Source organism: Mesocricetus auratus, unplaced genomic scaffold (assembly GCF_017639785.1).
Source record: "Mesocricetus auratus isolate SY011 unplaced genomic scaffold, BCM_Maur_2.0 Super-Scaffold_100011, whole genome shotgun sequence".
NCBI classification, from domain to species: Eukaryota; Metazoa; Chordata; class Mammalia; order Rodentia; family Cricetidae; genus Mesocricetus; species Mesocricetus auratus.
Genome location: NW_024429195.1, coordinates 33,981,224 through 34,047,955, shown reverse-complemented (window position 1 = coordinate 34,047,955; position 66,732 = coordinate 33,981,224). Strand labels below are relative to the sequence as shown.

Sequence of the window (66,732 nt, the reverse complement as noted above, 5' to 3'; positions counted from 1 at the left end):
GAGAGACTAATCGGCAAAATGGCTTGAGAAATTAGCAAAAGGTTAGGACAGGTATGAGAAAAGAAAAAAGAAAGATTATAATGGCTACTCAGGTGGGGACTAGCTGAAGGTTTGACTCAAAAGTCTGTCATGGATGGACATGGTACACATTTTTCTCTCATTTACAAATTTTGCACATATTTATTGAGTGCTTACTATCAGCCAAACATGATACATATTCTCTCTCCACACAGATCTCATGTAAAAGTATAACAGGGTTCTCCATGGGATGGAGAAAGGAATGAGCCACGGGTGGAGATAAATTCAACTTCAAAATTAAGAAATGAGGACAAATTCTTCTGACTTGATATCACTGAGTTTGAGTTTTTAAATAAATATTTTTTCTTAGTAGGAAGTTTTACACACAAAAGGGCTGGAGAGATGGCTCAGTTGTTAAGAGTACACTCTGCTCTTGCAAACCTGGCTTTGGTTCTCAGAACCTACACCGAGTGACTTACCGTGACTCCAGCTCCCAGGGATCTGATGCCTTCAACATCTGGGTACAAACCCACAGGTGTGCCTATGCCCACACATAGGCACATGTGCACAATTAAAAATATCAGTTTTTACAACTCAAAAGAAATGATGGATAAAATCACTGATTTATGCCAGAGACTCTAACTTCCTAGAGGACAGAGCCACTTACCAACAGCAGGCCCTGGTTTCCTTGATGTAAGGTATGTGTGCTGCCTTGGAATTTGCTTTGGAACAATGGAACCACTTCAGGGAGATTTCACACACTGTCCAAGACTGGCCACTCCCTGATGACACGTACAAGACTATTTCAGACTAGCTGGTTCCCAGACAGGGTACAGAACCCCAAATTTTGATAATTTCTAGTACTTCCTTTTCTGATTCCTGAAGTCAGAACGTTAACACTGAGGGTTCTAATGTGTAGGCGAAAGCGGACCTGGGGTGGAGCTGATGGCTAACTCCAGAAACGTATTAATACCGCATAGTCCAACCCATGGGAAGAGACTCATATAAGAACAAGACCGGATACTTTGAATCCCAGATAACAACAAAAAAGAATACAAAAGGGCATCCAAGTGTGTGTGTGGACCGCATGCACATGCCAATTTTATTAGTATTTTGTGTAACTCCGGGTTCGGTAAAGAGCAATCACAAATTTCTGCCACTAGGTGGGGCTATAGCTTTGATGCAGCACAATTTTGTGTCAACCAAACAGGAAAGAATTGCTTATAAAAATGCCTGTCATAAATTGTTTTTAGACTATCATGTTATTTCGAGCATTTGAAATATCTGAGTCATTGATCTGGTTGGTTTTGCTGTGGATATAAGCATAATTTATCACTTTTTGCTTTTAGACTCCTTTCAAAAGAGCTTCAGTCATTCTAGGAAGAGCAGTCTTAAGGGGATTCTAAACCGAGTATGGTGGCGGTGCACACCTCTGATCCCGGCACTTGAGAGGCAGAGGCAGGTGGATCTCTATGAGTTCGAGGCCACCCTTGTCTACAAGGTGATTTCCAGGACAGCCAGTGCTACACAAAAACAAATAGTATTTTAATTCACACTTATTTACAGTTCAAATATCCAACTAGACATATTTGGGAAGCAGTAAAATTTATACTCTTTTTTTTTTTTTTTGGTTTTTCGAGACAGGGTTTCTCTGTAGCTTTGGAGGCTGTCCTGGAACTCACTTTGTAGACCAGGCTGGCCTCGAACTTACAGAGATCCGCCTGCCTCTGCCTCCCGAGTGCTGGGATTAAAGGCACGCGCCACCAACGCCCGGCAAAATTTATACTCTTTACACTTGAATTCCTTATATAAACTGATCCCTTTCAGTGTGTGTTCCTTGGTTAATACTTGGGATGTATGTTAACAATTATTTGGCTCCCAATCCTCTTATTACACACAACACAAATGAATCAAACAAAACCAACAATTTATTGTTTACATGAAATTCAGATGTTACTAGCATTCGGATGATTTTTGAAACTATCTAAAAACTAGAGGTTATTATAACTATTTGATTGCAAACTGTAACTTAAATTGACATGGAGTTCTTTGTAGCCTTAAATCAGATTGCATTAATACAGGCATCATGGTAAAGACACTGTTTTTGTTTACTGAAGGCACTGCCCCAGGTTGTGCACATGTATTTTAGTGTGTATATATATGGGTATACACAGATGCCTTTTTTAAAAAACAGGTTTTTGGTTTTGTTTTTTCAAGACAGGATTTTTCTGTGTAACAGTTCTGGCTGTCCTGGAACTCACTTTGTAGACCAGGCTGACCTGGAAATTACTGAGATCTGCCTGGGATTAAAGGCCTGCACCACCACCACCACCTCCCAGCTAAACAGAGCTTCTTTTAAAACAATCTTTTAAATTTAAAATATTATTTCAGAATGTCATTCCTATGCATACTGTTTTTTGATCAAAATGTCCCATTACCCTCTCCCCCACCCCCACTTCCTCAAACCCCTCTTACTTTCTTTTTTTAATTATTTATTTGTATTTTTATCTACACTGGTGTTTTGCTTGCATATATGTCTGTGCAAGGGTGTTGGATCCCCTGGAATAGGAGTTACAGACAGTTGTGAGCAGCCACGTGAGTGCTGGGAATTGAACCCAGATCCTTTGGAAGAGCAGCCAATGTTCTTAACCGCTGAGCCATCTCTCCAGAGCCCCCTCCTACTTTCATGTGTCCTATTACCCTCTCCCTCACACACCCCACTTCCCCAAGGCCCTCCTACTTTTATGTTGTATTTGTTTGTGACCATGCAATTAGCATTCAATTAGGATTGTCTGCAGGAGTGTGGGTGGGAAGTTATTTACTTGAGTGAGTCACTGTACCAATGGCTACACCACTGAGGCAAATTACTCTCCTCCTATAGCTTCTGGGGAAGCTTGGGTCTTTTTGAACCCTCTCCTCTCGCCCCATTCATGATGGGATGTTGATGGTCCAGTCTTGGCAGGCAAAGGCGTCTCTAGCTCAAACTGAGTACACTAGAGTTATATAGGTATATGTCGCCGAGTCCAGCTCCATATTAATTTCTATTAAATGTTTAAGAGTACTGGATTCCAAAACTTCATTGTCTCCAAGATGTTTGGATGTAGGGTACTGTCTTTATTGTTAACTGAGGTGGGAAAGCCTACTCTGAATGTGAGGAGACCATTTCACAGGCTGAGCTCGGAACCCTATAAGAGCAAAGGAAGATAGCAAGCCAGCAAGCAGGGACCGTGGCACATTCATTTCCCCTTCCTTTTGACTGTGAGAGTGCTGTGACTGTCTCAAGTTCCCGGCACTGATTTTCCTGCAATTTTATGCTATAACCTGGAATATAAGCCAAATAAATCATGTCTTTCCCTGTATTGTCTCCTGTCCAGATATTTTATCAGAGCCACAGAAATGAAACTAAGACATATGCTAACCTTAAACAATTAATTCACCACACACGTTGGTCACAGGATATTATTGAGAAACCAACTGTATACTGACCAGGGAGTCTTTTCCCCTCTGACCTGCTTTGTGTCAGGTCTGAAGGGAACCCCCAATCCTCCCTCGATGACCACCATCAAAAGAGGCAAGCCCACCGGCTTGGTCCAGTCAGGATTCAGCTGAAGCCAGACTGTAGAAGGATTGCTGGTGGAGAGGTGAGAGCCTGTAATGCAGCCAGCATTCCTCAGGAACCTGTGAAACGGGTTTCTGCTGGCAGAAGGAGCCACTGCCCTGGGTGTCCACCTGTGGTTACACAACAGAGCCAAGCTCTAGAGCTCTCATTTACAGGGTTCCCGGATAGGCCTTTTCCTGACATGTCTTTTTAGAGCAAACTGATTCCTTCTAGTGAATTTTTAAAACTGGGGCTGAAGATCTGGCTCAGTGTCTAAGAACACTTGCTACTCTTGCCGAGCGTCTGGGTGTGGTCCCCAGAAGCCATGTGGCTGGTTACAACTGTCTGTAACTCTAGTTCCAGGGGATCTGATGTTCTCTTCCAGTGTCTGGAAGAGGCACACCTGTGCTGCACATACATACATATAGACAAACATTCATACACACAAAATTAAAAAATTTAAGAATTGTGGGGACACCAGACCTTGAGCAGAAACCCACTTCCCCTTTGGCCTGGGAGCAGGCATCTATGTAATGTTTACTGAAAACAATTCAGTGCTTTAAAGCTTGATAGGGCTCAGATAAGGGCTGGCTCACTGAAATACCATGCCTTTCACACCTCCTATGGCTAGATGCCTCTTCCTGTCCCTGCCCCCTGTGGTGTCTCCCCGATTCTGGGGCCAGAGATTAAACCACCAGCCAGGAGGGTGAGAAGTGGAAAGAATGGTATGTAAATGGATGGCAAAAGTCCTTAAAAAGGGAAGCTCTTTTTTCTTGGAGAGACTTCTCCAGAGATTTCGCCAGAGACTTCTCCTGAGAGCTCTCCTAAGCGGACTGGGGTCTCCTCCTAAACTGACTTGGGAAGCATAAAGTTTTCTTAAAGCAACCGACCGGTCTCTGTGTCATCTATCCCGACCACCTCGCTACATTCTCGGATGCAGGCCGCACAGCAGGTGCAACAAGAATTTCATAAAATATATTACCTAATGTCCTGATTTTCTTTTATAAACATCCATACACATTGTTTCTATCTTCCAATTTCATAAAATAAACTAAAAATCTTATTAAGTGCATTTGTGTTGTCACCACATACATTAAGCTTTTGTTGCTATGACAAAGTACCTGAATTGAACTTGAAAGAGGGAGGATTTATTCTGGCCCCTGTTTTCAGTCACCTTGACAGGGGGAAACTGTGGCAGGACACAGCAGCTAACAGCATGGCAGCCTAGAAGCGGAGAGATGCAGGGTTTTTCTCCTTCTTCCTCTTTAGTTCCCACATGTCCCAGCCTATGTAATAGTACCATGCACATTTGGCACAGATCATCCCCCTTCGGCTAATCTCTAGACATTCCTTCACAGATGCCCTCAGGAATGTGCTTTACCAATACCCTAGGCAGGCTCAACCCAACCAGTTGACACCTTTAACAACCTCAAGTATATCGATTGACAGCTTACTACCCAAACACATTTTCTTTTAAAAAAAGTTTATTGGTTGGGTGATGTTGCAAGCCTTTAAGCCCAGCACTTGGGAGGCCGAGGCAGGCAGATCAAGACCAGCCTGGTCTACAGAGTGAGTTCAAGGACAGCCAGGGCTACACAGAGAAACCCTGTCTCAACAAATCAAATAAATAAATAAATAACTTATTTGTTTATATGAATGTTGTGTCTGCATGTACATCAGAAGAGAGCATCAGATCTCATGGGACTAAAGTTATATATGGTTGTGAGTTGCCATGTGAGTACTGGGAATTGAACTCAGGACCTCCAAGAAAGCAGCTAGTACTCTTAACCACCGAGCCTTCTCTCCAGTCTCCAAACACATTTTTTTAAACCGTAACTTTCTATCTCTGGATTACAAAGGGATCATGTCCAGCACTCCACAGCCAAGAATTGCCATAGCTTCAGCAGTTTGAACCTTGTTCAAAAACCCATGTCCCGGATCTCTTCTGAGACTGAAGACAAACTTAGCTGTGAGCCTCTAAAAACTAAAAGAGCAGGCTGGAGAGATGGCTCAAACGTTAAGAGCACTGTCTGATCTTCCAGAGGTCTTCAGTTCAATTCCCAGCAACCACATGATGGCTCACAACTGTCTACAATGAGATCTGGTGCCCTCTTCTGCCTTGCTGGCATGTATATAGGCAGAACATAGTATGCATAATAAATAAGTCTTTTTTAAAATAAATATGTGCATTCTTTTTTTAAAAAATGTTTTATTTATTTATTGTGTATACAGCCTTCTGCCTACAGGCCAGCAGAGGGTACCAGATCTCATTCAATAAATAAATCTTAAAACAAAAAAACTAAAAAAGCAAGTCACAAGCTTCTGATAAACAGGGAGAAATAGAAAAATGTGGGGACACCAGACCTTGAGCAGAAACCCACTTCCCCTTCGGCCTGGGAGCAGGCATCTGTGTAATGTTTACTGGAAACAATTCAGTGCTTTAAAGCTTCATAGGGCTCAGATAAGGGCTGGCTCACTGAAATACCATGACTGTCACACCCCCTACGGCTAGATGCCTCTTCCTGTCCCTGCCCCCTGTGGTGTCTCCCCGATTCTGGGGCCGGAGATTAAACCACCAGCCAGGAGGGTGAGAAGTGGAAAGAATGGTATGTAGATGAATGGCAGAAGTCCTTAAAAAGGGAAGCTCCTTTTTCTTAGAGAGACTTCTCCTGAGAGCTCTCCTAAGCGGACTGGGGTCTCCTCCTAAGCTGACTTGGGAAGCATAAAGTTTTCTTAAAGCAACCGACCGGTCTCTGTGTCATCTATCCCGACCACCTCGCTACATTCTTGGATGCAGGCCGCACAGCAGGTGCGACAGAAAAATTGGAACCATGGGGCTGGAGAGATGGCTCAGAGGTTAAGAGCACTGCATGTTCTTCCAGAGGTCCTGAGTTCAATTCCCAGCAATCACATGGTGGCTCACAACCATCTATAATGAGGTCTGATGCCTTCTCCTGGGGTATATGCATGTACACAGATAAAAAAAAAACCTGTATGCATAATAAATAAATATTTTAAAAAATTGGAACCAAAGCAGGACTCAAACTCAGCAAGGCTAATATGAAACCTTGTAATCGTGTAAACAGGGCACATGATATTCACTCCAGGAGATTTGGCTTTTTTTGCTCCATGGCCTTACCATTTGAGGTCTGTCTACCTGTTCTCTCCTCTGAGCTGGTTAGAAGTATTATCTGTGGCTTTCCTAAGCAGACATTATATATGTTGTTAAAATGCCTACGTTTACCCGGTAACAAGACACAAACTATGAGTCAACGGTCCCATGTGGAGTTTATTGGTAGACAGGAAACGAAGGAGGGGGAGAGGGAACCAACCCATGTGCAGCTGAGAGAGAGAAATAAGATGAGGGGGGCAGGGGTGGCTGCTTAGCTTAAAAAGGGGGAGTTGCACATGCGCACTGAGCCCCGTGTCAAGCGGTGATGATGTAGCTATGTCACTGTGCGTGCCCCCACTGGGGGCGGAGTTAGTATAATGCCGGAGTTCCTACAATATACACCTAGCACTGCTAGCTTCCTGGGATCTTCATCCATTTCTAGCTTCACTCTCCGTTTCGCACATCAGGCTCTTAGGTACTGCCTGCAGGAATTCTGACCCTGTTACTCCCAGGACTTCCCTTGAAACCGGAGTTTCCACATCTATCTCCTCGCATCTTTTGTACTTTGTCAAATGGACACTGCAAAGGTTTGCTGCCATTTCAAGTTGTATCAGGACTTCCTCTGACTGCAGTTAAGCAACTTCTGGGTTCCTGGGGGGCTGAGCAGAGGGAGATAACTTCCTAAGTTGTCCTATGCCATCAGGGTCCCCTGAAGGCTGTCCTCAGTGGAAAGTCTTTTAGATGCATTTCCTTTTATTTTCATACCCGTGAGCTTGCAATGGAGGGTTTCCTCATTTGTTGATATGCACCATTGTCCTGATGCAAAACTCTTGGCAGCTTGTTTAATGGTCTTCAACTTTTTGGAAACGGATCTGGGGGCTGGAAAGATGATGTGGTGGTTAAGAGCTCATACTGATCTTGGAGAGGACCCTAGTTTGCTTCTCAGAGACAAAGGGTTTTAAGTCTACTTTGCAGTGAAGTCTCTCCTCCTGATACTCCTGAGTTGGGTTTCGTTTTCCACATTCTTAGTGGTGTTCTGTGATGCATTTATCTAATTATTCTTCATTAATAAAATCTCAAGAGTCATAACTGGGCAGTGGCAGTGCACGCCTTTAATCCCGGCACTTGGGAGGCAGAGATAGGTGGATCTCTGTGAGTTCGAGGCCAGCCTGGTCTACACAGCAAGTTCCAGGACAGCTAGGGCTGCTACACAGAGAAACCCTGTCTCAAAAAATCAAAACCAAAACAAGCGAAAAAACCTCAGGAGTCAGATATTGGGTGAGGTAAGAACCTGAATGATCAGAGAAGTGGCAGAGAAGCAACCAGTGACCTATCTCTTTCATTCCTCATTCAAAACAGGGCCGGGACTCTCTCTCAGCCCCACCCTACTACTTCCTGTGTCTATCTGTCCTCAGTCCTCCAAAACCTCCATGGTTAATTTTGGTCAGCTAGCATCTAGCTCCATCTTCTGATTCAAAACAAACTTTATTGTCAGTCTGGGAAGCATCGGAAGGCAATCAAAATATCACACAGCATTTCTGCTCTTCTGTTTCCCCTAGATTTTCCCCTTGCATTTTTCTCATAGGTCTCATGGCTTTTTCTTACACTTTTCTCTCAGCTTCTCTAGTTCCTCCTGCAAATCAGTTCCAAAGCCCTGAGAACCAACCACGTGGCTGGCTTAATCACAGTTCCAGTGCCATTCCTCGGCCACCAGTTTCCTAGGATAGTCAGACTTCTTGTCACAGGGACAAAGTCCCTTCAAAAACCTGAATGGAGAGGCGATGCATCCTGGCTCACATTTGCAGAGTGCACTGTGGAAAAGCAGAGCATAGCAGTTCACGTTACGGTGCTCAGGGAGCATAGAGAAAAATGTCTTCATTCCTGGCTTTCTCTTTGTCCCCTTTTATCCCATCCAGACCCACGGACGGTAGGGCAGTGCCATCTACATTCAGAAGAGCTCTCCCTTGCCCTTAGTTAATCCTCCCAGGAGACACCTTCACAGAAGGTGGTGTACTTTCCTCATAGTCTAAATATGTCTTAATCTATCAAATTGGGAATTAAGATTAACCATTACAACATATTTGCAGTGGTCTCTCTGTCTTGGGAATTAAGAAAATAGTCCATTGCTTGGGTCAGTATAAAGTTGTCATGCCAAAAGGGAAACAAAACTTGCTTAGCACCACTGTATTAAGTATGTTGTTCATACAATATGCACACATACAGATACACATATCCGGTCTAGATTTTATCATGCTATATACAGTTTATGGCTTTTGAAGTTCATAGTTTTAGGTGTCTCATATAAATTTACCACAATTTGCATAAACAATCCCTCTATTATTGAGCATTTAGCCTGTCTAAAATAATTTTACCACCATATACAGTTTGACAAGGAGCACAGCGTCTCAGTTAAAAACATTTCGGATTCTTTTGGCTAGAGTTCCAGTAGTTACATAGATATTTAAATGAAAGGACAATTTTCAGTTTCTTGATACACATCCCACCTTCCAAAAGAATGGTGTCAAACTATAGTTCCATAAAAATATAGGAAGGTGGGTCTTGTTGGACTTGTCTATTACTTGAATAGAGAGATCTTTTTCCTAATAATTTTTGAAGAATCTTTACACTACCCAAGACTCCAGCCTAAGACCACATCCAACGAAAAGGACATAAAATATAAATACTGTCATAGTCTTGACAGTGTTTGGGAATAGAGCTATTCTTTGCCCCCCTTCCCCCATAGCAGTGTTAACATATAGAAGGGATAAAAAGGGGGCTGGGGCTATGCATGGATAGGAACAACTGTGCACCCGGGTGAGTGGGGTGGGGGAATAGGCCCACCTGCTGGTCCCAGGACCCAGTGAGTGTGGCTAGAGATAGGCCCTCCTCCTAGTTCCAGGGGCCAGAGCCTCAAGAGATGATCACTCTGCTTTCAATATGATATTTCCCCTCCCTTGACTCCTCTACTCCTCCCAGGTCCTCCCCAACATCTTTGTTATCCAGATTCACCCAAGTTCTGTCTCTCATCAGCAAAAGCTTTATGAATAATAATAATAAAATGAAATTGGATAAAATAAAAACTAACACACTGGAATTGGACAAAACAAACAGAAGGGAAAAAAAGCCCATGAGAAGGCACTAGAGGCAGAGATTCACTATTCACACAATCAGGGATCCCATAAACACACTAAACTAAAAGCCATAATATTTGTGCAGAGGAACTGGGGTGCAGGCTGGGACAGGCCTGTGCATACTGCTTTAGTCTCTGAGTTCATATGAGCTTTGCTCATGTTGATTTAGAGGGCCTTGTTTCCTTGGGGTCCTCCATCCCCTCTGTTCTTTGTACTTTCTGCTTCCTCTTCCACGGGGTTCCCTGAGTCCTGAGGGGAAGGATTTGGTGGAGACATCCCATTGAAGGCCGAGTGTTCCAAGCACTCTCATTCTCTGCATAATGTCTATCTGTGGGTCTCTGTATCTGTTCCCATCTGCTGTAGGAAGAGCTTCTCTGATGATGGCTGAGCAAGGCACTGATCTATGAGTATAGCAGAATGTCATTAGGCGTCATTGCTACATTTGGTGGTGGTGGTGGTGGGTTTATCCTTTTTAGAATAGTAATAGTTCATTTTCCTCTAGGTGTCTGGGTTATCTAGTTTCAGGTTATTGGTCACTCAAGCAGTGTTGGGTATGAGTTTCATCTCATGGAGTGGGCCTTAAGCAAAATCAGATATTGGTTGGTTACTCCCACAAGCTTTGTGTCTGTCTTGCCATAGCATATATTGCAGGCAGAACACCATTGCAGATCAAAGGGTTTTTAGCTGGTTTGATATTTATGTTTCTTCTTTGGTAGTGAACAGAATTCCTTCCTGTGCCAAAGATGCTAGCATGAAGGGGTGAAAGCTTTAAGTAGGCACAAGCTCAACTTCTCTATGTTCAGTGAGTTATGTAGGTGTTGTCTTCAGCAGTGGGGCTTGCCATCAGTTTGTGGAGAGCAACCTATGGTCACCTTGGCAATAGTCTGGGTTGTTTGGAGATTCCCATGGGATGCCTTTGGTCAACAGTTAGTTAAACCCTTAATGTTGATCTCATGATTTATTCATGTAGAGTCAGAAGTGGAGAGTTTCTGATGTTTATAAATGGAAATGGCTGACAAAGTGTATCCAGGCACATGGAGAACCTTGATAACCTCCAAAAGCACAGAAATTAAGGGAGGACAGTGTGCATGCTCCCCTATTAAGTTAGCATTCCTTGTGGTGAGCATTTAGCTTGTTCCTTGATATAGTTTTTCTCTTTCTGAATGTATAATAAAATTGTTTGTTCTTCTTACTCCCCTTTGAGGTTAGCAGTGTCCCAGTGATTCACTTTGATTGATGAAGGAAGGAGCAGAATGACAGCTGTCTGAGTGGAAATTCTAAAAGCTGGTGTGTGTACTGTCACTTTCTTCCTTATACACCTGTGTGATGGTGGAGCCTGTGTTGGTGTGGAGACTCAACCAGCCGTGCCCCTGGTTGACTGTAGGAAACTGAATATCCTTCTCAAACTCTGATAGATGCATAAATGCTGGCAGGAAACAGACATTCATTATGCTAAGCTCCTGGGACTTTTAATTGTTCTTTGTGTCTGCAGCAAGTTCTAGCTCACACTAATGGGTGGACTCCTCACAACCCAGCTGCTCCTGGGAAAATGGACACTCCTCACGTAAGGTGAGCATGTGGGTAGTCTCACTCCTGTGGATAGCTCTCCAGGAGTTCCCACTGTGTTCCTTTGGAGGTAGCCTTGTTCTTCTACAAAGAGCATAGGGTGTCTTTTCTTGTAATTTCACTGTACCTAGATTTCCTTTGTCACCTGTGTTTCCTTTGTTTAAATGAAAGAAAAAGAAAGGGACTACATTTGTGTAAGGGTGTAGATAAAAACTGGGGTGTGTCAAAAGGGAAAGCACTGGCAGTTTCCATTTCTAGTAAGCCCATCCCTGGTCTTTGCCCTCACTTTCCCTTCACTTCGTGCCATTTGTTATGCTTTATAGCTGTGCTCATCCATAACTCAGAGAAGTAAAACCAACTCATGAAAATGCAGATTTTTGTCTGTGCAGATTTTGGAGTGTAGTTTCATTTCTGTGACAAAGAACCCTGACCAGAAGCAACTTCGGGGAGACAGGGTTGGTTTCAGCTCACAGTTCCTGTGTACCGTCCATCACAGTCAGGAAATCAACGCAAGAACCTGGAACAGCTGGCCATGTTGGACCCATGGTCGTGAGCAGCAAGAAATGGCTGCATGCATTCTGACTTACTTCCTTGTTTGTGCTCAGCTTTCTTTCTCCATGCTTGACTAGTTCAGGATCTCTTGCCTAGGGAACAGTACCACCCACAGTGGACTGGGTCTTCCCAAGTATGTTGACTTAATTTAGACAGTTCCCCAAAGACATGTCCACTGGTCAATCAAATGTAGAAAATCCATGACTGAGACTCTCTTCCCAGGTCTGTCTAAGTTTTGATAGGCTGACAAGCTCGGCACAGGAATTCTTACCTCCTGCACTGCTGCTCCTAAGGTTCACCTCACACAAAGCATGTGCTAATGCATACATCTTTATAGAGATGCCATTTAAAATACTTGGTACAGAGCATCAGTGTCAGATGCTGAAGTTGCTCTCCTGATTCACAGCTTATCTGTGTGTGTAAAAAGAACTTCTAGAGTTGAATTTGACTTGAAGACCGTCATTATTAAAAACAAGCAAAAACACGATAGCGTGCGTGTTTTTTGTCTTGCATTAAAAAAACAATCCAACCCTGGAGGGACGGCTTATGTATTAAGAGCACTGGCTGCTCTTTCAGAGAACCCATGTGTGAATTCTACCACCCACATAATGGCTCTGCAATTCCAGTTCTAGAAGATCTGGTGCCCACTTTCTGGACTCACGTGGTGTGTATACATACATGCAAGTAAAACACTCATACACATAAAGTAAACCTAAAAACTTTTAAAAATCAAATCTTGTATGTAAAGCTATCCAAATTTTGATTGTTGAGAATTTCCCATTCATTGTGTGAGGCTTATATAAATAGCTGTTTATTGCACAAGGACACAGATATTGTTTGGTGTTGAAGTTATGGAGAGCCTGGGTATGCGCACGCGCACATGTGCATGTGTGTTCTTTCTCAATGTAAACTGAGAATGGTGAAACCTATCTAAAATTTTGCTATGTTCAATAGTATGGATGGAGCCAGAGAAGATACAGGATATGCTCTTTTACCTTTTAAAAAAGGGGTTTAAATTGCTGATAACTGGACCAGAATGATACACATGGCTACTGTATAGATGATGGAGTTTGAACATCTTTCTTAAAAATTACTTCGATTTATTTGTTTTATTATTTTATGTGTATGAGTGTTTTGTCTGTGTGTGTCTATGGACCACATACATGCATGGTGCCCATGGAGATCAGAAGAAGGTATAGGAGTCTCTGGAACTGGAGATACAGACAGTTGTGAGCCACCATGTGGGTGCTGGGAATTAAACCCCAGTCATTTACAAGAATAGCAAGTGCTCTTAAGCACTAAGTCAGTTCTCCATCCTTGAGATACACATGTCTGGAGAAGCCCATGCTCATGCTCCCTTGTGTGTCTCACTGCCTTCTCAATCACCTCAATCCCAGTGCTTAAAATCAGTTTTTAAATTGTCTTCTACTAACCCCAATTCAGCAACATGTCACTTCATCCCGGAATTCTGTTCTGTATTCAAGTTCAGGATCCAGATTGGTTTTGTTTTGTTTGTTTTGGTTTTGAGACTGGGTCTCACTATGTAGCTCTGGCTGTCTTGGAATTCACTACACCCATCAGATCAGGGTGGGCTCAAACTCACAGAGCTCTGTCTGCCTCTGCCTCCCAAGTGCTGAGCTTAAAAATGTGTGCCACTATGCCTGGCTTAGGGATCTAGTTCACCTGAGAAGAATTCTTGAACATTAAGGGGACTTTCGCAGTAGGCTGTTAAGGAGTGCCTCTTTCTCTGTTACTATGGCAGTGTGAGAGCCAAATTTCATTATAAGTTTTAATTACTATGCCTAAGAGATCCATGAAAATAAAATGCCTATGATCTGCAGGCCCCTGACCAAGGACAGAAAGCTCCTGAATGCTGGAGACTATTGTTTATGGAAGATAGCAAGCCACATGTTTTCATAATCTAAACAAGCTTGTTTGACCCATCTGCACCAGATGTGCTTGATGACATTTCGGGGGAGTTCACAAGATGGAGTTATGTCAGGATGAATGCTTGCTCCTAATTGGACCTGATGGGAAGCGCAGTGAATTATGGGTTTTCCTTCTTAAGCCACTGCAAACTATGATTCTAGGCCATTTCTCAGGAAACTGGGCAGGGACCCAACCAGAGCCCATCCACCTGTCAGTATTTAATTAAAGCCTGCATCAAATTTGGCTTTGAAATGTGGTAGTGTTTTCAATCTCAGTCAGTGGGATTAACAACAGTTTAATTACTTATTAATTTTATAGTAAGCCATACCTTAGTGTTACTGAATTTTGGGGTCTCCTTCACGGTTGCCAAATGATACAGAGAAAATCAGGGTCCCCTCTTGGAGTTTGTCCTGGGTTAAACCTTTCTTTCTTTCTTTCTTTCTTTCTTTCTTTCTTTCTTTCTTTCTTTCTTTCTTTCTTCCTTCCTTCCTTTCTTTCTTCCTTCTTCCCTTTTTTTTCCCCTTTTTTTGGTCACTTTGACACAAGCCAAGGGTTATCTGAGAAGAGTGGACCTCGCCTGAGAAAATGCCTCCATCACGTTGGTCCGCAGGCAAGTCTGTGGGACATTTTCTTGATTAATGATGATGGGGGAGGGCCCACGGCCCACTGTGCACAGAGCCACCTTGGCCAGGTGGTCCTGGGTTGTTTAAGAAAGCAAGCCGAGCTAGCCAAAAGAAGCAAGCCAGTAAGCAGCATTTCTCCATAGTCTGCCTCAGGTCCAGCCAGTAAGCAGCATTTCTCCATAGTCTGCCTCAGGTCCAGCCAGTAAGCAGCATTTCTCCATAGTCTGCCTCAGGTCCAGCCAGTAAGCAGCATTTCTCCATAGTCTGCCTCAGGTCCAGCCAGTAAGCAGCATTTCTCCATAGTCTGCCTCAGGTCCAGCCAGTAAGCAGCATTTCTCCATAGTCTGCCTCAGGTCCAGCCAGTAAGCAGCACCTCTCCATAGTCTGCCTCAGGTCCAGCCAGTAAGCAGCACCTCTCCATAGTCTGCCTCAGGTCCAGCCAGTAAGCAGCACTTCTCCATAGTCTGCCTCAGGTCCAGCCAGTAAGCAGCATTTCTCCATAGTCTGCCTCAGGTCCAGCCAGTAAGCAGCATTTCTCCATAGTCTGCCTCAGGTCCAGCCAGTAAGCAGCATTTCTCCATAGTCTGCCTCAGGTCCAGCCAGTAAGCAGCATTTCTCCATAGTCTGCCTCGGGTCCAGCCAGTAAGCAGCATTTCTCCATAGTCTGCCTCGGGTCCAGCCAGTAAGCAGCATTTCTCCATAGTCTGCCTCGGGTCCAGCCAGTAAGCAGCATTTCTCCATAGTCTGCCTCGGGTCCAGCCAGTAAGCAGCATTTCTCCATAGTCTGCCTCAGGTCCAGCCTCCAGGTTCCTGCCTTGAGTTCCTGCATTGGCTTCCACTGATAATGAACAAATAAACCCTTTCCTACCCAAGTTGCTTTTGGTCATGCGTGGTGTTTGTGACAGCAACAGGAAGCAAACTAAAACAGGGACCCTAGTCTCAATAATAATAATAGACTCATAAAGAAACTCAAGAACAACTGTATCAGCATTTAAAAGAAACTCCTTGAGGTAGGCGATGTGTAAATCTCAACAGCTGCCTGGAGAATGAAGGAGAGAAGGAAAATCAGTGCTGTGTGAGCTGACACGGAACTTAGACCGTGGTTAAACTCAGGTCCCCTGCAGGAGCAAGTGCTCTTGATGGCTGAGCCATCCCGCTGGCCCCCATTACATCATTTTAATATTCTTGAACTTCATAGAGTTTTCCGTTCTTTGTGATTATTCCGTAAGTACCACAGAACTTAAGAATTTGGAACTGTAGAAGTAGCATCGACTTCTTTTGAAAATAAATATTTTTTTATTTTATGTGTATGAGTGTTTTGCCTGCATGAATTTATATGTACCACATGCATGCCTGTACTGGCAGAAAACCAAACCCCGGTCCTCTGGAAGAGCAGCCCGTGTATTTAACTGCTGAGTCGCCTCTTCAGCTTCCAACATCGACTGCTTAAAATGATCTCTACTTACTTTCTTTACCTAATCTGTTTAATTATGTAGGAAAAAATTAATTGCTTCCAATAATCAGGGCTGACATATGTGTGTGACAAAGTAGAGGAAAATACCAATTCTGTTTCTTATTACCATGAACCAATAGGATGTTAGTACTTCCACTGTTAAGTACTTGTTTTTCAAGTGTATTGTTATAGGTCCCTTGATCTCTTCACAGACTATCTTCATCCTAGGTTGCTCTTTTGCTCTAGTTAGGAGGGATAAAATGGAAATGAATAAAAATATAAATTAAAATAATCAGGACTTGATATATTGACATATGTTACTAAATTCTGGGTGTGGGTATAGCTCAGTGGCACTTGCCTAGTAGATTCAAGGCCCTGGATTCCATCCCAGCAAGAATAGAACAAAAATTTCTTACATCATATATGCATCACAGAAAAGTGCTAAGTTACTATTGAATCTGTACATGTCTGCCTTAGGATATTTGATACGGGCTGAAGAGATGGCTCAGGTGTTAAAGGCTAGACTCACAACCAAAAACGTAAGGATATTTGAGATATTCCAGTTTGTTTAATCACGGAAAGTAACACAAACTTTACTCAGTGGGAGTAACATTTGCTTTGTTTGGAGGCAGTGTCTCGTGAAGCAGCATTAGCTGGTTTGGAATTCACTATGTAGATCAGGGTGGACTTGAACTCACAGAGATCTGCCTGCTTCTGCCTCTGCTGGGATTAAAGTTGTGAGCCACCATGCCTATCCATTTTTTGTTTCTGTTTAAAACAATATTTTTATTAATCGGGAGCAATGTCTTATAGGGCAGTGTTTAGCCCCCTCTAGTGGAGACGTCCAGGGAAACTCCCCAGATTGATTAGCCTGTGAAATGCATCTAATTAGAAGGATTTTCTCAAGCACCCTTAACTTAGTTTTCACTCAGTTAAACAAGAGAACACTGGCCACCACTACCCCTTTCAAACAAGCCTTCTTCCCCTACACTGTTACAAAAGAAATCATCCTCATAGTGATTAAAAATTAACTGAGCAGGGCATGGTAACTTCTGCCTGTAGTCTCAGCCTCCAGGGAGGCTAAGTGAGAATGTTCTCCTGAGCTTGGGACCAGGCATGTCAATACCATGAGATCCCAACTCAAAAACAACAAAATAAAATAAAACAATGAAATAAAATAAGTGAAACATCAGTAGCATATTTTTTCTTAGTCAATTAAATAACACAAATGTCGAAAATGTACCACATCATCCTGAGTTAATGGGGGAAAATCAGTCATTGGGCACATTCTCGTGCAGGGCTTTTAACTCCAAGTCTGACAGTCTCTCACAACCCAGCGCCAGCCACGAGGGGGAATGCACACGATTTCTGAATGCAGCTATGGTGTCGCTGCATTTAGGAAGAAAACACCATCTTCATACAGAACCCGCAGCTGGCCGTGCACGATGGACATCTGTTCACCCTGGTGCTTTGTGGCTCCAAACACATTTGTGCTCTCCAAATCCTAAGGGCTGTGTGCACTCTCTGTGCCAAAGATAACATCTCCACCAGCTATTTCTCATAAATCACTGAAACATGGAACATGAAACAAGAAGACAAAACCAGGAATTCAATAATAAATACGGCGAAGAGCACAAACAAGAGAGCTGAAACCAGATGGAAGGGGCCTTTCGTTCGGGAGGCCAGGGACACCTCCCACTCCCTCAAGCCGCAGAATAATCCCCACCTGTGCCTCTCTCAGCCTTCAGCTTATGAGCCAAGTCGGTTTGGAAAAGCTTTTGTGCTGGATTTAAGGCTTTAACATAACGACTAAAAAAATCACTATAGTTTATTTTAGTTTGTACAAGGCCTTAGGCCATTTGCAACCAGTGGAAAATTGTGTTTATTGTCTTTTTAGAAGTACAGTGCTTATATGCCTTGAAATATGTTTTAGATGTGTTTATATACATATAGCCAATTTTATGCTGTATTTGTATACTTACATATGAAGTCACATGCTTGATAAAACAATATGACAGTTTGCCTAAAAACAGATGTTATAGAAAACAAAGTAATAAAATAAGGTTGATATCCTCTCTACACAATGTATCCGATATGTAAAGCTGAATGTTGTGATTTTTTTGAGAGGGGAGGGAGAGGGAACTTTGTTCTATCTTATAAGAAAGCCTCTTTTTGTTCTGTGTTTGAATATTTCAATGTAATTTGAAATGCATAAGGAGAGACGCCTTTAAAGGCATCCCATAGGATGCAGCTACAGCTTACTTGATGCAGGCTCACAGCCACAGGGTCCAGTGTCCTCAGCATGGAGTAAACAAGGCATGATGGCACATGCCTGTAACGTTAGCCCTTGGGAGGAGGCCCTTGGGAGGAGGCCAGTCTGGGCTACGTGATACCTTGCCTCAGAAACAAAACAGAAACTACTTAGTTTAAAAAGGCATCTCAATCATTCATTATAGACTGAAACCTATTTATCAGCAGTGCACTGAGGGCTCAGCTATACAAAGGCTTGTATACTTGTCTTCAAAGATCCGAGTGAGCCATTTAGGGAGGTGCATGCCTTTGACAGGACCACTCAGGAAGTGGAGGCACAAGGGTGTCTGCAAGGACAGCCAGGGTCGACACAGCAAGTTCCAGGCCTGCCAGATGGACACAGTAAAACCACATCTTTAAAAAAAAAAAACAAACGGAATGCTCTTTTGAGGCATATTTTATGATTAAATTTGTTGAGGATCAGGTCACTGTAAATCTCTATTTCTTGCCCCAAGGCACTTCCCAAAACTCAGGCGCCTTCCCACAGATGGCCTGGCGTCATAGAGACAACCCACCACTTAACAAGGCTTCCTTAACACCTGCACTCCCTGGTGAGATCTCCTGCCCATCGCATATCAAACGCTCCCCGCTCCTAACAGCCCCCAGCCTCGCTTCTCTCTCAGCGTCTCCGGTCTAACAACCTCGGCCCCATGGCCAATGCCACATTCCTCTATATAAGCTTGTACAAGACCCCCAATAAACGCGGCTTGATCGGAAAGTCTGTCTTACTGCCGGTTCTTTGGATCTCTTGTTCTACCATTCCAGGTTCTTGTGGGCTCGACCCCCGTTGTGCCCTGCTGGCCAGGGCATAAACTGGATCATTTTTAAGACTCGGGCAGCTCATTTTGGCCCCTTGCAGACCACCACACGTTTCTCCTTACCCTAGGCATCAGCACTCTGTATCAGGCTGTTCAGTCATCGAATCACTGGCTGAGCCCAGTTGTAGCCACTTTTCTTGAATCTCTCTTGAATTTCTCCCCATGCTGGGATATATTCAGAAACTGAGTTTCATTTTGTGTCTTGGTATCATGCACATGGCTTGGGGTTAGCTGTATTATGTGGCTATGTGTTCAGTTATGATCTGGAGCAAGACCCGGCTCTTCTCTTTTCCGACTATGTGTGAGATCCAACCTGCTTAGTTGCTTGGCTGTCCTGGCCTGTTTTGTGGACAAACTGGAAATCAGTGCACTCCTACTTTATGGGCTGTACATTTGATTAAATTCCGTTTGCAGCAAGCATCTTCGCTCATGGCAAGCCTCAATAGGCATTTGTGGTTTCTAGTCCACTAAAACAAATACAGGGCGAGCCTTTCTGCTGTGCAGTTGGTCCTCTATGTCCCCAAAGGTAGGAAATAGCTTTTAAAACTGTGTCTCACAGGCTGGGTAATTTGTGTAGACTTTATTCGTGACACCAGTCCCTAAACAACACAGGAAGCAACTATTTATATTCCACTTAGATTGTATTAGGTATTGCTAGTGATTTGGAGGCAATTTAAGGTACTAGGAAGGTGTGTGGGAAAAAAAGGAAGTTGCCATGAGAGCAACACAGAAAGAGACTCCCAGGAGGAGACTCCCCATCCCCCGTCCTGGAGATTGACTTAGGCACAGAGCCTGCTGCTGACTGCTGGTGTGAAGTTTGGTTACTTTTGGTTACCAGAGAATCAAGACCTACACCAAGAAGCTGCCAGACTCTGGGCTCATGAACATCTTTACTACATATATATGTCTTTTTCTTTATCTTCTTGTGGTCACATAAACCCTGACACACAACACTGTTATTTTTCAGTTTCAAAAGGTGTCCGGGGATTTTTCCTGCTTTGTGTGATAGGCCATGAAGTTCATGTCATTTCTTTGGAAAGCTTACTGAGAGCTCATTGAGCTACCTACTGCAATTCCAAACCCCCCCAAAGAAGTCCTTCTGTTGTAGACCCCCCAAAAGAAGTTCTTCTGCTTTTACAGTTTCAGACTTTGAACTGACCAGCATATGCGAGGCACTTGAGTGTCTGTGTATTTTGGTAACTGTGAAGTCCTAGAACCAGTACCCCATGGATGTTGAGAGATGTGCTATATGTGTTTTTCTTTTTCAAGTAAGTTTATTTTTAACTGATATATAAAATACAAAAATTATACATGTTTATGTGGCAGCATGTGCTATTTCAATATTTATCTATAATTACATAATGTTTAAATATGGATAAATGTATCAGTCACTTGAAACTTTATTTCTTTACTCAGAAAATATTCACAATTCTTTTTTCTAGCTTTTTAAAATATATGGACACTTTTTTTTAGATTTATGAATGTATGGAAAACACTTTTCTGTTTGTTTTTTGTTTTTCAAGACAGGGTTTCTCTGTATTGTCTTGGAGGCTGTCCTGGAACTCGCTTTCTAGACCAGGCTGGCCTCGAACTCACAGAGATCCACCTGCCTATGCCTCCCAAGTGCTGGGACTAAAGGTGTGCGCCACCAACGCCCGACTGGAGAACACTTTTCTATGACTGTGAATATATTTGATAGCCAATAATATCCACTTGTAAATGTGCCATAGTTTACTACATTACTTCCTTACATGAAATATTAATAGTTTCTGAATTTTTGCTGTTATAAATAATATGACAACTTCTTTATCTGTGTTCCTTTAAAGTAATTGGAGTTTCAGGGCTGGAGTGATGGCTCAGCAATTAAGAGCACTGACTGCTCTTCCAGAGGATCCACGTTGGATTCCCAGTCCCCACATCTGAACATCTTGTAACTGCAGTCCCGGAGATATGACACCCTCTTCTGGCCCCTGAAGGCACTGCATGCATGTGGTATACAGACATATGTAAACACTCACATATAACAAATAAATATAAAGGACAATTTAAGAAGTGGGGTTCCTGACTGGGCTGTGGTGGCACACGCCTTTAATCCCAGAATTCAGGAGGCAGAGGCAGGCAAATCTCTATGAGTTTCAGGCCAGCCTGATCTTCAGAGTGAGTTCCAGGGCAGCCAGAGCTACACAGAGAAACCCTGTCTTGAAGAAACAAACAAGCAACAACCACAACAAAAAAGGATTTTCTGGAAAGTTTCACAAGCTAAGCGCATTTTTAGTTCTTCTTTTCCCCAAATTGCTTAGAAGAAGTGTGTCAATTCACATTTGCATATATAGGTTACTAGGGCCTACGATTTGGCAATGTCATCAAATTAGGGTTGGCCACCAATAGCCAAAAGGTTTTAAAGAGATAAGTAATAGTATAAAAAACAAGAAGAATACAGGAAAAAAGAGAAAAAAATAGAGAGGGAAAGGTTGTTGGAGCATGGCCCAAGAATGGAGTCATGGGCTGGAGCGATAGTTCAGCAGTTAAGAGCACTGACTACTTTCCAGAGGATCTGGGTTCAATTCCCAGCATCCACATGGCAGCTCACAACTGTCTGCAACTCCAAGATCTGACATCCTCACACAGACAGCATTCAGGCAAAACACCAATTCACATAACGTAAAAATAAACAATTAAAAAACAAGAAGAATGGAGTCCTGTGAGGAAAAGTCTGAGAGCTTGTGAGAAAACTCCAGGCAAACAAGTCTTGTGATTTCAGTTTCTTCAAAACAGAATTGTTCTGGGATTGTGTTTTTATGTTCCTCCCACATGTAGCAGATAAGAGTGAGTTTACTTCAGATTACTCATTATTGCTTGCTGTCGTTATTCAATTAAATGTTTGAATGATCCTTTATATGCCATTCTGGAAAAGCATGTTTTTGCCATCTGTGGCTTGTTCTTGTGATTGTATGCAGTTTGAACTCATGAGAACTTCACTGTTGTGATTTCTCTTAACCCCAGAGTATAAATTGTCGTAGACTCTGAATGAAGTTGGCAATTGCCTGAGTCTTTAGTCCACCTCATTTACCTCCCAGGTCCCACTGGCTCTACAACAGTGACAAAAGGAGACCTATTGAATGTGGCTGCAGTGGGGAGAACGATAAAGAGGTCCAGTGGCATCCCATGTCCATTTTCGGGTTCCTGACATGAAGCTTAGGTTCAGATAGAGGGCAAGAGTGAGTGATGTTTCCCATTGGGTAAAGGCACGTGTAGCCAAGCCTGGGAATTCCATCCTTGGGGTGACCTCTGACTTCCATACATGTGCTACATGTGCCATAGTATGTGCACACATCACACACGTACACACACACACACACACACATACAAAATAAATAAAAATGTGATAGTATTTTGTCTATATTTTATTGAAAACAAATTTTTCATACAATATAGTCAAAGTATCACTATTTGCAGATGATCTTGTAGTATATGTAAGTGATTCCAACAATTTTAGCAGAGAACTGATTCACACCTTCAGTGAAATGTCTGGATACAAGTTCTCTCATGCTCATGGATTGGTAGGATTAACAATGTAAAAATGGCTGTTCTACGAAAAGCAATCTACAGATTCAATGCAATTCCCATTAAAATCCCACAAAATTATTTCCAGACCTTGAAAGAGCAATACCCATCTTCATATGGAAAAACAAACAAAAACCAGAATAGCTAAAACAATCCTGTACAATAAAAGAACTTCCAGAGGCACCACCATCCCAGATCTCAAGCTCTGCTACAGAGCTGTAGTCATGAAAACAGCTTGGTATTGGCATAAAAACAGACAAGTTGATCAATAGAATCAAATCAAAGCTCTTAAATATAAATCCACACACCTATGAATACCTGATTTTTAGAAATACACGATAGATAAAAGACAGCATCTTCAACAAATGGTGCTGGTCTAACTGGATATCAGCATGTAGAAAAATGCAAATAGACCTATATCTGTCACTCTGCACAAAACTCAAGTCCAAGTGGATCAGAGACTTCAACATAAAACAGATACACTGAAAATTATAGAAGAGAAAGTAGGAAACATTCTTGAATGCATTGTCATATGAGACAACTTCCTGAACAGAACACTGATAGCACAGACACTAAGTTTGACAATCAATAAATGGGAACTCAAGAAACTGAAAAGCTTCTGTAAGGCAAGAGACACTGCCTACAAAACAGGAAACAAATCTTTACCAACTCCACATCCATCTGTGGGATAATAAAAAAAATGTATAAAGAACTCAAGAAAGTAGACATCAGCAAACCAAATAACCCAATTAAAAAATAGGGCACAGATCTAAACAGAGAATTCTCAACAGAGGAAACTCAAATGGTTGAGAAACACTTAAAGAAATGGTCAATGTCCTTAGTCATCTGGGAAATACAATCAAAATGACTTTGAGATTCTATCTTAAACCTGTTAGAATGGCTAAGATCAAAAACACAAGTGACAGCTCATGCAGGCAAGAATGTGGAGCAAGGGGAGCACACCTCCATTGCTGGTGGGAGTGTAAACTTGTACAGCTGATGTGGAAATCAATATGGTGTTGTTGTCTGCTATAGTTTTGGGCATTGAAATGGGAACCACAAGACTCAACAAAACACATGTGTAATTTATTGGCAAAGGGAACAAAGGGAGGGGTTGTTGTTGGCTGACCAGGGGTGGAAATGGAAAGAGAACAGACAGGAGGTGCTTGCTTAAAAGGGAAAGCTTGCACATGCATACAGTCCTTACAGTCATGTAACACATGATGTATCCGTGCAACACAGGACCCTTGGAGCTGTCTAAGTATCTGGCTGAATGCAGATGTACCCAGATGTACCTTCCAGTTGCCAGGGGTAGGGTTAGCATAATGCCAGGATAACAGTAGTGGTTCCTCAGAAAATTGGGAATTGATCTGCTTCAAGACCCAACTGTACCATTCTCAGGCATATACCCAAAGGACACTCTATCCCACCACAAGGACATTTGCTCAGCTACATTCACAGCAGCTTTATTTATAATAGCCAGAAACTGAAAAGAACCTAGGTGTCCCTAAACTGAAGAATGGTTAAAGAAAACATGGAAGTCACACAATGGAATATTACTGAGCTATTAAAAATATTGATATCATGAAATGTGCAGGCAAATGGATGGAACTAGAAAAAAAATCATCCTGAGTGAGGTAACCCAGATCCAGAAAGACAAACATAGTATGTATTTATTTATAAATGGGAATTAGCTGTTAAGTAAAGGATAATTACGTTACAATGCACAGACCTAGAGAAGCGAAACAACAAGGAAGGCTCAAGAGGGAGATGAATGAATCTCTTTTGGAAAACCCTGCATTTAAGGTTGCAGTCCACCATGTCTGGATAGCTCTCTGAGCAAAATGAAGAACTCCCTTTCTCAACAGGACTCCCTTTCTCTGCCTGACCTTATTTGGACAGCACCGCTAAGGTGACTTTATTTGGAGGGTGACTCTCTTCCAAATGCACAGAGCTCCCTGCAAGCACTGTGTGACTCAGCACAAAAGACTGGCTCTTTCCTCCTGCCCTATGATAATTAGATGCTGTGTCATGACTAAGCATCCCTCCTGCCTGTAACCCTAAGACCCCTCATATATCTTAACCTGTGGAATAAAAAGGAGCTGTCTCTCTGAAGCTGACTCCCAGAAGTTCTTTCAGTCATGCTCATTGCTGTCCCAACCCTGATCACTGCTTCTGCTCCTTTTGTCCTCGTAGGCCAGTGGCCTGTGACCCATGAGGGAAAGGCAGACCCACAGATCTCCCTGGGAAGGAGATAGAGTAGATTTTGCGAGTGAACTGGGGGCGTGTGGAGATGGGAACAGAAGGGATCAAGCTTGGAACAGGGGTGGAGGGAGAGTACTGGGAGAGAAGATTGGATTTGGGGTGCAGATTGGGGCCAACATGGGAACCCAGTGCTATGGAAACTTCCTGGAATCTTTGAGAGTGACTCTATCGAAGAGTAGGGGGATATGGCGTCTTCAGCGGCCATCTTTATTAAACAGGCAAGGCTTCCAGCAGTGGGACCTAGACCAAGAGCTCTGCAGAAACTCTTTTATTGATACACAAAAGGCCTTTTAGCAAGTCAATTTCCACATACCAAAATCTCTGATGTGAGCTAGAAGTTGTCTTACAGAACAAACACAGTCATTATAAGAATTCCAGGTTTGCCAGGAATGTCTTATGACCGAGGTTATGCTAAGGTTATAAAATTCCCAAGAAAAAGCAACCCCATAAATGTCAGATAACAATCAGTGACATTTACAAGAGATTATTTCAAGGCCTAATTGGTCATCACTCTAGAGAAAATGCCAGGTACAATGGCCCTGTTAATATTCCACTACACAAAACCTTTGACTTACAATCTGTCCTGCCTTCAAAATGGGCAGGGAGAGTAATGCTGGCATAGAACTTGTGGTAGTGGGGAACTGGCCCAACTTGAGGCCCACACAACAAGAGGAAGCCCATTCCTGACACTGCCTGGATGACCAGGAACCAGAGGCTGGATAGCCCAGAGACCCAGGATAGAAACAAACACAACTGGCAAAAAACAAAACAAATGAACAAACAAACAAAAGAGTCAATGAAGTGATTCCTAATGATATTCTGCTACACTCATAGATCAGTGCCTAATCCAATTGTCATCAGAGAGGTGTCACCCAACAACTTATGGGAACAGATGCAGAGACGCACAGCTAAACAGTAGATGGAGCCATGGGAACCCCACAGAAGGGAGGGAGGGGGAGGTTACAGGAATCAGAGGGGTCAAGGACATCACAAGAACACAGAATCAACTAAGCAAGGCTCATGGGGGCTCACAGAGCTCATAGGGGGCTCACAGAGACTGAAACAACCAGGGAGCCTGCATGGGTGTGAGCTACGTTCATTAAATATATTATGTTTGTGTAGCTAGATGTCCTTGTGGAACTCCTGACGGTAGAAGTGTGGGGTGTCTCTGACTCGTTTGCCTGCTCTTGGGACCCTTTCCCCCCATGGGGTTGCCTCATTCAGCCTTGATATGAGGGCATGTGCCCAGTCTTACTGTAACTTGTTATGCCATGTTTGGCTGTTATCCCTGGGAGGCCTGCTCTTTTCTGAAGGGAAATGGAGGAGGAGTGGATGTGGGGAAGGGGGAGGGGGAGGACTGGGAAGAGTGGGGGAGAGGAAATTGAAGTCCGGATATAATGCATGAGAAGAATAAAAGGAAAAAAGAAAAGATCCTGCCTATTTACCCACCCGACTCCATGCCTTCTTTCTCTTTCTTTTTTAGGAAACAAACAGGCAAACAAAAATTAAGAATTAGAAAAAAAGCAAAGAAAAATAACAAAGAGGAATCACAACACGCACACCACATTAAAAACAAGACCCATAAAAATATTGGAAACTATAATATGCAAACACAAGACAAATAAAACAGAAAACACCCAAACAAAGCAACATGACACAAAACATCTACAAAGATATTGTTGAGTTCACTTTGTTTTGGCATGCAAACCACACTAGTTTTTACAGTTGTCAAGCGGCCTGCCCTTGCATGTGGTTAATACACCCAGTGAGACCCCACTGGTGAAAACGAAATTTCCCTTTTCAAGAAGCTGTTAGTTAGGGATCGCTTCTTGGTTAGGGATGGGAACCTGGGACCACCTCCCCCTTTCATTGCTGGGACCTGAGCGGACTCAGTGCATGCTGCCACAGTCTCTGCATATTCAGATGGGCACCAGTCCTGTTGTCCCTGGAAGACACTGTTTCCTTGGTGTCACCTCTTCCCTCTGGCTCTCACAATCTTTCTGAGGGATTTGATGAATACATCCCATTTAGGACAGAGCATTGCAAAGCCTCTCACTCTGCACATTGTCCAGTCATGGGTCTCTGTGTTTGTTCCCAAAATGCAACAAAAATTTAAATCCAGCGCCAGAGGCCTCAGGGATAAGCAATTCTGATCGAAGTGTGGTCCTACTCCCCACTGGCTTTCATTCTTGGGTCTGGTCTCTCAAATTCAGCACTGAAGTGGGGATGTTGAGATAGACTGTTAGGGTAAGATGTCCACTAGAAGTGTTAACAGGAGGCAGCATGGCAGGGGTCTGAGAGGAATCAGCCCCATGTGGCAGAGTTCCTCTGCACAGGTTTCCCAGGAAGGGTTCAGGGGAACCTGCAGCGAGGCTCTCCCATTGCCCAATAGGCAGCAAGGAAGGGGTCAGACAGCAAGATGCATGGCCAGCAGCAGCCCCTTGACATGTCTGAGTCTGTAAACCGCCTTTCCCAAGTCAGAAATCACCGTACCTGGAAGATTTGGATTCACCAGCGCTGTTCTCAGTCGGAGGCCTGTCTGTAGCTGTGAAAGGGTATTAGGGGTGTATGAGGGGGGTAGTGGAAGGGCCACAGTGCTGTGTGTATTGCTGCCTGAGCATAGTCTGGCTTAACAAAGCACCTGTCATGCGGACCTAATGATGTGACTTTGGTCCCTGGAACCCATGTAAAAAGCCAATCCATAGCAAATGCCTGTGATTCTAGCTCTCCGGCTCAGAGATGGGAGGCAGGGACAGGGCCAGCTATCCTGGACTAAACAACCCAGGAACAGAAACAGCAAGACAGACTGCCTCACAATGAAAGTAGGGGCCTCACTCCTGAAATGCTCTGGTTTCCACACACCCCCGCCCCCCCCCTCTCTCTCTCCCTCCCTCTCTTTCTCTCTCTCACACACACACCCTCAAGCAGAGGCATGCACACACATTTAAAATGTGTACATTGCTTATTACAGATAGTATACATCTGATAAAAGAGGAAAACCTCTGAGTACCCCTAGGAGAAGTAGCAGGTGGAGGGCAGATATGAGGACAGATTCTTTCTCTACCCTTTTGTACTCATGGAATTCTGGCATGTGAAATCAAAAGTAGAAAAGGAAAATACATGAAGACTTCTCGGCCAAGAGAATATCTTATGCTATTCCTTAATTCACACAATAGTGCTGATATTTGGAAGACCGTCTTGCCCTGCCATGCACTGTCCTATTACATGACGAAGGACCCCTGGCATTAAAAGAAATTCTTCTGACAAAGCAGTTTATTGTAAATGTCGATTATCTACAAAATGAACACAGCTGGTTTCTGTCATATAAAACCTCCCAGATTATCCGCATTTTCATTTCATGTTGAATAAAAAGAAGGGCTTGGGAGAGAAGGGCAGCACTTGCTTCTAGATTTCATGGGGTCAGGTAGGGCTGGGAAAGAAACCCTGAACTTAACTTCCCTTCCTACCACAAAGAGAAGTTCATGATGTTTGGCCACCCACAGCTGTAGATTGTGAAAACATTTTGTCTCTGTGTTTTGAAAGTACTTTAATAAAATGCAACCCAAATGGTTCACTTGGACAAGTGGTCTTGGCAGTAAGGAAAACAAACACTTCATGAAAACAACATCTCTAAACTTAAGCCTCCTACCTTTTATCTTCACTATTTTCTCAGTGTCCAGCATGAAACGGATACACACTAGCCTCCACAGGGGGTAAAGAGAGAGCTCTCCAAACATCACAGCGCAGGGTCCTGAATACCGATGACTTCCACTCTCTGCTGCGCAAGGCCTGGCTCATGGTGTGGACAGCGATGTCTGGCCCAGTGCAGATGCTTGCAATGTGTTCCAGAACAGCGGCTTCTTCTCTCAGGCCCAGTACAATATCCTCTCATATCCGAAAGAGCTTCCATGCGTTTCCCAGAGAACTGAGCATGAACAGCCCCTTCTGTCTAAGGAACCTGCTCTGTCTTGGAGTTGAGTCTTAACCCCTTCTTCATCTTAGTCAACTTTTAGGATTCACTTCCACTCATGCATCTAATTCACCAAGCCCTTACTGCCTGTGTGTTACCAACACAGGTACGGGGGAGGGGTTTGGGGGTGAACCAGAGGATACAAGATGTGTAGGGCCTTGAAAGCGTTCTTTGGGTCTATATCATGCTTCATCTGTCAGAGCCCATCTGTCCTAGTTTGCTTCTCTGCTGCTGAGGTAAAACCCCGAGAAAAGTCAAGTCGGGGCAGGAAAAGGTTTGTTTAGTCTCGCAGTACCTCACTGATGGAAAAGTAGTCAGGAACGGTCCCTAGGGAAGAACCTGGATGCAGGAACTGAAGCCCAGGCCTTGTTAAGGATGCAGCTTTGCACCTTCCTTGAAGGCACTTTGTGCCTCATGTTCAGCTCTCAATTTTCAGATAGCCCAGGACCACCTGCTTGGAGATGGTACCACCCACAGCAGGCTGGGACCTCCTTTATCAACTAACAGTATAAAAGAATGCCCACAGGTCAATCTGATAGAGACAATTTTTGAACTGAGGTTTCATCTTCCCAGATGCGTCTGTAGTTTTTAATCTAAGTTGTTGTATTTACCAGTAAAGACAAGTAAAGTCAGGTATTGGATTGACAACCGGCTAGAGCAGAGAAGCTGAGATGCAACTAGCTGACCTTCCCTTTTGGCCCAAGACCCAGCAAGAGAACAGTTTTCCACCCATTCCAAACCAAAACGGACCAAGAATCTCTAAGTCCTTCCCTACACCTTCCTTTGAATCTCTACCCATATTCCTGGCTCCTCTGTCCTCTCTAAGGCTAATTTTTATCAGTTAGCCACAGGCTCCACCCCCTGATCCAAGGTTAATTTTATTAACAGTCTCAGAGTTTCACAGGGCAATCAAAAATCCTGACACATACTACAAGCTGACAACCAAGATTAGCCATAATACTACAGAATGCAGAACACGAGTTAGTCCTGATATGAACTGTGTAGGTGTTTTACCTGCAAGCATGTCTTGTCACCATGTGCATGCAGAAGAGATTAACAGAGGTCCGGGAAATGGAGTTGTGTCCAGTTGTTAGCTGCCATGTGGATGACAGGAATACACATCTGGGTCCTCTGGAAGAACAGCCAGTACTCTCAACTGTGGGGCTGTCTCTCCAGCCCAACTTAGTGGTGTTTTGAAACAAGATCTCACTACAGAGCCCCTGCTATCCTGGAAATTACCACGTAGAAGGCTGGCCTCATATTGTAGTGATGCTGCCTCCAGGGTTCTAGGATTACAGACATTTGGTACCACACTGGCCAGACTGTTCAGTCTCACCCCTGGTTTAGTCAGCCTTGAGGTAGACTGAGGGTTTTTGTTTGTTTGTTTGTTTTCTTTTCTTTTGAGATGTTAGTGTTCAAACTCAGGCCTTCTGTGTGTGAGACAAGGGAACATGCTCTACCAGTATGCTATATCCTCTGCTGTTTTCCTTCCTCCCTCCCTCCCTTTTTTCCTTCCTTCCCTCCTTCCCTCCCTCCCTTGCTTCCTTCCTTCTTTCTTTCCTTCCTTCTTTTTGACAAGGTCTTTCTGTAGAATCCAGACTGACCTAGAAATCTGTCTTCTCCCACATGAGCTGTGCTGGTGACCAGTGAATGAGGATGCTGACCAGTGAGTGAGGGTGGTGACAGTGAGTGAGGATGAACAGTGAGTGAGGGTGGTGACAGTGAGTGAGGATGAACAGTGAGTGAGGGTGGTGACAGTGAGTGAGGGTGGTGACAGTGAGTGAGGATGAACAGTGAGTGAGGGTGGTGACAGTGAGTGAGGGTGACAGTGAGTGAGGGTGGTGACAGTGAGTGAGGGTGGTGACAGTGAGTGAGGGTGACAGTGAGTGAGGGTGGTGACAGTGAGTGAGGGTGGTGACAGTGAGTGAGGGTGGTGACAGTGAGTGAGGGTGGTGACAGTGAGTGAGGGTGGTGACAGTGAGTGAGGGTGGTGACAGTGAGTGAGGGTGACAGTGAGTGAGGGTGGTGACAGTGAGTGAGGATGCTCTCTCAGCCTGGACACATGGGGGAGGACCTAGGCCCTACCCAGGGTTATATGACAGACTCTGAAAATCCCTCATGGAAGGCCTTCCCTTCCCTGGGGAGCAGAAGGGAGATGGAGTTGGGAGGAATGGGGGCCCAGGGGAGGAGGAGGGGAAGGGAACTGAGAGTAATATGTGTAAAAAGTTAAATAAAATAAAAAAATAACTGACTTCAAATTATTCTAAATGGCAACATCTGAAATTATCTACCCTTTCTGTCTTCCCTCTTTCCTAATTTCCACTTTTTCTTGGTTATAAAAACTACTTCTTAGCCAGGTGTTGGTGGTGCATGCCTTTAAACCCAGCACTTGAGAGGCAGAGGCAGGAGGATCTCTGTGAGTTCAAGGCCAGCCTGGTCTACAGAGCTAGTTCCAGGACAGCCTCCAAAACAATACAGAGAAACCTTGCCTTGAAAAACGGAAAACAAACAAACAAACCAAAAAACCCTCTATTTTTTACCTTCAAGAAACCATGAGGAAGCGATATTGTATGTTTTTGCCTTGCATATCTAATTTGGTTAGTCACCTACTTTAATTCTCTGGGTTATTAATATGAACTTAAACTCATTATTTATTTATTTATTTGTGTGTGCATGTGCTTTTGCACTTGTGTACATATACTATAAATACATGTACATCCCATGGTGCATGTATGCAGGTTAGAAGACAACTTTTGGGGGTCAGTCAGCTCTCTCCTCCCACAATGTGGGTCCCAGGATTGAACTCAGGTTGTCAGACTTGGCAGTAAGCACCTTTACCCTCTGAGCCGTCTCACTGGCCCCAATTATCTATTAATAATAGAAGGATGGTCTCTTTGATGATAAATGCTAAAAAAGATTGGAAATGCTATAGGCTCCCTGGTGCCAGGGAATATTTTTTATATTTAAGGTTTATTTAATCTTTTTATCAACATAAACATTTGAAAAATGAAGTGTTCAGGAACACAGCTAAAGGAAACATCTCAGGTCAGTGCAGGGAAGAGAAGGTCAACTTTAGCCTGAAGCCAATAAAAGCCTTCCTTGTTGTCCTCAACACTGGAGCACTGCGGTCCTCGTCCTAGGGTTCCACGAGCCCCTGGACGTTGCGTGTTAAATGCTGTGCTTGCATGTGTGCGTTTTTCTGGCCAAAGGGTCTGTGGCTATCACTGGGTCTTCAGAAGGGCCATGACTCAGCAAAGGTTTTAAAACTTGTTAGGTTAATGCATAACATGTTATTTGTCTTTTTTATATAAATATATAAACATGTACCTGTGTATAATTTGGAGTTTTGGAAACTTTAGCTATGCTGACAACTTTGGCAAAAAGTACTCAGTTTGCCATGTTCAGTGGCATTGTTCAGAAATAAACAGTCATAATATAATGGTCTATGTCAGCAGTTCTCAACCTATGGGTCATGACCCTTTGGGGGTCAAAAGACCCTTTAGCAGGGATTACCTAAGACCATCACCAAAACCCATCAGAAAACACATTTTAATTCATTACAGTAGCAAAAACAGTTATGAAGTAGCAATGAAATAATTTTATGGTTGGGGTCACCACAACATGAAGAACTGCATTAAAGGGTCACAGCATCAGGAAGGCTGAGACTCACTGGTCTATGTGATGGCTAATCCGGGTCTCAGCTTGACACACCTGGGGAAGGGGAGCCTCAATTACAAATAGTCTCTGTCAGATTGCTAATTGATGTAGGAGGCTCAGTCCACCTTGTGTGGTTCTATCCCTAGGCAGCTGAAGTGAGCCTGAAGCAAGCCAGTAAGGAGAATTCCTCCATAGCTCTACTTCAAGCTCTCGCCTTGAGTTCCTGCCTTGCCTTCCCTTGAAATAAATAAATCCTGTGCTCCTCAAGTTGCTTTTACTCATGGTGTTTATCACAGCAACAGAAAGCAAGCTAGGACAGCCCAGAAACAAAAAACTGATTTCTTCCCACTTGAACAGGGGTGACACACTGTTATAAATATGCAAGAGCTTATGCAGGTGGATTTCGTACAGACACTAATGCGGTGTTCTCTAATTGTAAGAAGAAACTGCTGGCAGGGCTTGGTTGATCGAAAGCCACATTCCCATTTCCTGGCAAAGAAAGCCAGTTTGTATCAAGGAAGAGTGGACTGCTGAGTGATCCCCTGAAAGAGGAGTGCAGAGTGGTCTCTTCCAGTGAGCTCCTCCGACAGGAACCAGTGTTTAGCCCTTCCTCATTTTTAGCACAGAGCTAATAACACCCACCCAGCTGAGTTGTCGTGTTCAATGGGATGCAAACAAAGTCCTTAGAATGGTACCCATTGTAAAACAGGTGCTAAGTAAGTGGGGTCAGTAACAGCAGACGTCATGGCTACCATCCTGGGAACTTCAGAGGAGGAGTGGATTGGTGGGGGGAGGGAGGGTTGGCAGAGAGAAGGTGGGGGTGGGGAGTGTGAGAGAGGAGGGAGGGAAAACTCCACTCAGGATGTAAAATAAATAAATAAATATTTAAAAAATGTAAAACCATAATATCTACTCATGAACAAAATAATAACATGGAAATATTTTCAAATATTTTGTTTTCTGAGAGAAAAGTTGAAAATAGACAGAGACTTGAGATAATATTTTGGTGTAACTCCCACTGTTGGGGCTGATGCTAACACTCAGAGGCAATGTTTACTGTGGGTCCCAGCTAATGAGCCTCTTGTGTTTTCACAGCTCTCCTCTTAGTCCAGGGCCTCAGCAGGGTAGCTGGCTCCTGCTGCTCAGAAGTTGAGTGGTGCTGTTACAGATGCAGAGTCCCAGACCCACCCCATACTTGCTGGATAAAAAATGTACATTTTGTGTCACTTGAGCACTTGTTTGTGTATGTGTGTGTGCTTATGTGTGTGTGAGCTTGTGTGTGTGCCTAGTGTGAGTGCTTATGTGTGTATGAGTGCTTATGTGTGTGTATGCTTTTGTATGTGTGTGCTTATATGTGTGTGAGCTTGTGTGTGTGTGTGTGTGTGTGTGTCTGGAGTGTGTGCTTATGTGTGTATGTGTGCTTATGTGTGTGTGCTTGTGTGTGCTTGCTTGTGTGTGTATGTTCTTGTGTGTATGTGTGCTTATGTGTGTGTGCTTATGTGTGTGCTTGTGTGTGTGCTTATGTGTGCTTGCTTGTGTGTGTATGTGTGCTTATGTGTGTGTGCTTATGTGTGTGTGTGTGTGTGTATGTGTGTGCCTGTGTGAGTTCATGTGGAGACAAGAGGAGACAATAAATGCTTTGCTTTCTCATACCCTACCTTATTCCCTTCAGACAGGTCTCTACTGAACCTGGAGCTCTACTAGTGACCAGTAAGACCAACTGGTCCACCATAGTGCTACAGTCACGATTGTGTGGTCACATCTGCCTCTGTGTGTGTGTGTGTGTGTGTGTGTGTGTTTGTGACACCTGTGGGAGTCAGTTCTTTCCATCCCCGTGTAGGTTCAGGAGCCAAACTCAGATTGTCCAGCTCTTCCGCAAACATATTTATCTGTTGAGCCATCTTGCAGGCCTGAGGAAGATGTGCTTAAAAAGCAAACACCATGGAGCTCAAATTGAAAGAGTGCTTCCTAGCAAGCAGGAGACCCTGGGTCCAATGCCCAGAACCACATACACTGGCCAGGTGGCATACAGTTGTCATCCTAAGCATGTGGAAGGAGGAGGCAGGAGGAACAGAAGCTCAAAGGTCATCTTTGTCTGCATAGAGAGTTGGAGTTCTGCCTGTGATATCTATGAAATCACACACACACACACACACACACACACAATTCAGCAGCATTAACAGTATTATACCTCTCGCTACAGTCCTATTTTATCTACAAGCCATATTTAACAGAACGTCTGGGCTGGGGATGTGCTTTACCTCAGTTTCAAGGTGATTTCCAGGCAGCACACTTGCATGAAACAGTTAATGTGGGCCACCTCGTCTAGGGCAAAAACCAAGCTGGCTGTATGGATCCTTGCGTAGTTATTTCACGGTGTAGCCAGCTTTAGGGGAGCCAGGATTTACTCTAATAGGAATGGTAAGGCATGGAAATAACCAATATGAAGGAAAGTTTTTGTTGTGGTTTTTCTAGTCACTGATCCTAAAAACAGGAGGCCATAATAGGCCACAAATGGTCACATGATTCTTTATTACATAGAAGGAAACAACAGGCAAGAGCCACTGCTGTGGTTTTCCCAGGAGGGCTGAGTGATGGGGCTAGCGGGTTCAAAGTAACTTTGAATAATTTTAGAGGGCAATAGGGTGGGAGAGTAGTGCCTGGGTGCCTGGGAGTGACCCTAGGAATTAGCGTGGGTAGATAATGCCCCAGGGTATGAGAAGCCCAGGGTATGAAAAACCTGTCAGCACTCACAGAAGGAGGTGTCTGTAGCTAGATGCCCTGGACTAGCCCTTAGACATATAAAAGGAACATGCACTCACTGAGAGGGGCAGGGCTCTGACCTTGGCCCAGGGTTAGCAAAGAGCCCTCCCACTCCATGTTAAGGCATCAGAATTATTTTTTAACTTTCTTTTTATTTAGTCTTTGTGTCTTTCACATTATGTCTACCAAACCCACCCATCCACCCCAATAAAGCAAAATAAAATATAAGAGAAAAAAATAATAAGATCTCACTCATTTAGCTCTTCCCTGTCTTCGCCACCAGGGTGAGCTCTCCTGCTTTGCCATGGCTAGTTCACCAGGTGCAGCCATGAGCAAGTGGGGCTGGGGGGGCATGGGGGGAACGGACGACAGTTCTCTGGCTTCCACATCCTTAGAGTCTGTTCTCCCACACCTACACCTTGAGGGTCAGCTCTACTGTGTTGCCCGGGTGAGGTTTAGGGTTCACTTTCCTGAGTGCTACAGCTGACGAGGGGTAGAGACAGCTCTCCCACTCTTATGTGTAGGCAGAGTTTTCCTGTACTGGCAGCTGCTCTCAAATAACCACTCAGAGTCTTAATATTAATTATAAACGATCAGCTGATAGCTCAGGCTTATTACTAACTAGCTCTTACAACTTAAATCAATCCATTTCTATTAATCTATGTATTGCCACATGACTTGTGGATTCACCTGTCCACCAGCATGCCTTGCTACCTCTATGTCTCCTGGTGACTTTTCTGACTCTACCCTTCTTCTTGCCAGAATTCTCCAAGGGACAGATCAAAAGATAGCAACTTCTCTAAGGGAGGGATGGAGAGACAGGGGTGAGTCTCTGAGGACAGAAACTGAGAATCTTCCTCACTGGGGGGCCCTTGGCTTGAGGATTCCTGGGACTCTGGCAGACAATTCAGTGTGGTCCCTCACACGCCAGAGGCCATGCAGGCAGGCCAGTCAGAGACAAAGCCCAAACCTGTCCGATCAGTTCCTTGGCCTGGAAACACCAGGTAGTCATCGTCAGTCCTTCATGGGTTCGGAATCAGTCACTCCGAGTTTGTGGAAACCAAGACTCAAAAGTGTTCAGCAGAAGTGGGGCATGGTCGTGCAGGTCTGTCATTCCAGTTACTTAGGAAGGTGACACAGGAAGATCCCAAGTCTAAGACCACGGTGTGAGTTCACAGTCAGCCCGGGGGACTTCGTGAAACCCTGACTCAAAACAGAAAGTAAGAAGATGTTGGGAACCTGTTTGGTGTTAGAACATCTGCTGGGCTAAATGAGTGAGATCTGGAGTTCAACAAAACACAGAAAAGTTTGGAAGAGAAAAATGTACCAAGTGTACAGACTTATTTTTCTAGCCATTAGTTCTGAAACAAAAGCACCTAATTATTATTTTCATGGTATTTATATTTTAAGTGTCACATAAGATGCACATAAACACCACAGCATTTTATGTAAGAACTTGATCATTTGCAGAGTGTGGTGGCTTCAGGCTTCCTGGAACCATGCCCCCACAAGACTCCCAGGGACAATAACATTAATGTTCACTTATATTTTTAAGTGTCTCCTCTCTCTCGCCAAACTTTCACCACCTTCTGTTCCCAAGTCCTCACAGGGGAGGCTCCTTGCTTGAGGGCCAGCTTCTGATTTCTTCTCCAGTGTAGGTGAAATGGGAGGAAAGAGAAGGCGGAGAGGCTGAACTCACGCAAGCTGATATTAAGGTGATGGCAGGGGCTGGAAAGATGGTCAGTAAAGTGCCTGTCCCGCAATCGTGAGGACCTGAGTTTGATCCCCACCTCCGGAGTAAACACATGGACACAGAGGTATGTGCCTGCAGTTCCAGAACTAGGGGCTTGTGAGGTGGGGTGGAGACAGTGGATGGATGACACAGGCCCACTGAGAAGCCATCTCCGAAAAGTAAAGTGGAGAGTCATTGCAGAAGACATGGTGTCAAGCTGTCAAGCTTCCATAAGCTTGCACACATAAATGCACGTGTACCCGTACAACCCCAAACACTTGCACACACAGACAAGTAAAAAGTAGAGATGAATACACTTTTAATAAAAGGGAGCAAAAGGAGATAGAAGGGTGAAAATTTCACATTAGCTAGACATTGGAGAGAGTCGTGAAGGAGGCACGGGTGTAGGCAGAGTGAGGCTCCAGTAAACAAACCTTGGGTCACGGGGCAGGAGGTGAGGAAGGGTCAGCCACTGATGGTGGACTCAGCACCTTTTATGCCCTTTAGCAGACGCAGATTTAAGGAACATTTTGCATTGGTGACTTCGCTTTCCGGCCATGGTATCACAGAATTGTGGAGCACGTGGGATTGATTGGGACACAGAATTGGCTCTGGAACACTGATGCCTCTTCTGACATCCCCACCCATCCACTCCACGTTCTCATCATAAAGGATGAAAACAAGGCGTGAGGAAGCACGAGGAGATGCATGAGCCCTGAGGCGGTGCACTTCATTTGAGTTGTTTCTTCATGGTCTCTGTTGCCCACAACCTGCAGTAGAAGTGTCTTAGAAAAGCAACAGAACGCAAGTGAGACTACAGAGAAGGCTTGGGGACAGGGCCCAGTGGATCAGGAAATGACAGACAGAGGAGGCTTGGGGACAGGGCCCAGTGGATCAGGAAATGACAGACAGAGGAGGCTTGGGGACAGGATCCAGTGGATCAGGAAAGGGGTTTTCACAGGACTTTTATTTGGAGAATGGTTCTTCCCAGTGGAGAGGGCCGGATGACTTCTCTTTAAAATGTTTACAAATTGGTGTAACTACTTTACATGTGTTCATAGACAGTCTTAAACAAGTCACTAGGGGCCTTCTGCCTTCATAGAAACCAGAATGTAATGAAGAATGGAAAACCTTACAGGAAGGTTTCATTTTGTCATGTTCCCAGGTGATCAAAGAGATTTGAACAAGCAGACAGATGGATTACAGGAAAGTTTTAAAAATATTCTTCAAAGGGCCAAAATCCTGATTTAAAATAACCAGTTGATTTTTAGGCTAAAATTTACCTGAAATCATTGGAGATCAATTTTCCAATTCAGATGCATAGCCCCCTAACATGGGATCACATCCCTGTCATTTATGTTTGTGTGTTCCTGTGTGTGGACAAGCTTGTGTGGCCAGAAGTTGATCTTTTGTTTCTTTCTTTATTGCTCTCTATCTTACTTTTTTCTTTTTGATTTTTTTTCTTTTTAAATTAGAAAGAAGCTCCTTTTACATGTTGATTCCAGTTCCCTCTTCCTCACTTCCTCCCCTGTCCCCCACCAGTCCCCTATCCCATGCCCTTTCTGCTCCCCAGGGAGAGTGAGGTTTTCCATGGGGGATCTTCAAAGTCTGTCATATCATTTGGAGCAGGGCCTAGGCCCTCCCACATGGGTCTAGGCTGAGAGAATATCCCTCTATGTGGACTGGGCTCCCAAAGTTCATTCATAATCTAGGGATAAATACTGATCCACTATCAGGGGCCCCATAGATTGCCCAGGCCTCCTAACTGACATCCATGTTCAGGGGGTCTGGGTCGGTCCTATCCTGGTTTCCCAGCTATCAGTCTGGGGTCCATGAGCTCCCCCTTGTTCAGGTAAGCTGTTTCTGAGGGTTTCTCCAGCCTGGTGTTGACCTCTTTGCTCTTCCCTCTCTGCAACTGGATTCCAGGAGTTTAGCTCAGTGTTTAGCTGTGGGTCTGCTTCTGCTTCCATCAGCTACTGGATGAAGGCAGATGGCATATAAGGTAGTCATCAATCTTATTATCCGGGAAAGGCATTTAAGGTAGCTTCTCCACTATTGCTTAGATTCTTAGTTGGAGTCATCCTTGTAGATCTCTGGACATTTCCCTAATGCCAGATTTCTCTTCAAATCTATAATAGCTCCCTCTATTATGGTATCTCTTTTCTTGCTCTCCTTATTCTTCCCCTGACTCAGTCTTCCTGTTCTCTCATGCCCTCCTCTCCTCTCTTCTTCTCCCCTCCTTTTTCTCCTAACTCTCCCCCCCCCCCATGATCCCAATTAGCTCAGGAGACCTTGTGTCTTTCCCCTTCTCCGGGGACCATGTATGTCTCTCTTAGGATCCTCCTTGTTTCCTAGGTTCTCTAGAGGTGTGGATTGTAAGCTGGTAATCTTTTTTGATACAGGGTTTCTCGCTGAACCTAGACTGGCTTACTGGCAAGCCCAATGTTCCTAGTTTCTCTACCTTCCCAGCACTGGATTGTGGGGCATGCTGCCATGACTTGCTTTTCCACAGCATTCTGGGAATCCAAATTCAGGTCTTTATGATTGTGCTGTGAGTGATTTGCCCACAGATGTGTCTCCTCAACCTTTTGAGTTTCTGAGGGGTTCATTCTTCCTACAATTCTTTGAGATTTACCTCGAGTAGAACTAAAGTAAGTATCTTAGGTTTATGGCACATTATATAATATCTTAATCATATTCTTCATATAATTATCATATAGATTTATTATATAATATTATATGTAATAAAAATTACCAGTGTTTGCAGCTCAGGATGACTCAAATGCCAAGGCTTAGAAGAAAGACTGTAGCAGGCTTTCTTTTGGGCCACCAACGAGCTCCCAAATCATGACACAGAGACTTCTTATTAGTTATAAACGTTTGTCTTTATCTTATGCGTGTCCCACTAACTCTTATAACTTATTTTAACCTGTTTCTCTTCATCTATGTTTTTGCCTTGGGCCTTTTTACCTTTCATTCTGTATGTCCTCCTTTGTGTCTTGCTGGCTGGTGGCTACCTGACTGGCCCCAGATTCCTCACTCTCTTTCTTCCTTGTTCTCTCTATCTCCTCTCTTCTCTCCTTCTACTTATTCTCTCTGCCCACCAACCCTGCCTATCCCTCTACTGCCTAGCTATTGGCAATCTAGCTTTGTATTAGACCAATCAATTGCCTTAGGCAGGCAAGGCAAAACAGCAACACATCTTTACATAATTAAACAAATGCAACCCAACTTTACATACTTAAACTGATGCAACACATCCATAAGTCACTAAGCAAATGCAGCATAAACAAATGAAACATACCTTTACATTGTTTAAGTCATATTCCACAACAAAAGACCTATCAGTGGCATGTACTGGAAAGCAGTGCTGCTAAGCTGCTCACTTCCCCTTCAGAAGAAAGGCTGTTTGATCCGGGAAGATACTGATGAATTGGGTCTAGAGTCACAGGCTGAGTGAGACCAGAGAGCAGGACAGACAGTGAAACAAAAATTAGCATAGAAAGGGCAGGCGAGATAGCACAGGTGGTCAATGCACTTGCTGCCAAGCCTGACACCTGAGTTCAATCCCCAACCCATGTGGGAGAGAGCTGGCTCCTAGAAATTGTCCTCTGACTTCCACACTTGCACTGTGGCATGTGTATGCTCCCCTGCCCCACTAAATGAATAAATTGATTTTTAAAAATTAGGATATAAAGGAAACCAGACCATAAACCATTCCCTACCAAGTTTGACATGTAATAGAAAAAAAACATGTGTATACACATGACCTATATGGTCTCAATCTGCTGGTCATGGATGCCCTGAGCTTTATCTCTGGCTCACTTCCTCCCTTGGAAGTTCTCTTTTTCCTAATACGTCTCAGCACAGTGCCTGACACTCAATAAGGGCTTAATAAAGGTTAGTGTCCTCCTCTTGTTGGTGACAAGGACACTCACTCCAGACAGTTGCTGGTGAGATCACTAGGAGGGAAAGGATGGGAATACAGTGTCAGTTTCATCTCCAAGAAAAGGGTAGAGTAGGAAGTGTCCATTCTGGAACACTTTATATATCAAGAATTTTCTGGAATTACTATATAAGTAACACCAAATATTCCAGTGACTTTTCAAAAGTCCATAGATGCTGCCAGAATTTTTAAAATGCAACTTCATTAAAAATCCATTTTGAATTCATGGCCATTTGACTATTCAAAACGGTCTATATCAGTTGATGCTAAAAGTACAACTACATCAATATTTACCAGGACTTCCTCTCCCCTCAGGCCCCTGTGTTACTTAGTTTAACACCAACTTGACACAAGCTGGAGTCACTTGGGAAGAGGAAGCCTCAGGTGAGAAAATGCCTCCATCAGAGGTGCATAGGCAAACCTGTTAGGCATTTTCTTGATTAATGATTGATGTGGGAGGATCCAGCCCACTGTGAGTGGTGCTAACTCTGGGTAGGTGACCCTGCAGCAGGCTGAGCAAGCCTTGAGTGAGCAAGCCAGTAGCAGCATTCCTCCACGGTCTCTGCTTCTGTTCCTGCCTCCAGGTTGGTACTGTGAATTCTTGCCCTAACTTGCTCCAATGATGGGCTGTGATACAGAAGTAAAGCCTTATCTCTCCCAGTTGCTTTTCATCATGGTGCTTTTATCACAGCAATAGAAACCAAGCTGGATGCTCCTTTCAAGAATTGATTGATTGATTGATTGATTGACTGATTTCTTCTTTCCTTTTTTTTTTTTTTTTGCAATACTTCTGACTGAACATAGGAATAGGACTATAAGCCCACACACTTGCCTGGGAAGCCCTCTACCATTGAGCCGCAGCCCATATTTTAACTTTTCTTTTTGAGACAGAGTCTTGCTAAGCTGTCTGGGCTGTCTTGAACTCAGTCTGAGGTCCAGGCTGGCCTTGAGCTTCCAGTCCTCCTGCCTCCACTTCTGGAGTAACTGGGATTACAGGCCCACACCGTCAGGCCCAGTCTCTCATCCTCTTACAAGTTTTATAATTAAGAAACTGTGGGCTGGCAGATCAGCAGGGGACCTTGTCTTCAGATGACGAAACATTCTGGTGTCCAGAGACTTGTGAGAGCCTGCGCTGCGGGGAGTTCACAACAGGAGGATGTGGCCCTGGAAATGTGAGCTGTTCCCAGAACAGGAGCAAAGTATCAGAAGATGAGTGGCAGCTTTCAAGAGAGCCTGACCCTGTATGTGGGGGTTTGGAAGGTCTGAGAGCAAACCGGGAATTCTGTTTGTCGTCCCCCCCTATTTTCTTTCTCTTTGTTTTCTCCTCAGTAACTCTTTTCTTTTTCTCGGTTTCTCTGTGGGTGTGAAAAGAAACTCCTCCCAGCTGTGAGGAAAACTTGTGAAACAAATATTTTGGATATATTACAAATCTGTTGTTTTCCTTTTCCTCTAACTATTTACATCTCTCTTCCTGGCTTCAGTGGGGTGGGGACCATGTAGACAAGCCCTGGGACATAAACGGACACGCAGAGGACTCCACAGCCCTGCAACATGACCTAATATGAGTGCCATTGACATTTTCACCCAGGGCACCTGCTTTCAAAGCATCTGAAGAAGCCAAAGGTATAAATGGCTTTCTGCCAGCTGGAGCCAGCTTTGTGAAGTGACAGAGGCTTTGAGTCACATTGTAGATACTAATTTGTGTCTCACTTTATTGTGTGTGTGTGTGTGCGCGCGCGTGTGTGATGGAAACAGACATCAAATGTCCTCTTCGGTGGCTTCTCTGCCTCATTTTTGAGACAGTCTCTCGTGGAACCCAGAACTTGCAGATTTGGCTAGACCAGCTGTCTACGTAGCTGCTGAGATCCACTTGTCCCTGTCCCCGTACTGGGACTATAGACTCGTTCTGCTGCAGCTGGTTTTTACATGAGGGCTGGGGATCTGAATTCAGGTCTTCGTGTCTGTGCAGTGCGCACTTTTTACTGACTGAACCATCTTCCCAGCCATTTATTTAATGTTTTAATGTTTCTTGTGGTGAAGTATATTCGTGAGGGAAGTTTTTTCTCTAATGGACATGCTACATTACACAGCAACATCTATGTAATTGCTGTGCATTTTTGAAGCACTAGGGAATTCCCAGTTTCTTATTAAGCTGCACTGCTGTGAATGTCTTTCTGAACAAAAGCGCCATCTGCATTTGTGACCCTCCCCTTGGGACAGTTACCTCAACAATGGCCAGATGTTGTAAGCATCTATTTGGGGGTAGGGCTCTTAACATACATTACCAGAACATTGGCATTGTCTTTCTCTGCCATACCTTCTCTTCCCACTCTGTCCTCACTGTCCGCTTGAGTTTCAAAGGGTCAAACAGTGGAATACTCGCACAGGGCCTGGCAGTTTACGGTGACTGAATAGAGACTGTGATCACTGTTCCTCTTTGTCTTCTCTCAGACTCATCCAAGGGCGTCAGTGCCCCAGGCTGCTCTGTCCTGTGTATCGCCTGCTCAGCATTGCCCAGGTGTGTTCCTGCAGTGTTGCCAAGGGACTACTTCAGACAATGACATATTCCTTGAAATCAGGGTCGTCAGAAGGTAAGTGGCTTACAGGTTTTTCAGCGCTGGATTTTCATTCGTGACACAGTTCTGATCTTAACCTATAGAGTAGACTCCTCAGAGAGCTTTATAAAAAATGAAGGAAGCACAGCCTGTGTGGAGAGTAGGGCCTGGGCATTTACTGTTCGTGTAGAAGTAAGGCACGAGAACCACTCAAAGCAAGAGGAAGCCATCTGGGAATGTGCGGGTGCCACATGGGACCTGGTGATGGACTTACACAGACACTGGGTGCTTCTTTTAGTGCTACTCAAGGATGGCAGCGTAAGCACTGGGGGGAACCCTCAGTCCCCGACATGTTGGTAAGCACGTTCCCGCTGTTCTGGCTGTTTGGGAGGCCAAATCTACCCTCAAACAATGGGAAAGTCCTGCTTCTTTCTGGGTCTGTTACAGCTTCCATGGTGCCAGCCTGAGGGAGAAATGGAAGATCTAAGTTGTCACTAGCAGTCTCTGATGGCAAGAGCCCAGCTCTGGAGTCAAACCTAGGATGGAGGATTTCACACTCTTCTGCCATAAGCTGGTCCTATAAAAAGTATCCTCAGTGCCAGGCATGATGGTAGGCATATGTGATCCCAGCCTTTGGGAGCCAGAGGCATGAATGTGTTTGTGTTTGAGGCCAGTTAGGCTGCATATCAGCCTGGCTCTAAACAAACAAACAAGCAACTGCCACCACATGCTTAGATAATTTATTGTGATGCCTTTGTGCTCTGTGGAGTTGACTTCTTATCTTATTCCAAAGAAGCGTGCCTGTGCGTTGAGGATGTAGCGCAGTTGCAGAGTGCCTGCCCAGCATTCATGAAGCCCTGGGCTTGATCCTGATAGCCAAACAGACAGGACACAGTGGCACTTATTTTTTTTTTTTTTGGTTTTTCGAGACAGGGTTTCTCTGTGGCTTTGGAGGCTGTCCTGGAACTCACTCTGTAGACCAGGCTGGCCTCGAACTCACAGATATCCGCCTGCCTCTGCCTCCCAAGTGCTGGGATTAAAGGCGTGCGCCACCAACGCCCGGCCGTCACAGTGGCATTTATAATCTCATTGCCGGGAGGCGCAGGATGATCAGGTCAGCCTCTGTTACATTCACGTAGGCCAGACTGGGACAGGCGAGACCCTGTCTCAAAAACAAAAAGCCCCCAATGCTGACTCCCACAACAAGCCCCATCTGTGCTTTGATCAGGTACCCTGGATGGGTGTGTTCTTGGCATAGGTCAGGAGGAATGTGGTTGTATCTATTCATCATTTTTATAAATATTGATGAGAAATGGTAAAATGTTTTAAAGGAAACTCTATCTGAGGGAGTGTCTTGGAATTCAACTTTCTTTCTTCCTTTCAAAGTCTTTTAGATCTCCTATTTTGGCACTGAAATCTAAACAGCCAAGGTGGGTGGGCCAGCCCCCAAGATTTGTTCACTATTGAGGCACCCCAGATTCTCTGCAGAGTGGGCTTGAGCAAAGGGGCCCTCAGGTAGTATAGATGCCACAACCAATGCCCTAGATATGACAAATATTTAAAGTCACAGTGGCTTCCCAGAAGTGGTGAGTTGCTTGACTTTTTGTGAACATCCTTCTGTGCAGGAATACGAGAGGAGATTCTGTAGCAGAGATGCTGACGTGGAGAAATACTACCTAGCTCTTCATGGGCACACCCACAAGTGGCACAGGCCAGGAAGAAAGGGAGGTCATGTCTGAGATGGCCGTACCACAATGGAACCTGCTTCATCATATTTCTGATGCTAGAGACAGGATGAGAATGTAGCCCTGTTGGTAGAATGTTTGCCCAGCATATGTGAAGCCCTGGATTCCATCATTAGAACTGTGTAAACCCAGTCATGGTGGCACATGTCTGTCCCTGGATTCCATCATTAGAACTGTGTAAACCCAGTCATGGTGGGTTTATACCATGTCATCCCAGCTCTTGAGAGATGGAGACAGGAGAATCAAAGTTTGAATCCATCCTGAGTTCAAATTCACTGGTCCAAGGCTTCTCTGGTCTGGGTTCTCTCTCGGGTCTCTAAATCCTTCTGGCAAATATCTGGCTGCTCTATGAGTCTCTTGGGTAACAGAGAACTGCTTACCACCATTTCAGTCCACCTGCGTGGCTAACCCTTGCCACAGTGTCAGCCCGTCTGCCTGGCTAACCCTTGCCACAGTGTCAGCCCGTCTGCCTGGCTAACCCTTGCAGCATCCTCTCACACAGTACTTGAGACTGTCAGTGCTTGCTGATGAAAGACTTTAAATGCAACCAATAGCCTTGGAAGTTGGCTATCTCTGAGTCCTTCTGGTCTACCCTCACGTATCTGTCCGCCCCCATCCCTGCAATGTCCATCTTCACACATCGAATCTTGTTTCCAGCATTTTTGTTAGTGTTTCCCACACTTTCTTAAATCTCTGGCATTGTTTTCCACAAGTGGCTATTGATGCATTTCGACCTCATGTAATTCCCAATATTGCGGTGCCTATTACATGACAATTTTTGAAGCGTTCTAATGCATTGATTTTATCTTTGTAAGCCTCACTGTACAAACTGCATTGTTAAGACAGTGGCTTTGTAAGCATTATATGTACTTACAATACAATGAAACATTTTTCAGAAAGAACTATATATCCTTTTGTTCATGGGAATTAGAAGGACAGTTTCTCCTTGTTTCCACTCTGTGGGTGACTTCACGTGCATTGCTGGTCTCTCACAACTTTTGATCCATCCTATCAAAAAAGGCTTAGGTTTAGGTTGGCCATCACTGTGTTCCTGATGACCACAGTCATCAAGCTGGCTGCAATTATACAGCTACCATGTAGCACCTTAGCTTTTGACTTACTTAAGAATAACTGCTGCACATTAGGATTGTTAGGATGGCTGAATGCCTATGCTTACAAAATATCTGTTATGCTTATACCCAGGAAGCAGAAGCAGGTATTCTGTGAGTTTCAGGCCAGCCAGAGCCACACAGTGTCACCCTGTCAAAAACAAAACAACATAATAAGAAACGTAAATAGGGCAACGGGCTTAGCTCAGTTAATAGAATGTTGTCTAACATGTATAGAACCCCAGGTTCCACCCCCAGCCCCTCATAAACCAAGAGTAGCAGCGTGTGCCTGCAATCCCAGCACTTGGGAGGTAGAGACAGGAAGATAAGAAATTCATGGTCATTTTGGCTATGTTGAATTCAAGGCCAACATGGGCTACATGAGACTCCATCTCAAAAAACAAGAACATGAACAAAACAAACCTCCCAAAGTAAATAAATTAATGTCAGTAATGTAGCTCAGTGGTTCATGCTTGCTTTACATGCAGTAGACTCTAGTTTCGATTGCCAGAAGTACAATTAATTAATGAATTAATACTTTATGAATAAGTTTGAAACTGTTTTCCCCTCAACATTTCATTTTCTGGATGTTCATAATTTCACTATTTGGAATTGTGATATCCTGCATTGTGCCTTTAGGTTTATGGTACAGACATGCTGTTCTTGTATTCTTACCCATGTATTTAGTTTCCATAATCAAAGATGCAAAGATTCTCCGCGGCCCACTGGAAGCCCTGAGCCTTCTCACATATGTGTGGTGAATATTTGTTTTTAAAAAATTCCTGGTAATGTTTTTACAGGTGGTTAGATGTCTGCTATTTAAGGGACAGACGAGGTTTATGGTTCATGATGAGAATCTGACACTCAGCGGCTCATCTTCAAAGGCAGCCTGGTGTTAAAAAAAAAAAACAAAACCCATTCAGTTTTACTGATCAAAATGCAACTAAGTCTGTAAAATCCAGTTCAGTATGAGACACCAACACCCATTTCTGGGTACAGACAAAACTTTACAGAGACATTCAGGAGGGACACTTGGGGACAGGGAGATCCATTCTGGGTCACTCCCTGTTCTGGAAGGAGGACAGTCGAATTTCCACTCTTGTACCCATGAGCTCAAAGAACCCAATAGCTGGGAGAGTGTTTGTTAGTGAGGAGAGCAACATGATAGCAAGTGCTTCACCCAGGGGCAGGGCAAGACTGCATGCCTCCTGGGGTCTCTTTCCTTTTCTGGAATTTAGAGCCGCATTATGATGTAGTCAAATGTGTTGGTTTGAATATCTCCCATAAGCTTCAGACAACTTCATGCCGCATTGGTGGAGCTGATTGGGAAGGCCTTGGAGGTGTGATCTTTCTGGAGGAAGTGTGATCCCAGGGGTGGGCATTGAGGTTTCAGAACCCACGTACCACTCCCAGTTCATTCTTTCTGCTTCCTGTTTGTCACTGGAGAAGGGACAGTTCTAGCTGAATGCCTGCTTGCTGTCACATTTCCCTGCCATGATGGTGATGGGCTGTGATCCCTCTGGAATCATAAGCCACAAACAAACCCTTTCTATTGTAAGTTACTTTGGTCATGACGTTTTAACACAGCAATAGAAAAGAAACTAAGACACCAAGACAGGTCTCAAACCCAATATATAGTCAGAGATGGCCGAGGGCATCTGGTCCTCTGCCTCTACTCCACAGTGCTGGGATTAGTGGGCATGTGCTATCATGCCTGGTTTCAGTGATGCCAGCAATTGAACCAGGCTTTCAAGGCTGCAGGTACTCTACCAATTGAGCTACTTCCTCAGCCCCACTACACAGCCTTAATTGATTTTCAGTTGCTCTAAATGAATACAGCGGGCTAGGTAAGTCATAAAGACTGGAGATTTATTCAACTCATTGTTTAGAAGACCAGACAGCTCATGAGCAGAGTGATGACATCTGCTCCAAATCTGGGGAAGGTCTTCTTATGTGTTAGCCGAGCAGAGGGTGTCACATGGCACAACTGAGCAATTGTACCAATTTGGGTATTTCCCTTCCTCTCCCTAGAAAGTTCTTGATGCCTCCATACTCTCTCCTAACCCTAATCACCTCTTAAAGGGACACTTCCAAATGTCATTCACATATGAATTTCAGGGTGAAGTTTCCAACACATGACTGGAGACACATTCAGGCAGAGCACACAGTTGGTTGTAGGTATTCCTCTAAGAGCTTCCCTTTTGGTTAATTTTCTAGAGCTTCCAAAGCAAACCCAGACCCAGGATATCAAACCAGGACTTTAAAACGTTTCCATCTGCAGCCTCCTTTGCCCCAGACATCTTAATACAACCTCACGTCGATGAGTCTGGATAGTAGGTGTACTCAACAAATACCCACTCAAACAAATCCAATCTATTTTAAAGCAATTGTTTATAGTACATACAGTTTGAATTTTTAAAGATGAAAACAGATTTACATCCTAATGAGAGAGATGCCTCTATTTTTACATTAAGAATTAAAACTTGGATGAATATTTGATATTGTAGGACATATAGCATCATTCACTTTTTTTTAAAGAATTGGTTGATATCTTGATAGTGTAATTGTCAATGCTGACCACATTGTTTCACATATATACATCTGCATAAAATGACAGACAGAAGTTTAGTTTCATTTCAAAATTTGTTGGAAATTCTGTCTTAAACCCAACTCCAAATTCATTTTAAAATTTGCATCTGTATGTTTATCTACACATATGCAAGCATACCACATGTATGTCTGGTGCCCACAAAGCCCAGAAGAGGGTGTCAGATCCTCTGGAACTAGAGTGACAGATGATTGTGAACTGCCATGCGTGTGCTGGGAACCAAACAGGATCCTCTACTAGAGCAGCAAGTGCAGCTGACCAGAGTAACCTCTCCCAACCACCCCCTCCCCCAATACATTTTCTTTTAAATGAAACTCAAGCCAGGAGGATTTCAAACAGCCATCTTTAGAAAGCAAGCCCCCTAACACAGTCCAATCCAAAGATGCTAATTTGGTACTTGCTGGAAATGATGGTAGGGAAATACTGTCTTTGTTTTCCATCACTAAACCATGCTGCTTTCATAGAAGTGGACAACTGTTTGTGTGCAAACACCTGGGATTCATTACATGCTCGATTTTGAATTAATATTTGTCCTTGGGCATTCAGAAACCTTTTACTGCTCTTTTTTTTTCTTCTCAGCTCTTACATGGTTATAAGGCCCAAGATACAAGACATGGAGTTGTTGTCGAATATTATTTTAACTAGGCAAAGGTGTGGTGTGTTACATTTGTTTCTGCTTCTTTTGCTACGATGCAAATGTGTGTTACATTTGTTCATGTTGCGTTTGTTTAATTATGAAAAGGTGTATTGTATTTGTTTCACCATGCCTGCCTAAGGTACCTAATTGGTCTAATAAAGAGTTGAATGACCAATAGCTAGGCAGAGACAGGGGTATGGGTGGGGCTTTCAAGCAGAGAAAATAAACAGAAGGAAAAAAATCTAGGCTCAAAAAGAATGATAGAAGAAGAGAGGAGAGAATGAGGAGGAAGAGGGGAACATGCCTTGGGTCAGAAGCCAGGCAACAGTTAGCCAGCCAGACATAGAAACAGCAGTGAAGTAAAATATACAGAAAGGCAAGAAAGAAAAGTTAAAAGACCCAAGGCAAAACGTAGATAAAGAGAAATGGATTAAACTAAGAGCTAAACTAAGACTGAGCATTCAGAACTAATAACAAGTCTCCATGAAATGAATTGGGAGTTGGTTGGTGGCCCAAAAGAAAAAGCCTGATACAAGGGTCACAATTAAACAATAGGCGTTAGTTTTGTTATACTTCTGCAGGCTAGAGGTCCAAGACCAAGGTGTCCTTGGGTTTGCTTCTGGTGAGGGATTAATAGGATTTCATTCAGCCACCTTCTGACTATGTGCTCACATGGCCTCACTATCAGCCCACAGGGAAAACGTGACTCTTCACCTCTGCATAAGAATGCCAGTCCTCAGATTACCCTGCCCTTAGTGGACTCACCTAGCCTTAATTACTGATACCCCGAAAGTTCTACCTTCAAATATAGTCACATTGGGAACTGGAACTTCAACATAGGAAATTGAGGGGTTGAGTGAGGGCCACAATTCAATATTTAACACTTCTCTTGCTCCAAATACTTCCAATCAACTATCATGTCTTAGGTAGGCTTTGTGCTGGCTAGTTTTATGTCAACCCGATACAAGCAAGTGTGTTCAGAGAGAAGGAGCCTCAACTGAAGAATACCTCCATAAGATGAGGCTGTGGGTGAGCCTAAAGGGCATTTCCTTTCTTTCTTTTTTTAATTAGAAACAAACTTGCTTCACATGTCAATTCCAGCTCCTTCTCTTTCCTGTCCTCTCCCACCCCTACCAACTCCCTACCCCATCCCCCCTCTGCTCCCCAGGAAGGGTGAGGTTCTCCATGGAGGATCCCCAAAGTCTGTCATAACATCCCAGGCTGGGCCTAGGCACCCTCCCATGTGTCCAGGCTGAGAGCACATCCTTCCACATGGAATGGGCTCCCAAAGTCCATTCGTAGGCCATGGATAAATACTGACCTACTACCAGAGGCCCCATAGATTGCCCAAGCCTCCTCACTGACATCCATGTTCCAGGGGTCTGGATCAGTCCCATGCTGGCCTCCTATCCATCGGTCTGGGGTCTAAGAGCTTCCTCTTGCTCAGATCAGCTATTTCTGTAGGTTTCACCAGCCTGGTCTTGACCCCTTTGCTCATCACTCCTCCCTCTCTGTAACTAGGTTCCAGGAGTTCAGTTCAGTGTTTAGCTGTGGGTGTCTGCCTCTGCTTCCATCATTCACTGGATGAAGGCTCTAGGATGGCATATAAGGTAGTTATCAATCTCATTATAGGGGAAGGGCATTTAAGACAGTCTCTCCACTATTGCTTAGATTACTAAAGGACATTTTCTTACTTAGTGATTGGCAAGGCAGAAGGAGGGCCCAGCCCACTGTGGGTGGTGCTATTTCTGGGCTGCTGTTCCTGGGTTCTATAAGAAAGTAGGCTCAGAAAGCCATATGAAGCAGGCTGGTAAGCAGCACTTCTCCATGGATTCTGTGAACATCAGCTCCTGCCTCCAGTTTCCTGCCCCATCTGAGTTCCTGTTCTGATTTCCTTCAATAATGAACTATAATATGGAAGTGTAAGCCAAATAAACCCTTTCCTCCCCAAGTTTTTTTTGGTCATGGTGCACAGCCAAACATTCCTAACTAAGACAAGCTTGGTGTTAGGGGAAAACAATTAAGAAAACATTGCAAACCCCAATAAGGAATTCATTCTATACACTGACTCTCTAACTATTCAAGTGGCAGAATGTTCTGGAAATGCTGTGATGTACAGCATTCACTCTCCCCTGGTCTTTCCTATGGCTCTACCTGGAGCACACATCTCTACAAACATCCTAAGTGAGTGGCAGCTATCATTTTCTTGACCCCACAGAGCTGCATCAGGCCCGGCAGGGATGAGGTGGATTTCTGGGCATTCCAAAGCAAGAATTGTTATAAATCTCAGTAATTGTACCAAACTCACAGTGAATTTCGCTGGGCCCTCGAGGTTCCTCTGGGACAACCTCCCTGGCCCTTGATCCCATTCCCTCTCTTAAACCTACAGGTCAGAAACAAGAGGCATCCTGGCAGGAAGGCCGTGGCAAAGGCTTCCTGAGAAAATGGGGAGAAAGGATAGTGTGTGTGTGTGGGGACAGGGGGTTGGAACAGGACATGTGACACTGCCAAGGATAAACCAAATAGAGAAAGCTGAGATTCTGAAATGCAGTCCAAAGACTTGCAAGGCTTTTGTTTGTTTTGTTTTCTGTTTTGTTTTTTGACGTTTTGAACAGAGTTTCTCTGTGTAACAGTCCTGGCTGTCCTGGAACTCACTCTGTAGACCAGGCTGACCTCGAACTCACTGCCTTTTAAGCTTTTTATTAGCTGCACTAAACTTTCACATTGCTACCCGGAATATCTTTTGGGTTAACAAGGGAAGAACAAAGACCTGGGAGTGAGGTTATGGGTAACTCACCACCAGGGGGCACCCGTTTCCCTGTCCTCGGAAGAGGAGCCAGGAAGATAGATGGGTGTTCTGAGGAATGATAAGGTGGAGGGTTTATGGTACTAGGTAGGGAGGACTTTAGAAGCTACTATTGTGCTGGCAAATGAGGGGCACTTAAGACCCAGTTATTAAAGTATAGTGTGTATTATTAACCTAGACACCTCTGAAACTACTGGGTGCAGAGTTCTGGGGGGGGTGCACTCACATAAATATAGCTTTCTTGTGTGTGATTTTTGCATCACAAGGGAGTGCATATTACACACAAGTGTGTGTGCGCACACGGAGAGGTGTCCTTCCTAACTTAAATACGTTACACGCTGTTTAAATATTGCTTCAAGTTTAGGAAAGATGCTGGGTTCAAATCATTCTTCTTTTTTATTCTAGAAGATTCAGTGACAAAAAATGTTGCCTAATTTCAGAAAGTCTTTACATTTCATTTTAAATCTCAGTGACATAGCAGTTGAGGCTGCCAAAAGTCAGCAGAATGAATCACCAACCTGGAGACATTAGGTCCCAGGTAGAATTCCTCCTTGTCTGTACAGAGTCATAGCTTATGGCCTGCGCCATTTGCTGTTGACCTCCGACTGACCCTAGAGTCTGCCTTTCTCTAAGGTCTTACCGGCTCTGAAACCACCTTTCCTCTTCTTTGTTTGTGGTAAAGGTGTGTGTGTACTTGTGTGTCTGTGCGGGGGCATGAGTGCAATGCCTAGGCCAGAAGAGGGCATCAGACCTCCGGAGCTGGAGTTAAGGTGGCTGTGAGCTGCTGCTGTGGGAACTAAGCTCAAGCCCCCTGCAAAAGTGCATGCACCCTTAAGTGTTGAGTCATGTTTCTGGTCTGTGCAATCTGGTTTCTTCACTGACACATGAATAGGCATGTTCAAGAGCCTCTACGGGATAGGAAGATCAGAAGTGCAATGCAAATTTCTCTTGGCTTGATTTCTTGCTCTCACATCATCTCCAGGAAGTAATAGTCATAAAGAGGCTAGACCAAGGCCAAGGGCAATAAGACATTGCTCAGGCTAGACCAAGGCCAAGGGCAATAAGACATTGCTCAGGCTAGACCAAGGCTAAGGGCTAGTCCAAGGTCAAGGGCACTAAGACATTCCTCAGACAAGAGACAGAAAGTTTGCTTTGCTGTAACTCCCTGTATGCAGTAGATGAGGTAACCATGACCAGAGAAGTCAAGTGCCCTCCCTCATACAGCTCTGATTTGAAATCAGATATTCAAAGTTAAAACCTAGCTTATTTTCCGGCCCTGGCTATAAAACTATGAACTAGTTTACCCAAACTACTTGAGATGAAGGATCTTATAGTGACAATGGCTCTATGGATGATGATTATAGTAATGATAACAGCAACTGTTATCACCAGCAGACTAACGTACTGAAAACCAAAGCTTTATCATCTTCAGCCTCTCGAGAACCCTCCCATAGTTATCGCTTCTAGACGAGCCTTGACCTTCAGGGATGTCAGATACCAAACCAAACCAAACCAAATGTATGTGAAACAACCTACATTTGGTAAAGTCCAAAATTAAACCTAGGTTTGCTATTTAAACCACTCTGTTACTCAGTGCAGAGTAAAAATTACCAGCATATGGACTATCTGAAGATCCTTAAAAACCCAAAACAATAGCAAAGGGAGTGACGTTATAACTTTATGTAGTATGGTACAATGAATGATTCAAGTGGAAAAAATACTGCCACTCTAAGACAGGAAGCTATCTCACCGTCCCTGCCTAGAAAAAAAGCAGCTCTGATTATTTTCAATTACTCTGTGATTGCACAGGAAGTCAACCTGGATGATTACTGGTTGTCAGGGGCCCATGCCATCACTTCTGTGACCAGTCCACAGACTTATCGCTAGGAATCAAGTTCATGGGCGTTTCTGGTTCAGTGAATTCCTGCTGGTAATTAAAGTTGAAAGAATGAATGGCTATTTTATTGCAAGCTGCTGACATCTGGCTGTAAAGCCATAAAAATGGGAGTGTTCAGGAGAAAGTGAAAGCATGGTTACCGCTGAACTTGAATTCATAGGTCTCTGCACATTGAATTTGAGTCAACAGCTCTGCAGTGTTAGGGATGATGTGTAGTTTATCCCCTTCTTGTCAGTGCCTTGGAAAGAATCAAATATCAAAACAGACTTCTGCAACTAGTCAGTACTCCCCAGAGAAATAGTGTACATCCCCCCCCCAGAAGTTTGAGCATTTCTCTAATAACATCACTAAGAACAAGCACCAGGATGTGGTTATTAGCAAGAGCCAGATGGGTCTCATGAGCATATAGGGAAATGGATAGTTCTGCCAGTTGGTGAACTGAGTATGTGGTATTGCGTATAATTTTGTTATGGAGATAGGCACGGGAGAAGAGACCAAGGCACCAGGGAAACCCCACTCTAGATGGCAGCAGTGGACGAGGATTTAGAAGAGCCTTAGGTGTGGCATCTTGGGTTGTGGGTGGAGACTTCTGTCTGGTTGCAGATTGTGCAGCAGGTGGCAAATGGTGCAGTGTGAGTCACTGGAGACCTTGGTAGGAGTCACAAGAGGAAGTCTTTGTTTAGTGCAGCTCATCCCTGACGCTTGGGGACTAATTCCTGTGCACTGCCACCTTCACCCTGGCCGTGTCACCTGGTGCTTGCTCCTCTTCACTGAGCTTCCTCGTCAGACAAATGGGATAGGACATGAGGCCATCCCCGAGTACCCTCAGACCTCATATGACTCAGAACCCGATGGCATGTCTGACACACTCACTGCCATCTTTGCAATGGAAGAACTTGAATACTTGGTGCTGTGGCAGAGACCGTTACACATATGCCCCAGAGACAGCATGCCATTGCCTTCCTGACACAGGTGCTAGTGTACGCGCGCACCTCCACAGACAAGCGAGATTCTGTCCTAACAGGAGCAAGGGCCATTTTATGTGGTTGTTTGCATAACCAGTTCACATATCACCCTCCTCTTAAATGTGATTCAGCAGCTCTGCCCACGGAGGCCACAGCTGTTCAAGCATTAGTTTCCAGCCAAGTGAGCTTTGGCTACACTGAGATAGGTTGCCTTTGTTCTTTTACTGTGTGCAGCCACTGTATTTAACACAGCTCACACGTGCACACCTCTTTCATTCTTCCTTTTGTTATCCTTGCTTAAAGAAACGAGCCTCTTGGGCCAACCCTTAAAATAACAAGTGTGGTGTTCATTATGTACCAGATAGTCCGGTAGGAGCTTCACATATGCCATCCTCTTCAAGATAGCTCTGTGGCTGAATACTCGTCCTTAGTGTTATTCACAGGCCAAAGTCAAGGTCCACAGGGGCTTGTGGTCAAGGCCACGTGACTGGTAAATACCAGAAACAGGATTTGAAACCTGTACCTGCCTCTGAGATCTTAGAGGTTCTCATGCTTGGAAGAGGGCTAGCGATCCATGCATAGACCTTCTGTTCTTCCTCCTAGATTAAAAGCAGGTCTTAGAGTTTTATTTTTCCTTAAATTTGGGAATGTTATAATCCACCTTTATTCTCTTGCTAGGATTTATGTTGTAGTAATATCGAGTCACAGTGATAAACCAAACTCCACCAAATGCCCTGTGACAGACATTTACACATTTTGGGGGCATATGGGGGTGGGAGAAGAGAGGAGGACAGGGGAGGGGAAGGGAGAGGGGAGGAGGGGAGGAGAGGAGAGGCAAACATCACTAAGTCAAAACAGACAGATGCTTTGGTCATTAGCTGTAGGATAATCTGACAGGAGACATGTAGGGATTCAAGAATAAAGTGCCCTAACCTTGATGAATCCTTTACAGTGGATACAGAGATGGAAAAGATGAAGAAACTGATGGGGATGCTAACCGTGGAGCAAACATTTAAACCCAACAGCTTTTGAAAGGAAATGACCAGGGCTGGGTTGTGACTCTGTTGGTTGGGTGCTTGTCTAGCATGTAGGAGGCTGGGGCTTGACTCCGAGCACTGCATAAAACCACTGTGATGGTGTGTGTCTGTGATCCTGAAACTCAGGAGAGGGAGCCAGGAAGATCAGAAGTTCAAGGTCATCCTTAGCTACTTAGTGAGTTTGAGGCCAGGCTTAGTTATGTGACACTCTGCCCACCGTGTGTGTGTGTGTGTGTGTGTGTGTGTGTGTGTGTGTGTGCATTCATTTATCTACCTATTTGTCTGTCTGTCTGTGCCTACATGTATAACTGGAGTCCCAAGTCCCAGGGGGAACTCTATGAACTTCCCATGGCTAACTGAAAGATGCTCAGACTATGCTTATAAGTAAGTGGTTCTCAACCTTTCCAATGCTGCAATACTTTAATACAGTTCCTCATGTTGTGGTGACCCCAACAATAAAATTCTTTCATTGCTACTTCATAACTGTAATTTTGCTGCTGTAATGAATTATGTTGTAGATAACTGTTTTCCAAAGGTCCTTTGCGACCCCTGTGAAAGGGTCACTCAGCCAAAGGGTTGCAATCCACAGGCTGAGAGCCTCTGTTTCATGGCTTCCAGTTTTCACTGTGGGGAAGTGCCATCCTTGACTGACATATCGTTTAATGACTTTAAAGGATCTCTCTGTGGAATTGAGCTTATATCACAAGCTGGCATCCATTTGGAGCACAGAGAGAAAACAAGGCTTGGGAATGGGTTAGCTCATGATCCATGGCTTAAGGCAGCTGACTGGCCTGGAAGGCAGCTCAGCAGTTCTTTAAGATTCTTCTCTCTCTCCATCCTGTCTCTTGGCTTGAGCCTCAGGGTAGAATAGGGTGTGTTTACACAATGTCTGCTGAGGCAGATGTGAGCATGGGATATGACTTTGTCATATTTTGTTCAGAATATAATGTGTCACAGAGGTTTTTAAATTCAAACTTGGAGCCAAATTGGCTGTTGGCCATGGTCTTCAGTTTCCTCAAAGAAAAGGAAGACTTTACTGAGCAGCCAAAGGCTTTTATTACTGAGGAATTCAAATCTCAGTCAATCTCTGCTCCTCAGGGAACAAACTAGCAGAGGCTGATCTCATGGCTATAAGAGTTGGCTATTTACCTGATACCATTTAGGCCACATGTCCTAGGCCCAGTGACTCTTGGCACGTCTACAGAGGCTCTGTCCCAGAACTGCTCCCTGAAGGAGGCTGGTACAAAAAAGACAGTCATAGAAGTACCTGCAGGAAGGACTGGGCTGGCACCGGATGCTGCTTGAGATGAGTCTTGACAATACCCTGAAGCCTTTAGCTTGGGAGGAAGCTCTCCAGCAATCTCTGTTGACTTATTCTCCTTTAAAAGCCCCCAGAAGGTATGAGGACAGCTGATCCAGCAAGGAGACATCAGCTGTCACTGCCCATAAGGCATTTTAACTTACAAGGCTGCATTGAAAACTTGCAATAGATCTCAATCACTCGTCATTCATTATTCTCAAGTCTAGACTATTCCCTTTGAGGAATTCATGACAGGCAATAATTTAATAGGGAATAATGAGAAACAATAGTGGTATTTTTCCAGAATTTTACAGCCCTATCAAGCTCTTCCAAACACAAATGTTTTTTGAGATTCCATCAGAGTTACATGAAGTAGGCTATTAGTATTTCTAATTTGTTTTCTAGACAAGAAACACTAAAGATGACAAATGGCTTACGTAAAGCCTGTACACAGGTGGCAAGCAACAGGCCTAACACTTGACTTGCAGATGTCTGGCTTCAAGGTCTACAGATGTTGACTCTAGAGAGAGCCGCCATCACTAGTCCAGATTAAGGTCACAGATGTGAGCTTTCTTTGCAGCCCTTCCCTGATAGACTCTTCCCAGGGAACAACACCAGTTCCTGGCTTTCTCTGAAAGTTAGCTTTCAGTGTCATCTTCAGTTGCATCTTGGTTTCTCACACCTACGGAAAGCCACGTGGTCAGGGAGAGAACATTTTCCAATGGGACACCCGTGAGATGGGACAGGCATTCCTCCTGTTTCACCAGTACATGGAGGACGGCCTTGTACCAGGACAGGACAGGTGTCAATTTTGCTGTGGTGTAGACTGCACATTTCCAGTGGTTTGTCTTCTTGTCCTGTAGTGACCAGTCCCCCGTTTTAGCAGCCATTACAGGCTAACATGTGCTTGCATGACCTTGCCGCTCCTGTCCTGGTCACTAAGGTCAGATGCCCTCCTCATGGCAAGGAACCAATCAGAAGTTAGCTGGCAGGGCTGTGCTTTAAGCTCTGGGTGTGCTTTATGGACAGTGCACAACAGTGACATTCAGAACATAGCAACCACCCTGGGAGGGCTTATGGGCCATAACAAGTTGACCAATCAACACGCTCAGACCTGGAAGCGTACCAATACTGAGACTGTTTCATGCCCCTAGACACTCCCCTTATGCTGCCCTTTAAGATCCCTGCCTCGAGGTTGCTTGGGGTCTTTCTCCAGCCATTTGCCATGGTGACGGGGTGAAGGGCCCGAGCTAATGGGGTTAGCTCATTAAACATCTACAATAAAAGACTCTTTGCTTTTGCATCGAAATGGGCCTCTTGGTGATTTTGGGGTTCAGAATTTGGGCACAACAGTCTCTTGGCTTCTTTCAGCCCACCTCAGAGCTCCAGTGAATGTGCACATCTTCACACTGCATCTAGATTTAAGGTCTCCTCAGCAAATGTCTTCTTTTCTCTGTGGTCATTGGTCTTCTGTGGCATCATGACTGTTCTCTATAAGATATTTTCAAAATCAGGGACTGAGTTTATCTCCCTTATGTGGGGAACTGATGAAATCCTAATTGAAAGTGACACGAGCACAGCCATGCCAGGGATCCTAGTGCCTTAGATATGGAAAAAGCAAGACATTTCCTGGATCAGGCACAGGGAAATGGCAGAGCCTTCCTCCCCTAGGTTCAGTATGAATGTTGAATGTGTAGGAAGCATCTATTGCAGTGACCTTCTCCAGGATGCTTACAGCCTGAGATGGCTGCCCACAGAGACTTCCCATCAAGACTAACTAACCCTCCTTCCCCTGCTATACAATAAATACACTGAGTTTCTGGGTTTCTTTGTAGGTGCCCTCCCTCAAAATGAGCATATCCTGCCTGATCCCAGCTTTTCTCTCCATGTGTCTGTTGTTTCTTCATTTCCTGGTCAACCCAGTCAGGTTTCTAGGACCAAGCCTCATAGGATGTGATACCCTAGGATGGTTTGTATCATATACAGTTATTTTTTTATTGCAAGTTGCTGAAAAGATTTCTTTTATTTAACAATTAGTCCAGTCCATCAGGTTGAATTAATAAATAAGTATGCAAATAGATTATATTATGTATAAGCATCATTTTTGGATAGTGAAAGGAGAGGAGTCAGCACAAGACAACCCAAGGCCAAGTTCTCAGCACAAAGAAGACAGAGGGCAGGGAATAAGAGACAGAGACAGGAGACAGAGGACAAGGGGGGGTACTTAAGGAACAAGAGAGGGGGGAAGGGATTTTTGCTCAGGAGGGACAAATGACTGACTCTGGATAGAGAAGAGACAGATGTGACCCATAAGCTAATGGCAGTTTATAAAGGGAAAAAAGGGAAAAATCCCATGTTAGGATGAAGTGTTTAATTTTAATTTGTCATGCTAAAGGGGGACTTCTGATTGTTAGACTTCAATACTTTGATAGCAAATCCTTGGTAGTCAGCCTCAGGAGGAGGAAGTGGCCAAATAAAGGAATAGACCTTGGTGGCCAGCTTCAGGAATATAATCTAACTGTTTAGCAAGGCGGAGGGCATGGGGGAAGGGCAAGGCCTGCCAGAGCCATGTTTGCCATGCTCAAGCCTAGTAGAGTTCATTGGATGGTAAAAGGGCAATATGAAATCCAGAATATAGAAGAGGAAACTGGATTTGTGGGGTTGAGAGCCATTGTCCCAGTCTCCACAAGCCAATAATCACTTGCCTACTTCAGACATTTTTCAGATTATACCCTAAGGCTCTCATCATGCGACATGGTCCTCTTAAAAGCACCATGTACCAGGATTCTAGTGAGTTCTTACCTCCTTGAAGGTTTTCTAGACTAGCTGGAAGACCTTCGATGACTGTCTAACCTGATGCTGCTCACACAAGCGGTGTTGTCCCTCCATTGGTGTCGCTGTGGAAGAAAAATCATGCCTCTCCCAGAGTGTATGGCATGACCAAATGCAGGCAGAGGGCCACTTCATGGCATTCGCAGTCAACATTAGGGCTGTCCTCTGGGCCTTACGTCTTTTTCCTTTAAAAGTTGCTTCCTGCGATTAAATTGTTAGGACTGTTGTTACAAGTGAAATCAATGAGGATATTTTATGATACACACCCCCAAAGAGGTTTCCAGAAGAGTTCATCCTTAAGAACATCTATCATTTATTCTCTGAAATTTTCACACATGTGTACAATGTATCTCGATCATGGTCACTAGAGTTCCTCCCCATTCTCTTGTGACCCCCAGCATACCCTCCTTCTACCTTACTGTCCCCTCTCCCATCTTTGTGACCCACTGAGTTCAGTTAGTGCTTCCCTGTGAAATGTAGACTGAGGCTGTTGATGTGAGCCTGTGCAGATCACCATAGCTGCGGTGCCCAGGAGAGTTTTTTAAAAGCCCACTGATGGGGTATTTGAGATGGTTAGTGAGAAAAGTACCTGCTACCAAATCTGCAGACCTGAGTTTCATTCCCTGCCGCACACAGTGAGAGAAGAACCAACTCCCAAAAGTTGTCCTCTGGTCTCTACTTGCATTCTATAGTGCACATACCCCCCCACACTAAAAAATAATGAATAAATAAAAATTTATTAAACCTTTAAAAAAGTCAGTTGATGATACTTCTGTACAGTATGAGGATGTCAGTTTTACTAAAACCTCCAGATTTGGATATAATTTTTAAAATGTATTCTGGTTTGTTAAGGGGTGACCATGCTTAATATCAATATATTAGTATTATATATTATTATTATTCCTCATACACGCATCTTCCGAGGGCTGCTTACCTCAGTCCCTTTGCTCTTGTTTGCTCTTGGCTTTCCTTTCTATCTGGTCCTTCTCTACTTCCTCTTCCCCCTCTGTCTCCCCTTCCCACTCTTTCTGTATGTGAGAGGGACTGCACAAATACATGTGCTGGGGTGGGTGTATGCATACGTCTGTGTGCATGGGTGCATGCACTCTGGGGACCAGAGTTTGACATCACACGTCCTCCTCTGTCGCTTGACATCCTGGCTTTTGAGAGAGGGTCCCTCGTTGGACACAAAGCTTACTATTTCAGTAAGACTGGCTGGTCATCAAGTCCCCAGGATCTACTTGCCTCTACCCACTGGCGCTAGTGTTACAGACACACACCACCACACGCAGGTTTGTCCTTTCCAAGAGCTTCTGACTCCTCTAGCCTTTATCTATCTGCTCATGACATCAGCAGCTTCCCAGTCTCTGCTCTACCAGTGTTTGACGGTCAGTGACAACTGTCAACCTGAAAGAGAACATCACCCGGGAGATGGGCCTCTGCACATGCCAGGAGCAGAGCATCCTAACTGTCTTCCTCCAAGTGGGAACTCAGGCAGTTTTGGTGGCTCCCTGCCCTTACCTGAATCCTGTGCAAGTGCAGCCAGGGCCCAGCAGCAGCATGCGGTCGTCACTCTGCTCGTTGACAGCAGATGCGGTGTGACCTGCTCCCTCAAGCTCCAGCTCCTGACTTCCCTGCCCCGATGGACTGTGACCCAGAACTGGGATCCAGAGTAAACCCTCTTCCCTTAAACTGCTTCTGTCAGTGAGCTTTATCACAGCCACAGAGAGACTGAGACACCGCACACAAGTTCAAATGCTTAATCACATTGGGCCAGACTGTCACCACAATTTTTATATAGCAGACATCTCATGCCAAAGCTTCATCTGTTCCTCAGGTCATACTGTGAGGTGCAAAAATGTTTAATTTTATTATTTAGACACACTATGTGAGTGTGTGTGTGTCTGTGTGTGTGTGTGTATATACATGTGTGCAAGTGCCTGTGGAGGCCACAAGAGGGTGTTGGATCCTCTGGACTCGTAGTTACAAGTGGTTGTGGGTGCTGTCCTCCGTATGAGAAGCAAGTACTCTTAACTGCTGAGCCATCTTTCCAGTCCCTTGTCCTACTTTTAAAACTTGATGTAGAAAAAAGGGCAGTGTTCCTTCCTTAAAGTCAATATGTATAATTTGTTTACAGAAGACTTGGATGACCTTTGAGCAGTGGATTTAAGTGGTCTTGACTTCATTACCTGAGCAACAGGACTGCACTTCATGGAGCAGCAAATGAAGTCACAGTGAGCTCACTGCTGGCAAGGTTTTTTTTTTCGTTTTTTGTTTTTTTTTTTGTTTTTTGTGAGCCAATGCTGTACATGATTCTTGCTGGGTGTGATAAAAGCTTGCATTATTCCCATTGTGTTCCAAGTTCTTCAAACTCCCCTCTCCTCAAAGCTAGTCTGTCTCCTGACACAGGCCTTTGCCTCCCTTCCCCTGGCAACTTAAAGCCAATAGCATGTGTGTTTCTGGAGAGGCAACTCATGTAAGTGCCAGAACTTTCCTGGTGCTGTATTCTTTAAACTGGAATGTTTCAGGAGGTTATCCCAAGAGTGGCACAAACCCAGGGGATTCCTATACAGTAGTTTTACCCAGAGTCCACCCTCTGTGACCAGCCTGAACATGGTCCCAGAAATGGCTTCAAGAAGATCACAGTCAGGGCTTTGGATCAGTCAGTTACATGGATCCAAGTTCTATAACCAGATCCTATTTAAACGAAAAGCCAAACATGGTGGTATAAGCTTGTGATCCCAGCACAGACGACTAGGCAAGCAGGTCCCCGGAGTTTGCTGAAAGCAACCTTAGCTTATTTTATGAGTACGAGGCAAATGAGAGACCCTATCTCACAACAAAAAGGCAGATGGTGTCTAAAGAATGACACCCAAGGTTGTTCTCTGATCCTTTTCACACACACACACACACACACACACACACACACACACACACACACACACACACACCTGGAAGGTGGTGTCTGGCTTGCAGCAGGAGAGAAATACACTCTCAGCACAGTGGGAAGTCACCAATCTACTGATAGATTGGCCTCTGAAGAGACAAGGCTAGAAAGAATCACTGCCAAAGGCTCTTCAGTCCCCCACTGGATTGGAAAATCCGATATCCCATTTGTGATTTATGACTCTGGTATGAGCAGCTCAGAGACTTTACTGCCTGGGGAGGGAGCAATACTTCAGCCTGTGGCATTAATCCACGTAGTGATTTACAGTAGAAGAGAGTAGCGAAAGGCAGAGCTTGTATTTCCTTCATGCCAGGTGCTGTTCCTATGCCCAGCTATGGAAAAGAAAGTATATTTTATGGTGGTTTAAAAAGTTTTTGCATCAGAACCTGAACTCTCATGGAACTAACTTGGTCCTATATTCTTTCTCACTCCTCCCAGTCAGGGTAGGGTCGTTCTCCTCCTTGAATCTGGGTGGGCTTGTGGTTACACTGCAGAATGCCATCTGTCAAGAGGACCCTGGCAGGGCCAGACCTGTCTGTTAAAAGACAGGCAGCCCCGTTCACGGGTTCTCAAGAGTCTTGGCTGTCATTCGGAACTGTAGCTAACCTACCTGAGAAACCATATAGAGGAGCCCTCAGCCTGCATGGTGGTGAGCTAGACTTTTCAGTGAGAGGTCTTGGCTATCTAGCACACTTTAAGAGCTGGTGAATGTGTCTAAGAGACCCAAATGGCATTGCACTGAGCAAAAAACGTGTCTAGCTAAGCACTGCCCAAATTTTTGCATTACTACAGCATGTGAGACAGTGAAATATTTTCTGTTTAAAGTCACTCAATTTTGGAATAATTTTAAAATGTGGCAGTAGACAATAGAAATATTCACGTTAGCAGAAAAGGAATCTGGGGTGGGCTTGCACCTTATGGGAGAGGTTGAAAAAAAGTAACTAATAGACGACTCATAAGAGGACCACCTCAGTTGAACTCTGAGAAGCCTAGGGTAGGACCACAGTACCTGAAAGTGCAAGTAGTTAAACAGAAACTCAAAGCCCACCTAGCCACTGATGGTGTCAAGGGAGTTATGGAAGGAAGTTCTAAGGCGGGGTCAAGGTCACAATCAGGTGGTGGGGTACTATGATCCTTGCTTTTCTGACGTCTTGCTTATCCCCAAAGGGACAATGTTAAGCGATGGGGAGAGTCTTGGGGCTTCAGATAAACAGCCTGGATATCTGAAACAGAATGTGCCTCCCAAGGGAGAACCAGAAGAGAAAGATCCAATCGTATAGTGTACAGAAGTAGAGAGTGACTCATTTCTGTTCATATAGCCAGAAACTGGGGAAAAACTAAATGTCCTTCAACAGATGAATGGATTAAACAAAATGTGGTATATTTGTACAATGTAACATTACTCAGCCATTACTGAAAGAAATCTGCAGGTGAACGGCTGGAGCTAGAAAAGATTCATCCCGAGTGAGGTAACCTTGAGCCAGAAAGACAAGTATGGTATATACTCACTTATATGTGGATATTAGCTGTTAAGTCAGTGATAAGCAAACTACAATCCATAGAACCACAGAGGTTAGGTATAGAGTAATAGACTGCAGGAGAAGATCTCCCTGTGAAATACGACAGATAGTTATGGATGGATGGGAGGACAGTGAAACAGGAGAATTAAATGGGGGAGGGAGAGGGAAAAAGGGACAAAGGAGGGAATACAGGAAGAGACAACTAATATTAAGGGCCATCTGAGGGGTAGTGTGGAAACCTAATATAGTAGAAGCTTCCTAAAATACATACTTATATGAAGATGGTCTAAAGGAAATTGCCGAATAATGGGGAAGACAGAGCCCTGACTAGACATCTCTTGCCACTAAATGAAACTGCCAGTCCTGGGATTCGGTTACATGTAATTGAATTGTTAGCCAGAGGGACCCCATGGGAACTCCTAAACAACCCAGGGTGTTGCCAAGACTATATAGGTTTCTCTCCATAAACTGACAAGGCCCCATTGCTGACGACAGCACCCACACAACTCACTGAACATGGAGAAGTTGAGCTGGTGCCTACACAGAGCTTCACCCCTACATGCTAGCATCTTTGGTATAGGGGGGCATTCTGTACACTACCAAAGGAGAAATGTGAACATCAAGTCAGCTACAAACCCTGTATCTACAATGGTGCCCTGCTTGCTGTGATAGAAAAATTAATAACTAAAAGACATAAACGTTTAGGCTGTGACAAAGAAAGAGAGAGCCCTCAGATCATGGAGTACGTGACCAGAAGCTCGAATCCGTTAGCAGCTGCACCAACATCTGCCCCTACCCCCCTGCCTTGAGAAGCCTGGGAACCATGGTAACGAGATAGCCTCTTGACCTAGTGGTTGTAAAACTTTTAGATTGCAGGATGTGCTCTGATCATAAGCCCCAGCCCACAGATGTGTCAATTAATTTTACCTGACCAGGTGACAGTTACTGCCTTCCTCATGATAACCTTGTATGGAAACTTCGTGTGCTAAGTAATCTCTGTAACCATGGGAACCTTGGGAACTGAGACTTGCAGTCTCGTGACTCCCTTTCTCTTTTTCCCTTTAAAAGTTTCCCTTTTTGACTGGTGGGCACCTCATTTCTTCGGCCATGGAAAGGGATCCAAACTGACAAGCTTGAACAATAAAAAGAGACCTTTTGCTTTTGCATCAGAAGCGACGACTCCTTGGGTTAGTCTCTGGGATTCCGCAAACCTGGCACGACACTTGCAAGATATGCTAGGGCACTGGTGACACAGAGCTGTGGGAGTAACAACCAGTGACTGACTTGACTCAAGGCCACTCCATGAGATGGAACCCATACCCAACACTGCTTGGGTGACCGAGAACCTGAGACTAAATAACCCAGGAATATAGGATAAGAGTAAACGCTGCTGTTCTGCTATAGGAATGCAGCAATAATATGATTCCAGACGGCATTCTGCTTTATTCACACATCAGTACCTTGCTTAGCCATCATCAGAGAAACTTTCTCCTTCATTTCATACAGATTGCCACAACTCGTTGCTGGAGAAATTGGCCGTGTTGATGTGACTCTGCTGGGAGATTTTTGAACTACTTGACTGTACTAGACATCATCTCATGTGCCTTCTATTTTGTGGATTTCACTTTGTATCCTTTCATTAAGATAAAATTGTAGCCATAGTGACAATTATATATTGAATGATACAAGTCCTTCTTTAGTGGATCATCTAGCTTAGGAGTGATATAAGGGAGTCTCATTAGAATTGCAGCATTAAGCCAGGCACAG

At 44.2% G+C, this 66,732-nt stretch overlaps 1 long non-coding RNA gene across 1 annotated transcript; it reads left to right on the top strand.

The window, feature by feature from the left end:
- The first annotated feature begins 41,492 nt into the window (after positions 1-41,492).
- On the top strand, positions 41,493-62,746 carry LOC121143066. Its single transcript, XR_005880200.1, has 3 exons — positions 41,493-41,591; positions 43,459-43,598; positions 62,636-62,746. It is a non-coding gene; the product is annotated as an uncharacterized LOC121143066 (long non-coding RNA).
- Positions 62,747-66,732: the final 3,986 nt, after the last annotated feature.